This window comes from Anastrepha obliqua, chromosome 3 (genome assembly GCF_027943255.1).
Source record: "Anastrepha obliqua isolate idAnaObli1 chromosome 3, idAnaObli1_1.0, whole genome shotgun sequence".
Taxonomy (NCBI): Eukaryota; Metazoa; Arthropoda; class Insecta; order Diptera; family Tephritidae; genus Anastrepha; species Anastrepha obliqua.
Genome location: NC_072894.1, coordinates 139,777,372 through 139,849,460, shown reverse-complemented (window position 1 = coordinate 139,849,460; position 72,089 = coordinate 139,777,372). Strand labels below are relative to the sequence as shown.

At 38.4% G+C, this 72,089-nt stretch overlaps 1 non-coding gene across 1 annotated transcript; it reads right to left on the bottom strand.

Moving 5' to 3' along the window:
- Window positions 1-60,532: 60,532 nt before the first annotated feature.
- LOC129243327 (U2 spliceosomal RNA) lies at window positions 60,533-60,727 on the bottom strand. The gene has a single exon (XR_008582298.1). It is a non-coding gene; the product is annotated as a U2 spliceosomal RNA (small nuclear RNA).
- Between the last annotated feature and the right edge of the window lie 11,362 nt (window positions 60,728-72,089).

The following is a 72,089-nucleotide window of genomic DNA, read 5'->3' as shown; positions in this document are numbered from 1 at the left end:
ACACATATGCACCTGTACATATTTTCTCGTTTGCCAGTGGCTTTAGCGGAAATTTTCAAAATTGTCAGTGACACATTTTGCTAAGGCCCACCAAAAAACAAAAAAACACACACACACACAAAGAAGTGGCAAAGAAAAAACAAATAAAACTTCGCCTGCCGCACAAAAGTTGCAAGTTGCATGTGGCAAGCTGCAGGTCGACAAGACTTTTGGTCGGATCCCGCGTGTGTTGCTGGTGAACGGCCGTGAGTTTCACCAATTTCGCGCGTGTGTTGACTGTTGCACACCTTTAGGCGCTTTCAGCGCAAGATGAGAATGCATAAGTTTTCAGCGCTCGTTTGCTTTCATACCCAAATGAACTTTCCACCCAAGACAAACTTATAATTTGTCCTACCATTCATGCATCTACTTATACTATTAGTTGAAAGCCCAACTACTCTCAACTGTTTGCGCTGGTGGTAAAAGATGGTAATCGTGCCGCCTTTTTGCTTATTGCCGCCAACCCCCCGCCATTCGCCATTTAAAAGTGTTTACCGAAGTATCTTGCGCAGGCCCAAAGTGACTTCTGCGTTACTATTCCTTTTCACCATTGTCCGTGCATATCTTTCGCTCACTTTGCGAAATTGGACAACTCACAGAATCACACAATTTAGCTTGCCTTGAGTTTAAATCCCCAGCTGCATTACGGTAATGATTTTAATTTGTCGTTTTTGGCGTTTTTTATTTTTAATTTTGCTTAAAAGCTCAGCTAATTAGCAGCTTGAAAAGTATGTTTAATTTGAAATGTTTATTTTACACTTTTAAGCTGGCTTGTGAATGGCACTTCTTCTGCGCAAAGTATAAAATTTTAATGAAATCAGAACTCTGCACGCTAAGGTGATGGCCAGTATCCGACTCAAACTAATTTGCACTCCAATCTAATTTTTTTACAAATTTATAATATTCGCTGGCCTACAGATATTACGAATTGCAGTGTTCATAATAGAAATTTGCCCGCCAACTCTTTTGAAAATGCTGTAATTTATCTCTGCCAATGTAGAGCGACCAATTAATTTAGCAAAAATTTACAATATCACGCAATTCACACACACATACTTGTATATACAGGGTGAACGATATGAAGTGTTACCAACTTCACACTGCTTGTATCTGTAAAACAGCTCATGACATCAACGTCAAAATTGTTCTAATGACAGTTCAATATATTGTTTATAAGCCATCAAAAACATTTGCGTCTCAGGTTTGTTGAATTTTTTTTCTGTGATGGAATTCAAACGTAAAAGTATGATTGCGTTATATTTAGCTGGAAAATCACAACCAGCCATTGTTCGTGAGCTCAGTCACCTCAAAGTGAACAAAATGTTTGTGTATCGCACCATAAAACGTTACAATGATACTGGTAGCATTGCAAAACGCTATGGAGGTAGATCAAAAAAAACCGCAACAACGCCAGAAATGGTTCGGAAGGAGAAGGCTCGACTTGAACGAAATCCACGTGGAAGTGAAAGAAAAATGGCAAAAAAACTGAAAATATCGCAAGACAGCATTCGAAGCATATTGAAAAATGAGCTCAAGGTCAAGGCTTACAAGTTCCAAACAGCACACGATCTTTCACCCAAGCAAAACAAAGGTCGGTGCAAAAGAGCAAAGGAGTTGTTGCGCTTGCACGAACGTGGCGAATTTCCTAACATTGTGTTTTCTGAAAAAAAAAAGTTCCCAACTGAGCAGTTAATAAACACTCAAAACGATCGCGTTTACTTGACCGAACGCTCATACGAGAATTTGAGCCTACGAATGACCACTTGAAGCAGTTTCCCAACGCAAGTAATGGCTTGGGCCGCAGTGACCGCTTATGGACGCTCTCCAATCGATTTTATCGAGCCTGGTGTCAAAGTGAATGCGATTTATCGGGAAAATGTTTTAGAAGCTGCTTTAGAGCCGTGGACACGCAAACATTTCGGTTCGTTCCAACAGGACTCGGCACCGTCTCATAAAGCTCGTGTGAACCAAGGATGGTTAAAACATCATGTTCCACACTTCATTTCGTCCACACAATGGCTTTCGAATTCGCCAGTCGCAAATCCGATGGACTATTCCATCTGGTCCAATTTGGAGAGCAAGGTGAGGACTAAAAAATATGCCAGTATGGATGCGCTGAAAAAAGCGATTATACGAGAATGGGCCAAAATACCTCAAGATCACATTCGTGCAGCATGCAGCTCATTTTTTGACCGTTTGAAGGCTATGGTCAAGGCAAAAGGTGCTCATATCGAGCTAAAGTGAATATGTTAAAACTGTAATCATTTTTGAACAATTTTGTCTTTGAAATCAATAAAAATTAATTTCACACGAAAAAGTTATGGTGTTTTGAATAGGTAACACTTCATATCGTTCACCCTGTACATGCGTAGTTGTTGCTTGCACTCTTTTTTTGGTGGTTATCTAGGCTCTTTCTCCTATTTCTGGTATGCCTCTTGATCTTTTTCCACAAATGGCGAGACCAAGAGCTGCATGCCGCCCATAAACGGCAAATAATTTTTTTAGCAGCATGACAAAATTGCTCTCGCAAGTTTGCCATTGGCGGCCGAGGGGAATGTGCTATTAGATAAACCTGTTTCTATCATTTGATGTTTCGTTCCCGAACACTACCTCTGCGCCCATCAGAGAGTGTGTGACGTCACGTTTGTCCGAGTTGTGCAGTGTTGCCAACTATTTGCTCTTCACAATAAATTTAGTGCCTTTTTATACCCAAAATGCGAACATTTGAAGTTTCGTGTTTGTTTTTTTTTAATTTAAAGCTACCGAAACTTTAAGTTGAAAAAACTGTATTGTTATACAAAAGAAGGTTAAAACAGGCGCTCTGAGAAGATTGAAAATTAGTTGGTTCTTATAAAATTTGATATTTTGAAAGTGTAAATTTATTTTGTGCTCATTTTAAGGTTATGCAAGAATATTAAATGTCCCTCTCTCAACTCTTCTTAAGATTGAAAGCCTTTTTACACATTTTAAAAGGCGTGTGAATTTACTGAATGCGGATTAAAACCATAGAGGTGTAATCGTTTCTTCCGGCCATCACTCCTTAGTGGGACATAGGGCATCAAGAGGTGTATTCATTGTAAAAATAAGCCACAAAGTACCAGAAAATACTTAAGAAACCATACTGACATTTTTACAAAAATAGTACCTTATCTAGTTACATAACCTCAAATATAGCAAAAAAGTCGTTCCCTTAACAAAAGAGTATCGCTTAACAAAAAAACTCATAAATTAAATTGTGCATAAGCATAACACAATTATTAAAAAAACACACATTCTAAAGACAATTTGTCACGCATACAAAGTTCTTTAAGTAATTCAAATTTGGTGTTTTATTTTCTGTAAATGGGCATTTTAGGACGTTTTTATATCCAAAGCTAAGCAACACTGCAATAGCAAGAGAGATTTGACTGCCGAAAGCAGGAGAACACCAAAAACAACTGCAATCGCGGGTAATGCTACCAGATGTTAAAAAAAGTAAAGCTAAATAAAACTGAGTGAATTATTTAAATAATTATTAAAAAATGTATATTTTACAAAATTATAAACATGACATTTTAATTAGAACAGGCTAGAAAAATGTCATGAAGAAAGAACTAAAACTCCTAGACTAAATAACAAAAAAAAATCTAAATCAAGTTACGAAAATGGTAATCTGGCCATACTGGTGCTAAAACCACGTAACTCAATGTCAAATTCGCTGAGCCCGTATACATTTTGATTTTTTGGTATTGGCATAAAAATTGATGTTAGCCCATCTTGTGGATATTTACCATATATATAATTAAAAATTTGTAGGAGTAACTTCGAGTTGTTATCATTAATAATTTTAAGTAACTCAGTTGGCAGCTCGTCAGGACCTGTCGCTTTGTTGGTTTTAGAAGACTTGTTTCTCCTACAATTATAGGTAAGCCCGTGCACTCCAGATCCTGCACTATATGATAAACAAATTACCTATATACTTTTCCCAAATTGTATGCTTTTCATTTATTTCACAGACAATTCACTCTTTTTCGTTTATTAAAGTACTCTTCACGGATCTTTTATAAGACGCACAAGTCTCCTTTAGTTTTTTGTGCAGTTTAAACTCATCATGAAGTTCGTTCTTGAAGTTTTCGGTTTCTTTGCACTGATTTGTGAACCATTAAGTTTTTGCTTCACGTATTTTATTGCGTATTTTCGCATGAATTGAATTTTGATCTTTCACCTTTCAGAAAAAAGTTCAATTATTTCAGATACTCCACTTATTTTTATATTCAGTAACACTTTGAACTAATGAACTAAGGTATCTTCGGCAGCGGTACAAAGGTAATTTTTAATTGTATGCCAACTTATTAAAGGATCCAATGGTGACAACCGGATATCGTGAAGCTGGTGATTTATTTCCACCGTAGTTTTTACGCTTTCATCAGATTTTCGCAATCTTGTGTTGAATTTTTTGCTTTTGAGCTGGCACGTATCGCATCCGTTATAACAACGTAATTGAAAAGCTTATTGGTGGTAAAAATGTAATACGTTTTATTATCACAAGAATGCCCAACGAAAGAATCCAAAAAAGAATGTTTACTTTGCATCCAATTGGAGGAGGAAAGAGAGGCCGACCGAGAAAGAGATGGCTTGATGACGTAGAAGCAGACTTAAAAGCGATTAACGTTCGTAATTGGAGAAATGAGGCAAGAGAGAGATTGAAATGGAGGAGGATTGTTGATGACGCTATGAAGCGAAGAGAGAGAGAGAGAGCAAAACAATATTGCCTAAAAAGTGATTTAGCAAAAGTTCGCATTACTATGCTTTTGAGTAGTTTTCCGTTAGTTTTTGCTCTGACATAAAAACTACCTTTCCAAGATGGCCGCCACAGGGTGAAAATTAGACATCTTAGATCGCATTTAATTATTGCTTCAAGGGCTTAAGTGTAATAAGTAAATAAAAATTTATAAATTTTAAGTGAAATATTTTCAACTCTTTTTAACATAAAAACTTTTTTTTTTTAATTTTTTACAATAAAATAAATCCTAAAAAGATTATTTGTAAAAAAAATTACATTTTTTCTGGAAATTTTTGGAAAATCTTTTTTTACCATTTTTGAAGATAAAAATATAATTAAAAAAAAAGCATATTAAAAATTAAAAAAAAAAAAACATTTTATTTCCTCAAAATTTTTTATTAAATTTTATTAAAATTTATTTCATCATAAAAAAAAAATAAAAAGTAATATTCGAGACATTAAGAAAAGACGCAAATATTCACCTTGAATAAATCTCAAAATAATTAAACTTTTGAAAATTTTTATTTATTTATTTACTAGCGGACCCGACAGACTTCGTTCTGTCAAATAAGACGTGTTTACTCTGCTGGCCCTCATATACTGCACTATCATCATGGTGACGGTTCTGTTCAGGAGGATTAAAGAAAAGGGTCAGCTCGGGTGACAGAAGTATCTTCGCTTCCACGAACTTTGGCCACCTTAGCGCAATATTCGTATGGGAAAAAGAAAAGGGCTGTTTTAGGTTTTTCCCGGAAATTATTCAATTTTTTCTCGCCGTAAAAACCATCCTTAGACTTCAGGGAACATTTTAAAAAAAGAATTTTTAAGACTGGTCCATGCGTTGTCCATGCGTTCATTCATTTTTATATTATAGATTATTATTCCATACGCCTTTGGGAGCTTAAGAATTCAACAAAAGTTTTCCCAAACATTTCTATTGCTTCGAGTTCCCAGTTTTATTGCGGATAGTCAAGTCATCAATAGTCTGCCTCTTCTTTTCGTTACTTGCGGGTACCAAGTCAAGGCGGCATGCCAAATTTTTGTTACTTTTTCCCAGAAAATTTGCTTTTATAGTAAACAGACAATAAAATTTATGGAAATGATTTTTTTATAGCATAGTTTTTTCTCAAAAATATGTCGATTTTCGGCGCAGCAAATGTCTGATTGTTAATTCAAATGGCCGGCTATGTTGACTAAAAAAAATCAAAACAACTATTTTCATAAAACATTTGGATCACTCATACGCATCGTTCAACTCAGTATCGCTTCATGACTTAGCTTCTTAGCAAAAGCCTGCAGTATCAAACTGCTGAAAAACAAATAAAATTGTGAAGGATCCACAAATAATTGCTGTGAAAGGTCTCCATCACCTTTGAATCACCCATTTTATTTTTTTGGCTGGGCGAAGTAGGGTTCAAAATGCCTTTGCGTTGAGCGGTGTGGCCACTTAAACAATCCCACCTCCTCTTCTGGGGATACTCCCTTCGCGGAACTACTTTTTGCATTACTTGGGGAGGGCTCATTCTATTCACCCGCGTCTGCGTCCACCGTATTCATAGCTAAATTCTTGCTATAGGCTCGTCTTCTTATATCTTTGACTGGGAGGCTTCGCTTTGTTGTGTTGTGTCGAGATCTGTAATTTTTTCGCAATACGTCCTCAATGTATCTTTTAACCGCTATTAGAAGCATTTCATATTTTCTTTCCACGATGGGCATCGAACTCAATGCGTTTCGGCTAAAAAGCCGTTATTTGTAAAATATACGGAAACCCGTTCAAAAGGCATACCAGATAAAAGCTTAATATTTTTCGAATGGCTCAAATTATTAAAATAGGTGCAGACGATGGGACTAAATCAATAAAGACACATGCCACATACACCCTCACACACACACAACGTTACTCCAATGTACAGGAACGCATGAACTGCCTACTAGGCTGCCGACAACCCAACAACCCAACGACCCGTCAACCTGACAAACTGGCTTTTCACCCCGGCACAGCTCGGCGTTAAGTGCAAATAGTGATGGCAAACAGCAGCCGCAGCTAAAGAAGCTGTCACTTTTCAGAGGCTCAGCCGCTCAACTACCGTTGCTGGTTGGCGGTTGAAGTGGTAGTGCACCGGAAATGACTTCATTATTCCGCTCAGCTGCCTATTTGCGTGTGCGTTAAGGAGGGTAACGAAAATATAAGCACGAATTTGAGTAAATGAGGTTGAAGTCAAAGTAGGTGCTTACATACACTTACCTACATACACACATACATACATACATGCACACATATATAGTTGTGGTTTATGACTACAGCCAGGCTGGGTAAAAGTAATATGGAGTCAGAGACAGCGCTTGAAGTGTAGCTGTTGCCACCTGCCAAACTAAAAGAAACTCACTCACTCACACACAAACATGTACAATTTTAATTAAGGTAAACATTTTAAAATGAAAATTAAAATCGCAAATGCTACGGGACCTATTTCTTGTTGTGTGAGTGGAGAGTGCAGAGTGGTGTGTGGAGAGTGAAGAGAGTGTTGCTAGTTAATTGGAGCGAAGTGAAATACAAATAACAAATGCGCGCCACTGAGGCAGTTGAGCGTGAACAGCTGCGTGGCTAGTGGTGTCTGGAGGGGTACTCTGCATGAATGGAAGGGGAAATTGCTGAAAAAAGGCATAGCAAAGAGCAAGCGAATGGGAACGGGAGCCGGATATTATAAACTCAATTAGTTGCGGTTACCAGAAGGGGATCTAAAATATTATATCAAATTATATAAATAGTCAAACTATTACCGTTAATTGAGAGCAATTGTATGAACATAAAAAAATATATACTTGCGTAGTTTTCAGCAGCAAGCAGAACTTGAAGAGTATTTTCTTAGAAATACTAAAATTATATTAATTTATATTCAACCAGAGGCCTCAATTTACCACAAAATATTTCAAACATAATAGCGCACGCAAAGAAAAGTAAAACAAATGCCAATTTTACACAAAATTTCACGCAAATAATACGAGTATATCATCAAAAACTTTACTCAACCTGTTTCGCAGGTTTGCCATGCAAACTTTGATGGATGCAGATATTTGTCTATGCAAAAACAATATGCAAATTCACACACGGCAAAAATTATTGTGTTCATTCGAATGGAAAGCACTCAAGCATTTTCTTCGCACCAGGTATTTTCGAAACTTCCAAATTATCCAACATATTTTCAGATATCGAGCTATTATAGATAGTTGGCTGCATAAGAGCAATAGACTCCTTCAACACTTTTCCACTTGGCTTACTTACGGGTGAATGTAGACACACATACATCGGCACATATACATAAGCATGCGATTGTATGCGCTCAATTGCATTTCTTTGTTAATACTGAGCTGCAGACAAAGCATCGAAATAAAAATATTCATGCACACGTACTTTAATAACAATGATGGTGTATTTTTCCCTGCAAAATTTATATTCTTTTTTTAGAAAAATTTTAGGCTTGTGCAGCAAAACAGAATTTTTATTGAAGTTTTCAATGAATATTCTAAGGCGAACAAAACCGCTACTCTCGAATGGTGGGTATCCTTACCGGCCATTGTCCGTTAGACATCCACGCGGGGAGACTTGGGATTCAAATCCTCTCTGCAGAAGCTGTCTGGAGCATGAGGTGAGAATTTTGATTAATATTGAAATTTTTAATGAAAATTTGTTGATTTTTTTATTAATTTTGCACAATGATCGAAACTTTAAGTTGCCCTAGTAAGGGCAAAGACTGTAGCGTTCCACCGACATGAGTCCTGAAGGTAAGAGGTAATCATCCCATTCCCATTTTCCTTTCGCTATTCTTAGTCTTCCTTTTCGCTCTCTTTCTCTCCTGGGCGGTAGTAAGGTGTCATACGACCTGTGCCGAGACTTAACCAGGCTGGTACTTGGCGACCTCCCGTATTGACCAGCCTTACTTGTACACAAGAGCCTCTGTAAGAGTGGACCTTCCCTTGCTCTGCACTTGTGTGACCAAAGTGGAATCTCTTACAAATACAAAAATGCAAAAGAGTCTGAATCACTTAGAAAGCCGAAAAATAAGCAACCCATCCTATTTAAGCTCTCCGCCAATGCTCAATCTCAATCCCAAAGCTTTGGTAGGGCCTGGCTTTGGCACTTCTGAGCAACCGAAAGCGTTAGACTCACGTACATCTGCTCGTAGTCTTAACATATCGACCACAAAGACCGGATAGGCACGTTTTATTAAACACAGATGTCCTTCTAAGCTGGCCTACAATAAGAAGCGGTCAGCCGTCAACATTCTGCATAGATTTGCGGCTGTTTATCCGACTTCGGATTTTTTTCCGAAAAAGACAAGGCCTCGAGACTTTGGCAAAGTCCATCAATTTCGATAGGCCTCGTACCTCTCGTGCGTCCCTAGCAAAAACGGGGGGGCCAGTGCCTAAAACCGCAAATGCCCTCCTTGGTGCAAAATGCGGCTAAAAGGCACAAAGCTGCTAAACATGTTCCAGAGCTATGCTTTGGCTCTGTTACTAAAGGTGGCGGCTAGATGTTAGCTCTCCTGGATAAGGCGAAGGAAGACTGTGATGTTCCTAAAGCTCAGTGGAGGTGAACTTAACTTGCTTTAGCCAACGTCCTCTGCAGCGTTCTGAAACAGCATCTTGGCCATTCTCCGTTCTGCCGCGGTGCGGGCTGATTCCGGATTGCGTCAAATTGGTCGCCTGTGACAACGAAAGGTCCGCCAAACTATAAAGGGTGGCTGGTGAGGTTATTCCTGGCTCAAAGATTGAACGTACGACAGTTCGACTATTGCAGAAGCTGCAAGAATGAGAAGGAGAAGAACCTGTCAGACATCTTCTCTGTCACTGTCGCACTTGGCATGGCACTAGGCTAGGATACTTCGGCTCATCGTCCTTGAATGATACAGACGACCTTAGGGATATAAGCGTCAGGAATATCAATGGGTTTGCACTTAAATCCAATAAGCAAAATTGCCGTATTTGGGCTGAAGAGCAAACCAATGCCCTTCAAGAACAACCATTACATCCATTGAAAGCAACCGTTTAGGACAGCCTATGGGCTGGAGGAATCAAAAACGAGGCTGACGACAATGTAACAGTGAATGGTGAACGATAATGCGGCACCATAAATGGTTTTTTAATGCCGGGTGCCGGAAACTGAAGCGCGTGATCTCTCCAACATTTGTTTACAACAAGACGGGCCTACTTGCCATACAGCCTGTGAAACAATGGATTTACTGCGTCGTTGTTTAGGTGAGGAATTTATCTCTCGTCTCGCACCAGTGGTTTGGCCACCAAGATCGAGCGATATCACACCTTTGGACTTGTATTTGTTTTAATTGTTGGGATATGTGAAGTCCAAACGCTTTGCGGATATACCAGCTTCGATTGAGCCATTGGAAGCCGACGTTACTAAAATTATTCACGAGATACCGACGCCGAGCGAAGTCTTTCAGCGAGTCATACAAAATTAGTGTTTACGGATGGCCGAATTAAGGCGCAGTTGCAGCCAACATTCGAAAGGGATTATCTGTAAAAAATAAATGTCATGAATGGTTCTTCTTCTTAATTGGCGCGATAAGCACTTACGTGATTTTGGCCGAGTTTAACAAAGCGCGCCAGTCGTTTCTTTCTCGTGCTAACCGGCGCCAATTGGGCACACCAAGTGAAGCCAAGTCCTGCTCCACCTGATCTTTCCAACGCAGAGGAGGCCTTCCTCTTTCTCTACTACCACCAGCTGGTACAACATCGAATACTTTCAAAGCCAGAGCGTTTCTATCCATTTGGAGGACATGACTTAGCCAGCATAGCCGCTAGATCTTTATTCGCTGCGCTATGTCTATTTCGTCGTAAAGCTCATACAGCTCATCATTCTAGCGACTGCGATATTCGCCGTTGCAAACGTTCAAACGTCCAAAAATCTTGCGGAGAATCTTTCTCTCAAACACTCTAAGAGTTGGCAAGAGAGATTCTACGTTGGATTTCAAGGTTGACATTGTTATCGGTGTTAATGCTGGTTCCTAAATAAACGAAGTCTTTTACAACCTCGAAATCATAGCTGTCAATAATGACGTGTGTGACGTGAGTGACGATACGCGAGTGTGCCGACTGTTTGTTTGATGACAGGAGTTACTTCGTTTTGTCCTCGTTCGCCACCAGACCCATCCATGAAGGGTTCTACACAAAAATAATAAAGGTTATTCAATCAACTCGATTTTTTTTCGTTTTATTTCAATTTAAAATCCGATACCCCTAAATCAATCACCCTTTACAACTAACAAATGCGAGTAAGGTTCTGCAAAGCATAATTTGTGTAATGTAGTAAGTGCAGTAAGCTTTAGTACTCATTTGGTATTTGAAATTCTAAAAGACAACTTGCAGTTCGTGGGCTGGCCGTCCGCTGCCATTCTCTGTCAAAACAACTCAAATTTCATAAGGCCTAAAATTATTTCACAAACGGTTTATGTATGTTTGGGCACGCATACACAGGTATGTAGGTATGTATGTATATGAGCATTTTGTATTTTTCGTGCCACAGCAAATGCAAAACTCGCTTATTTACTTTCACTTAAATCTTAACAAATCGCACTCAAGGCGTTCGTTAGGCAACCCCAGCCAGCCGTTCCTCGCTGCTTAACGCACTACCAACAGACATTGCCCGATTAGTTTACAGTAATTTTACTACATACAGCCTTCTGTTCAGCTGTGCTCTGGTTAAGGCTGCAGGCTCGCACATCCTTTGTCGATGCTAGTCTCTAAGTTTGTTGAAAGGCCGAAGGGCTGTTTGGCGTCAATGCAATGCCAACTGATGGCGCTGCTCCCACAGCTACAAAGTCAACATCCTTAAAATATCATTTTAACAAGGACCATCCCAACTGATTTGCTTGGCGCTATGGGTATATCGTAGCCTTTCGCGTTAGCGAGCTGCTTTTCACTTGTGTAAACATAGCTATAACAAGGCAAATATTCATCTTGTCGGTAGTTTGTCGCTTCCCAGACTTGCACAGAGCACACAGCACGACGGACGAAGTGAGCGGGGCAAATGTTGGGCCAGTAACTAGGCATATCAATCATAATTGCGCCTCTGATGGCGACGTTGAGTAAAGGCTTAGGAGTTTCATACGTAAGTTGTTGGCTGCCAGACCAGCTGCGTTGCGAAGCCTTTTACCAACACTTTTGACCTTTTTGTTAGTGATTTCATTTATGCCTTTTATTCACGTTTCTTATGGACTATATTTCAATCATTGCTTAAGTTGTTTGGCTGTGAATCGCATCAGATGCCCTGTCAAAGCGGTTGATTACACGATGCTCACTTACAATGAAGAGCCAAATTTACGTTTAAAATATTATAATTTAACACCATAATTGCCCACACTTCGATACATTTAAAAATAGCCGCTGTTTGTGCTGAAAAATAAATAAATAATAAACGCGTATTCAAAAGCCAGTCACTCTATCAAGAGGAAGTGCGTTGTAGTGCATAACTTTTTGCAAATCTGCCTTAATGCAAAATCAGCAACAACAAAGCCATGCAAAGCAATAAAATCAACTCATAAATCAAACTGGCACTGCACTATTAACGGTATCGTAATTAGCATCATTCCCTATGTGAATGTGGAGCGGCGAAACAAAGGCCAGCGAAACGCTCTACTCATCATGTGGCAGTTTTAAGAGCTCCGCCCGCTGATGTGATCATTATCGGCAACTGAAATATACTGCGCGTGTTTTATCACAAGTTGGAATCGTGATATTGTCCCTTTCAAGAGCTTGAAGATAATTATAGATAAAAAAGTGCACTTAATTAACTGAAATGTGTGAATATTTTAAACCAATGCTTCGCAAGCTGCTTTTAATAGAATATTTCTGAATATAACTATAGCCATCCGGCCAACTTTAATTGGCATCACCTCGGTGATGTCCGTTTTGTCACTCCAGTGAACGAACGGATCATCACAATCTGCACCAGAATCAGATGAGAAGTCACTCAGTGTATTTGACATAATCAGCTGAAGCTTTGCTTTCGTTTTCATATATTAGAATAAATTTTTACGTGGCGGGTCGTAAACCCAGCGCACAACCACGCCTTCTCACATTAGCTCGCTCTCGAATGGATGTTGGGAAGCCTTCCAAAGGATGCGTCAGAATTAGATGAGAAGTCACTCAGTGTATTTGAGAAAATCGGCTGTTGAACTGTGACTTTGTTTTCGTTTTTATTGGGGGGATTTTTACGTGCTGGGTGTTCGAAAGCCACCCACCGGATGCGTCAGAATCAGATGACAAATCACTTAGTGTATTTGATATAATCAGCTGTTGAGTTGAGGCTTTGTTTCCGTTTTCATAGGAGGAATTTTTACGTGGCGGGTCCCAAATCCAGCGCACAACCAGATAACCTGAGTTGATTCACCTTCTCACATTAGCTCGCTCGCGAATGGATATTCGGGGCGAAGCTCGGAAGTTGTGAGCTGCTCGCACCATATGCAGAAGTACCGTCCTGGCCAATCTCAAATGGTAAGACGTAGTAGCGCCCAAAATGTTTCCATACTAGTGCCAGTTCAATGGTCTTTAATTACAGGCTGCAGTGAAAATCCAAACTAATAGTATTTTAGTTTATGAACAGGTATTTAATGAACGAAGTCATACTAGTTTCAGACTCACTTCAGTTGTACTAGTTGCAAAATGCACAATGCTTTTTAATTATAGTCCGCAGTGAAAAGCCCAACTAATAGTATTTTAGTACATAAACCAGTATTTCTTGGCAAAAGTTAAACTACTTCCAGACTCACTTCAATTACACTAGTTGCAAAATATACAATACAATATAATTAAGTCTACAATGAAAAGTTAAACTAACAGTATTTTAATTCATGAACTGGTATTTAATGGCAGCAGTCACAATAGTTCCAAACTCACTTCAATTACACTCGTTGCAAAATACTCAATTAAAGGTGCATACAAAAAAAATATAATATTATCCTTTTACTACAAATGCAAATCCATTGAATGAGGTACATTTTGTCATGATTCAGACTTTAATTCCATTATATTGGCCACTGAAATTGCACGGGTGTGTTTGACCACACCTCGAAATTCACTTTTTCCCCATACTTCTAAGTACGCAAAAGTTTCTCGCTTCAATCACAATAAAAATAAAACCGTTTGAGCGATATAACTAAAATTTTGACGGCTATCTGTGATAGCTACATGCCAACCATTCTCTAAATAACGAGCGCCATCTTTTGGATTTTCCAAACTCTTATCGTATGACCCTCGCCTTGCAGTAGGTTTCACTGCAGGATATGCATATAAATGCATACATACATATACATATGAGCGGGTATTGTTCAAACAGCATTATCAATGACAATGACAATGAGGAGAAATTTTAATTGGCTTTTCATATACGTGCAGTGGTTTGTCTGTGCAGTTAACGCTGGTCCTTTTAAATAGCCATAATGCAGAATAACATATGCAAGTCAACGCTTATAAGTTCATGCGGAATTATCATCAAGGTTGTCACTGCGTATGTGCTTGCATAGTTATTTTGGCGCGAATGTAGGCAAATAAATATACTGAGGCACATACTAACACACATGCATACTTACATGCATGCGCACATACACACATAAGTGGGTATGCGAACAATTGTTACACATAAAATTCCACTGAACAGCTTGGATTAACAATAGTGTCCTAACAGGATATGCGGCAGCATGCAAATTGATATTGCAGCGCTGATAACACAATAACGATGCCAACGGCACAGCGCCAGCAACGCCAGTACTCGTCATCTGCGAGTAGTGCAAATGCAAGTGCAACTATTTGCACGAACAAAAGGACGTACACAACGAGCAGGAAACGAACTGCAATAAGTAGACAAAAGATACACACACACATATATGTATATATAAGCGTGCATGCACACATAGCAGCGGAGCGTTGACTCTTGCTCTCGCACACTACGGCATGTAAAGTTTATGTTCTTTGCGTGGTTTGTTCAGTGTGTGCGCGTGAATGGAGTTGAGAGAATGGGAGTGGCCAGTGAAGTGTTGGCATTTAAGTTATTGATGGATGTATCATATGTATATAAGCACGCACACACTCATAAGCATTTCAACGCTACGTACATACATATATACTTATATATGTCTAACTGTCATGTCAATGTTAAGCCATAAATCGATGTATTTGGCAAATATTACATGCAACTTTATGCGCCTTCAGCCCTTTCATTACACTTCACTTAACCTCACTTTGGACACATAATACTTCACCGTCTCGCTGCGAGGCAGCTCACTAGACGCTGCATATCGTTTATCTGTCACAAATCCCCCTCCTCTCCCCTCCCCTCCCCACCACACGCCCATCGTTTGGCCTCTTTGCAACAATGCAAACAAAAGGCGTTAATATGTGTATCACAACAACAGCAATCACCATATGTTCGCATGCATGTAATGTTACCACTTTACATAAGAACGCGCACATGCACACCAACAAACATAGCCATGCATATCGATACGTATTTTTATGTAATACCATCCACATGTTTGATGGCGTTATGTTCATGCATTCATATGTGTGTGTATGTGTGTCTGTTCTACTCACATTCGCAAATGTCCAATGCGATAAGCGAAAAAACATATGCTCGATGTGGATAAATGTCAGTAAGGCTCAAATAAGTCGGTTGCAAAATGAAATGCGCCTGTGACATTTGTCGAGGCAGAAACGATATCGTAGCAATATGCTCACATACACACATGCATATGTGTGTGTATAAAGTATGTAGGTATGTGTGCAAACTAAGTAAAAATACAATTTTGAATGCATTTAGCACAATTAGTGAAAGCGACTTTAAATGCTTATGAATCAAAGATCGGTAATAGATAGGATTTGTGCGATTTTTTTTTTTTTGCCCCGCATAATATTTAACCGGCACCTGCTAAACAAAGCTAAGGAAATTCAAAAAAGGAAGTGTCAGTGGAGACGACAAACGCTTAGAAAAACTGATGACAAGGTTGGTAAGCAAGTCCTGCGTTGGAACCCCTTCTAAGAAGCTGTTCAAAGAGTGAGTAAACTACGTACCACCTGAAGACGCTCAACAGAAGCTGAAATGAACTCTCTTGGTCTTACGTTGAACGAACTGAGATGTATAACTCAAAACCGTATCCGTGGGCGAAGAGGTGTAGTTGACGGTCCATGTTCCAATAGGGATTAAAGGAAAAAAGATAATTATAATAATAAATATAGGGGATGCTTTCCATTTCAATTCAACCGGGCTATTCGGGTCATGTTCTTCGATTTCGATGTAACTCAAATATGTTACTCTCTGGTCAAAATAATGAGACACGTATTTTTTTGTTCGCCCGAAAAAAAAATTTTTCAAGAGTTTTCGGCAATTTTGTTTTTCGGCTCAAAATCGATTTTTGTTAATTATATAAGAAAATTTTTTTTTAAATGCCCATAACTTACTCAAAAATGAACCGATTTTAATAATTCTGGGTTCAAAATAACACTTACACGAGCGACTTAATGTAGAAAACATTGCAAAAAAGTAGTTGAAAATTTTTTATTTAGCGAAAAAGAAAAAAAATTGAAATTTTTTCGAAATTCAATATTTTAAAAAGTGTATTTTTTTTTTATAACTTTTTCAAAATCAAAAGGACACCTCAAACTTTAATTAACCTGAATGCCCAGTAGCTAAAATGAGTTGTTTTTGAGTAATGAAGTTTTGAGTAAAAAACCTGTTTCGTACTTTTTGTTTTTTGCAAAATAAAAAATTTTCAACTACTTTTTTGCAATTGTTTCTACATGAAGTCGTTCGTGTAAGTAATGGTGATTATTTTGAACCCAGAATTATTAAAATCGGTTCATTTTTCACTAAGTTATGGGCATTTAAAAAAAATGTTTCTTATATAATTAATTAAAAAAAATCGATTTTGAGCCAAAAACAAAATTGCCGATAACTCTTCACAAAAATTTTTTTCGAGCGAACAAAACAATACGTGTCTCATTATTTTGACCAGAGAGTAACATATTTGAGTTACATCGAAATCGAAGAACATGACCCGAATAGCCCGGTTGAATTGAAATGGAAAGTATCAGGGGGCACTGTGCTGTATGGTAATGTTATAATATAGAAATATGGAACTACCTACATTTATATGCCTTTAATGTATTCTCTCTTTATGAGGTTTTTTTGATCAATGCAATATTTATTAAAATTTTGCAATTAAGCCTCTATTCAGTAATTAAACCTGTGATGAAAAAATATGTCCAAATATATATGCCTAACACCCTTGTGGGCATTCTGCGCTCTAACATGGTCACGCATAGGAGCTGGACTGAGAGTAGGGGACTCGCTATAAATCCCGCAAAAACTGAAATAATTATCTTCACAAGGAAATATAGGCTTCCTATAATCTCCCCGCTGGTTTTTAAGGGTGTGGAGATTCCTTTGAGAGAGAATATAAAGTACTTAGGAGTCATATTAGATAGGAAACTCACATGAAAACCTTATATAGTATTAAGGAAAGAGTAAAAAAGGCCAACGTTGCATTATATACTTACAAAAGAGCGGTGGTATTAAATGGGGGTTAACACCTCGCGTTACTCATTGGCTATATACTTCGGTAGTTAGACCAATCTTAATATATGGAATACTTGTATCGTGGCCATCTGCTCTTAAGGCGAGTAACGATAAAATCATGAGTAAGGTCCAAGGAACAGCTCTTTTACGCATCTCTGGTGCTCTAAGGACTACCCCAAATAAAGCGCTACAAGTGCTAATCAATTTGCCTGCACTAAATCTCGTAGGAAAAAACGTGGCCGCCGCCTCGGCGCTTAGACTCAAACGTATGGCGCTAAGGAAAGAACGGTAGTTTGGCAACGCCTGTATTCTGCACACTCTGAACAGTCACAAACAAGAAATAGACTATTCTATTCCTAGACTTACCTTCGACAAGCTCTTCAAGACAAGTATACCGTCAAGAAGGGAGTGGCTGACACCAAGGCCATGGAGAAGGGGGCGAAGTAAATTTTTATACAGATGGTTTCAAGCTAGACCATAAAGTTGGCTATGGAGTGTTCTCGCAAGAATTAGAACTGGAACTATCCGTTCGGCTACCAGACTTCTGCAGCGTTTATCAGGCAGAGGTTATAGCCATAAAAGAAGTGGCTACATACCTAAATACGCATGCCGTACCAAAAACGACTATAAATATATTCTCGGATAGCCAAACGGTCATTAAATCAATGAATGCGGCTATACTAAGATCAAAGGTTGCAAAGGAATGCCGAGCAGCTCTAAGTGATATTAGCGTCGTATTCAAGGTCAGCCTTATTTGGGTTCCGGGACACAGAGATATTGAGGGAAACTGTAGAGCTGATGAGCTAGCCAGAAAAGGTACTGCTCTGAAAAGGTACTGTCCCGTGATAAAAGTACCATTGGAATACCTTTGGCCACAAATAAATTTATAAATAAAAAACAAAATTACCCAAGAGGCCAATAGGTCATGAGAAGATGAAGATTCATGCGTAACAGCTAGGCTACTATGGCCGCAAATAAACAAGAAAAGGACAAAGGAATTGCTTAGCCTCTCAAGAGAAGATATCTCGAAGGTCGTGGCTAGAGTTGGGCTTCGGGAATTTCCCGACGGGAATTCTCGAGAAATTCTCGATATTTTTCCATCCCGAATCTCGAGAATTGAAATTTTTAGCATTTTGGGAAATCCCGAATCTCGAGAATGCTTCAAGATTTCTAGAGAAATCCATTTTTTTTTTTTTTAATTTTTGTTATCAAATATTAAGAGAAAAAACAATTCTTTCAAAAGCAAAAGAATACACATACATATGATTAATACCTGGAAACACCAAACTGTAACGGCCATTATGTTACAAAGAATCGCACACTACATACTGTTTCGCAGAATCACATACAATTCACACCATAGTTTCAATTGCTATGCGAAAAGCCACAACAGTATAACTGTTCCATTTGTTTGTTTTTTTTTTTGCTTTAGGGTGACTACAGAGTAAATGCTAGATGCGTTGCTATGCTATGTCGAGGGAAAGCACTGCAACATCAAGCTAATGAAGTTTATGTGTTTCTTATATGTAGCAGCAGTTAAGCAATTAGAAATAATGAAAATAGTCAAGCAATTTCAATTTGTTCACAGACTGCACAGACGACGTTTGTAAATTTATTTTTGAAGTGAGAACTTCTTTAGAATCGTTGGGAGTGATTTGAGACTCGATGAAACGGAAAAGCGACACCAAAAAGAAGAAGAAAAAGATATACGTATATATATGTATGTATAGAAAATGCTTCATTACCAGGCACACAGAAGGATGGCATAAGCAAATTTAAATTTGTGAATTTATATATGTATGTATATATGCGGATATATGTATATATGTTGTATGTATGTACATATGTGCCTCGCCACAGCAAAACATACATCAGACATCGTTTTAGAGGTATGGTTCCTTCAGCAAAATTTCTTATTCTGATCCCTAGAATATGATTTTCACAGAGCAATGGGCGATTTTTTTGCCTTCCCACAAATCGACCCGGCCTAATGTATAGTAACCTTGAACAGGCAGCTGCGGTTGTCGAGCATTTAGAAACATATATTTACATACATATATGGGTGCAAACATATTTACGGAGCCGCGGGCACTCGACTTGACAAAAATTGAATATTGGCAAATAATTCTACGCGAAATATTCCAATATTGACTATTTTCGAATTGTCGAGAAAATTAGCATATGGGCGGCTTGTTTTATGAATGAAAGTACTTGCTCTTAGAACTATGAGCTCGAATTTATAAATCAATTTTTTGATGATGAGTTTTTGTTGCACAGTACAATAGTTGAAACTGTTCGGCGCCGCCGCGACTGTTCAGCGCTATGGCAACTAGGATGATGGCCGCTACGCCTGCGCCTATTAATGCATTTTGTTCTTGTAGTCGCTAGGCATAGAATTTTAGCTTTGGACGACATACGCATTTACAGGAATAAAGTGAGTGGCCTGTGTGTGCGGTTGTATGTAGATGCATATGTGTATATTAATAAGCATTGTTTTGCTGGAAGTTCAGAACACAAATATGTATGTACGTACATAGGCTAGGCCATAGTATAGCATACATACATATGTATAAAAAATTCAAACCAAGCGTCCTACGAATGTTTGCGTGTATGTTAGTACGTCTGTGTATTATACGCGTTACGATGCTCATAATAGCAACCGCGTGTGCTGTATTGCGTCCGTATTTTTATATTCGTAAATATTTTCATTTTTAAATATTTACCGCAATTGTGCCGAAAAATAATGCAGAAAAGTGTCGTGAATTTCGACAGAAAAAAAAAACAAAAAGAAACTAAAACTAAACATAAGCCACTCGTATCATTTGTTGAAATTGAAAACATTGAGGATGAATAATAATAAAATGAAGAAAATAAAATATGAACTTTATAGCAATATTATAATGAACCTATAATTATCCCGCTCCTAATGCTGCTTTCGTCTCATTCTCTCTCAGTTTGTTTTACGGAAGGTTTCACTTCTATCGCGTCTAACCGTTAGACTGGTATTTTTTTTTTGTAGTGAGCGGGTGCATTTCATTTTGTGGTACCTGATTAACCCTAGAATCGTAATATACGTAAATTTTACGTGTATGTCGCAAAAAAATGTCAGTTACACTTTACCGTTTGGCGCTATCGCTACGACCTCTTGGCAGTGCTTCCTTTATTTTATTGTTGCATTAACAAGTGAATCATAAATCAGTTGTTACTTCGCGTTTAGCTTTAATCGTTCTTTAAAAAAAAGTGTGCACGTAAATTTTACGTGGTCTTAGCATTAACGTATACATTTTTGTACGTAAGTTTTACGTGGTCTTGTTATTAGCGTATAAATATTTGTAAATGAAATTTATGTTCCGTGCGCTTTTCAGGAGAAATAAAAGAAAATAATGGAAAACTCAAGTCGTTGCCTTGCGGATGCAGAAATAGAAGCCCTCCTGGACAGTATTGACAGCGATGTAAGCTTTACTGAGGACAACCTTGAAGAGGAAGTTGATTTTGACAGTGACGATAGTTTGGAGGATCCAAACTACTCTCCTGAATTCCAGGAAAATACTTTTGAAGAGGAACTGATGAAAGCCGTGGAGTCCGCTCAAAATATGGCATCTGAAAAAAAAATAAAGGTCCCCCGGCAAAAAATCAGAAGTCAGCACCAACTGTGCACCTACAACTAAATAACATTGAAGATGTATCCAGTTCTAATCCACTTTTGGGAAGGAATGGTCATGTTTGGAGTAGCAATCCAGTGCATCGTAGTAGCGGAAGAGCAATGGCTATGAATGTTGTTTATATTCGACCAGGTAAATATTATTAAAAGCAGATGTTTTTTAAACACTGTTATTAAAATAAAACATAAACTAGGTCCATATCCATTTTTTTATAATTCACTTTAAGAAACATAAAACTTTGTATTTTCAATAAATAAAATCAAAACAGAAGATATATAAGTTTTTGTTGAACATTTATTTTAAATTTTTGTGTTGTACGTAAAATTTACGTATATTAGCATTAACGTAGGGTAAAACTATCTTACGATTCTAGGGTTAAGTATAAATTATACACCGTATAATAAAATATTTTGTGGTCCAAATATTACTTATTTTTAAGTTTTGAATCGACGTATCGTTGACTGTGAGTACCGGTTAGTTACTTCATTTAAAAAACAAAATTTAAAAAAAATTTTGAATTTCAGCATTAAAAATCATGAGTTCAGAATACGAATACGACCAAGTGTGGCAGCTTTCCAAGCGATTTGACGACGAAGCAACATGTTTGAAATGCAATAAAATCATTAAATGCAAGTCATCGTCAACATCTGGACTTCACCGTCACATGGAGAGGATACACAACATGAAGCGAAGGGAACATGAGGCTCCAAAAGAACAGCCACCAGCCAAGAAGACCCGAACTTTTCACAACTTTTTCAATACTTCTTCCTCGCCTGAATCGCTTGAACAAATTGTTGCAAAATTGGCTGCAAAAGATGGAATTCCAATAAACGCGATAACAAAAAGTGAGTTCATTCGTAATCGTATCAGCCGCTTAGGATTTCATCTTCCAAAGTGTCACAAAGCTGTTCTGGGTTTGGTTATGAAGTACTGCACGAAAATAAAAAGCGATTTGAAGATCAAAATTGAAAATTTTAAATCTGCACTGCGTAAGTTCAGCTTGAGCATCGACGAGTGGACAAGCGTGAGAAACCGACGTTACATGAACATCCATATATATTATGACGATGGACAATCTGACAACCTTGGCCTGGTTCGCATTCAGGAATCATGTCCCGCTGAAAAAGTATATGAGCTCGTAAATGCAAAGCTTTCAGACTTCAATATAAAACTACAGTCCGACATCGTGGCTATTACAAGTGATGGTGCCAGTGTCATGATCAAATTTGGGAGACTATCACCAGCGTATCAACAGATTTGCTACAATCACGGCATACATTTGGCGGTCATGGAGGTAATGTACCAGAAACGAAAAGTCGCAAACAGGATATACGATAGTGACGTAAGCTATGGAGACGATTCGGATGATAGAGGCTCCGATGAAAATGAAAACAATGCAGCCAGTACTTCATTTTCCGACATTAATGCGGAAAACGCCTCCGATGACGAGGACCACAATATCGTATTTGTTGCTGACAAGACGGTCACTATAAAGTCTGCATTTGAAATCGTAAAAAAGGTTCGCAAGATAGTTTTGGAATTCAAGAACTCGCCTGTACGGAATGCCATCTTGCAGGATTATGTTAAAGAGGTCGAGAAGAAAGAGCTTTTATTGCTGTTGGATTGCAAAACACGTTGGAATAGCCTGGAAACTATGCTGGCCAGATACATTTGCATCAGCAAGCATGTTCGTAAGGCGCTCGACACTCTTAATTTAAATTTTATGGCCACTACTGACGCAGAAGAAAAGTATTGCGAGGATATCATAAATGCTCTTAAACCTATACGTGTTGCTGTAGAAGCACTTAGTCGCCAAAATGTGAACTTACTTGCTGCGGATTCTATTCTCAAATTTTTGTTCACAAAATTGGAGAATCAGCACACCGAATTGGGCAATAAATTCTTATCCAGCCTAAAAAAAAACTTAACAGCTCGTAGATCTAGCCGTTTGTTATCGGCCTTTAAATATTTACACGATCCAGTTAACAGCTCTAGTGACAAATCTGAATTTTTCCACACCTGTTCTAAAACAGAATTGATAAAAGAAGCCGAAAACTACTTGGTTCGTCTATTTTCTACGAGCATTCAAGAAGACCAAGCAGTGTCTGGTTCTGACGATGATGACGTATTTGCAACCAACAACGTCGATGAAGAAGATAATGCGAAACAGCTTGAAAAATACGTTCAGCAATGCTCAAAACCGAAAGCAGACATTGCGCAACATGCGGCGAACCAGATGTTTTCGTCGCTTAGAAACGAGCTAAAACTATATGAAAAAACTGGAGAGAAAACACAAAATGTTGAAAGACTGATCGGGGCTTTTAACACTGTTAAGCCAACATCGACTCAAAACGAGAGGAATTTTTCTACAGCGGGTAATTTTGTGTCCAAAAAGCGTACGCGATTGTCAGACGAAGCCATTGACAGTCTGTGTTTTTTAAAACACCATTTTGGGAAATAATGTTTACAATCACTTTTTTCCCCTATTTTAATAAGTATAATCTTGAACTATTTTTGTTTTGAATTTTTTTGTAATTATTTTTGTTTCACTTTTTTGTTTGCAATAATTGAAATAGTAATATTTTCAAATATTTTTTTATGTAATTTATACTTTAATAAAAATAAATAAAATTAATATTTTATGAAATTCATTGCTCTTACACTGGTTTTAGATTTTTTTTTTAATTTTTTGGAATTTTTCCCGAATTTTCGAGAATTCTCGAGAAATCTCAAAAATTATTTTCGGGAAATCCCGCATCTCGAGAACTGAAATTTTCATTATTTCGGGAAATCCCGATTCTCGAGATGGGGATTTTCTCGGGAAATACCCAACTCTAGTCGTGGCTTGTTTAACCGGTCACTGGCTATTTGGCAGGCATTCCTTGAGACTAGGAGTATTCTCCAATGAATATTGAAGAAGTTGAAGATAAACACTTTTTCAATTCTCTTATAGAACTATCTGGTGCGGGGAATAGACCAATTCTGCGCTTCATAAGAGCCTCAAAATGGTTTCATGAAAATAAATAAACAAGATTGCCGTGTCGCACAGTGGTATCACAACGGACCTGTAAGGTCTAAATGAGTTGGTCATATGGTCATACGGTTATAACCTAACCTATATAAGTGCATATATATTGGCAATGCATTTCAACACTTAGAGGCCAGCTCTGCACTGTACATCTAAGCGTATGAATTTATAATAGGAATTTGCAAGAAGCAATGTGAGGCTATGGCGTAAGTGACCAGCTTTGCGCTGTTCGCCTTATAGTCAGAACAAGAAATACCGTTTTAATTTACCCTTCCAATAAAAGAGATCGAGCACACACAGAATCGCGTTTTTATACTATTCCAGTCGTGCTTTCAATGAAGCTTCTATATAGCAGACCATTATTCGAGTCTGAGCTAATTTGACAGAGCCAGCTGATGGGCTGACAATTTTTTTTCTTTTTTTTTGTCGAGAGAACTAGCAAGTGCAGCACTCCCCTTTAATTTTCTTTAAATCTACCCGATCTCCGAAGAAATCTGAGTAGATCTTGTGGTGACAAGGAGCCAAGAAGGTCGCTTCTTAACACATCACTGCCAAAGACCTCAAACCTGATTCGAGCGAAGGCGGGGCAGACGCATAGGAAGTGGTTCGCCGTCTCATCCTCCTCTTCACAAGCTGGGCAGAGTACACCGTCTGAGATTCCCAGTGAGAGAGTCTACTACTACTGACTCCCACGAGAGAGAGTCTACTCATCCAGACCACTGATGCATAGGTGATAATAGGTCTTATCATAGCCGTGTAGGTCCATAGGACCTTGCTAGGAGAAAGACCCCACGTTTTCCCAAAGGCGCCTTTGCAGTGCCTGTCAGTCTTTGTTTCAACGTGTGATTTCCATAGGAGCTTACCATCGAGGATTACTCCAAGATATTTAATTTCCTTGGATAGCTGGATTGTGACTCCTTTTAGTTTAGGCAGAACGAGTCCATCAAGCTTCCTCCTTCTGGTGAAAAGAGCAATACCAGTCTTGGTGGGATTTACCGATAGCCCATTCGCACAGCTCCAAGTGTCAATCAGATCCAGAGTTTTCTGCACTTTCCTGCAGATGTTCATAAGCGAAGGGCCTGTTACCAAACAAGCAACATCGTCCGCATATGCTTGTGCGGAGACTCCCGAATCGTTCAAAGAGGTAAGCAGAGGATCGATTACCATGCACCAGAGCAATGGAGACAGCACACCGCCTTGGTGGCAACCTCTATTAACCCCGGATGACATCAGCTGATCTTCCTCTGCTCGCACCGAGACGATTCTTTGGGCCAGCATCGAACGAATCCAATTCACTAGCACCCGGTCTACGCTGTGCCTACTAGCAGAGCTACACATACTGTCAAAAGTGGCATTGTTAAATGACCCTTCTATGTCTAAAAAGATGCCCATAGCGTAGCCCCTCCTGTCGATGGCCAGCTCTACCCTAGCAACAAGGTTTTTTAGTGCCGACTCGCAGGATTTTCCACTCTGATAGGCATGCTGAAATGGAGACAGAGGGTGAGCCTTCAGCCACTTCTGACGTATGCTCAATTCCGCCAATCGTTCGAGACTTTTCAGCATGAAAGAAGTCATGCTGATGGGTCTAAAGCGCTTGGGGCTGGTGTAGTCGTCTCTGCCAATCTTTGGGATGAAAGCGACCCTCACCATCTTTCAAGAGCGTGGTATGCAGGCCAGTGCTGCCGTCACGGACTCTGCGCCTTCCTTCAGCATGGCAGGATATATGCGATATATGCCATCTGGTCCGGGCGACTTGTAGCCGCCAAAAGATTTGATGGCAAATCGAATGGTGGTCTCATTCACCACTGATCTGGCAACGAACCAGTCATGCCGAGAAGGTGTAGCAGTCGCCTCTGTCAATAAGAGTTGTTGCCGGCTGACGCTTATCTGATTACCAGGAAAGTGAGATTCCATCAGCAAGCTGAGTGTCTCACTTTGCCGCTCCGTGAAGGAGCCATCAGATTTCCTAAAAGACCCCAGCTTTGCAGTTGGGTCCCTTTTCAGGATCCTAACTAATCTCGCCGTGTGACTCAGAGATTCAATACCGCTGCAGAATTCCCTATATTAAGCTCCGTTCGATTTCCGAATAAGCTTCTTGTAGTTCTTCTTAACATCACGGTATCGTGACATTACTGGAGAACAAAATTTAATTTGTGTTAGTGATATACGAATGTTCTGGCATGGGCATTGGCTGAGTTGATTTTTTTCGACAACAACCACACATCTACGATCTCATCAAAAGATAGGACTTCCACCAACGGAGAAATATGGAATGGAAGCCAAGGTATGCTAATTTCTTAACAAGGATTGAATGCGAAACTCTGTCAAAAGCCTTAGAGAAAACTGTATATACAAAACCCACCTTGAAATCTTTCTGAAAAGTTGATATGCAGTCTTCTGAGAAAACAGCGAAATTTAAAACAGTGATGAAGACGTGTTAGTCGGAACGAATAAAGCATTTGACTGCAAAACACATCTTATTTTTTACATTGCATTTAAACCACTTAAATGTGGTCGAAAACTTCGAAATAGGTCTATGAATGCTCACATCACACTTGTTTCCGCTTTTAAAAATGTATGTAATAAAGGCCAATTTCCGCTCGTCAATACAATTACTTGTAGATAATGAATTAAAACACATTTATGTTCAAATTGCATACAAATAATAAGAAAAAAGAAGAACTGTTCGCCTTGCTGTGCTCTCGCCGTGAGTGCCTGCGTATGAACTCGAGTGTGTCGTGACACACATATATTTTCAATTATCACCAAATGGTTGATGAATGTGATGCAAAGACGATTTCTTTCAATTAACTCGGGGCTCTTTGAGCAATTAACCTTTTTTTTGGTTCCATTTCGCGACATGTAGGCAATCATTTCTCTTGAACACATTAGTATACCAAATGTTGTATACCCAACGGCTCTTGGTGAAATTGATAGCAAAAAGCGAGTTAACATTCAGCTCTCATTCTTAACAGTAGCGCCGCAGCAATAAATCACAGATAGAGTGGTGATAAATCTAGCTGCCAAAAAAAAGAGCTACGCACATAACTAAAGACATACATCTACACGTACATATATGTGCTTTTAAAGGCAAATAAGAACAAACTGGGGAAATGGTAGTTCAGTACTCCCGCGGAGTATGGAGTTGGATTGAAATAAGCACTAAGAGCTCATGATATGTAAAATTTTCTCTGTTAAGAGTGCTCGAGAGTAACAGAAGTTGTTTGAGCATTTTCTGAGTTGATATGACTACTATTGACAATCACTCAAAATTGCGTTTATTGCAACTGGTTTTTAAAACTAAAAAGAGTAGGCAGGGAAGAAATCAATCCAGTTCCTGACTGATAAAGAGTGTTCAAGAAAACACTATGAACTGCCAACGCTGAGTTCTTCATTACTGATTAAAAGTGGTTTACTTAGCGCCGTTCTTTTAATTCTCTGTTAATTTATTCTCTCTTGACATGCATTTATTTTTTCACTCGCAGACCTAAAGCGATCAACTACGCGGATTCTATGTTTAGTGCAACAACAGTTTGGATGGCTGAACATTTCCTTCACCACATAACATTGATCTTATGGTCGCCTAACTACCCAGACGTTAACCCTCCTACTACGGAGGGGACGTTGGTTGGTAGTTGGTTAGAATGGTGATTCATCCAAAATCCAACTATCGCTTCCGCACCATTTTGTTGCCACATCCTCGTTACCAACTTGTTTAACAGTTATTTACAGCAAGACTATATCCAGTATGTGCGGTTTAGGTTGTTTACGTCTAAGTCAGACAGTTGCTCGAGACTCTCGAACAGCGGTTTGCCCAGGGTTGACATTATGTCCTTCCATAGGGCAGGGCATTCGTAGAGGCAATGGAAGATTGTTTACTTTTTCTCCAGTTGTTTACAACTATGACAGTATGTGTTGTGAGGGATGCCCATTTTGGCGGTTTGTTCTCCGATAGACCAGAAGCCAGTTATAACAGCCGTTAGTCTACAGGCGTCCCGTCGTTTCATGTTTATCAATGTCGACGATTGCTTGGGTTGTAGGTGGGCCATCACGTTCTGCTAATTTTGCATTTCGTCTGGTCTCTCCATCTACAGTCTGCGATTCGGAGGTATTTTAGGGAAATTGCTCTCTTAACTGCACCTAGTGGTGTGAGTACCGATTCTGCAAGAACGTTATTCATGGCAGATCCCCCTCTTGCCAGTTCATCCGCCTTTTCATTACCTTCAGTGCTCCGATGTCCCGGGACCCAGATTAAGGTAACTTTATGGTTTACAATCAAGGTGGTGAGGCTATTCCTACTTTGTTCCACCACCAAAGAGTTTTTAGTAGCTGAATCCAGTGCCTGTATTGCAGCTTGGCTATCCGAGAGAATAGCCGTATTGCCCTTAAAAGAGAAATCTGCGATTAGTATCCTACAAGCTTCCCCAATTGCCAGTACTTCCACTGCAGCCATTGGGGAGACGCACAGATTTTTCAATTTAAGTCTATGAGAATATAGGTATACCAGCTCCAACATCACAATCCTTTTTAGAACCATCTGTAGAACCAACTGTAGTGTAGAAGTTGTTTAGTGAGAATCCCTTATTCCATTCCTCCTTAGATGGAAAGAGAGTGGAAAAATTCCTATCGAAAGTTACCGTCGTGACTATGTAGTCAGTCCTCGCCGACTGAGTTTGTCGCAATAATAGACTAGCGTGACCATAAGTTTTTTCTTTCCAGCGCCCCGCTTCATTTAACCTAAATACACTCATGGTTGCCGTCTTCTTTATATGTGGGTCTATTGGAATAACATGTGTCAGTGCATTGAGAGCCTCTCTAGGACATGATTGATTGCACCGACCGTTATTGCTGATCTTTGTATTCGGCTGATTAATTTGGTATTGTACTCTCTCCCTAGAGCTTTCCACCAAACTACCGAACCATACGATAAAATAGGTCGTATAACCGCCTTATACAACGATAATATATACTTGGGTTGAAGACCCTATCTTCTTCCTAGCATACGATTAAAGGCATATAAAGCGATTTCTGCTTTCCTTACGTATTCTTCTTCGACGTTTAATTTCCAGCTAAGTTTGGAGTCCAAAATTACCCCTAAGTACTTTGCACTGGATGAAAGTAAAAGAGTTTGTCCGTTGATATTTGGTAGGGTAAAAGTTGGTACCTTGTATCTGGTGGTAAAAAGCATAAGTTCTGTTTTACGCGGGCTTAAACTTAGGCCACATCCTGTGGCTCAAGATTTAAACTCGCCTAACGCTCTTTGGATGATCCTACTGATTGTATTGGGACACAGTCCTGACACCATTAACACCACATCATCAGCATACACCACCACTTTTACCCCACCTGTATTTAGTTTTATTAAGATTTTGCTGATCACACATAGCCAAAGAAGTAGAGATAATACTCCCCCCTGTGGGCCTTCTTGGTTATGCTGATATTACCCTTTGATGATCCTAGTTTCTAGCATAGAGATGACCCAGTTACTAATGCAACTGTCCACCTCTAGGTCTATCAACGCCCGTTGGCTGGCATCTGTACTAACATTGTTGAAGACCCCTTCTATATCCAAGAATTCCGAATTGTTCTGATTACCTCGTGAAGCGCTGTCTCCGTAGATTTGCCTTTGGGGTATGCGTGTTGTGCAGTTGATATACCAGAGCCCTCCAAAGTGTTTCTGTGGTGTATAGGTGTGGATGAAAGGCTTATTGGCCTAAAGTCCTTCGCTGATTCATGTCCCCTCCTACAGTCTGTTACATAAGGGCGTGGTCACTGTTAAATAATAACAATAATTGATTTTTCGAAAATTTGGAAATTTATTGATAATTTGGTCGTCAATACTCAACGCAAATACCTCAGTAGCAAGTCCAATCTCCTGCATTGTCAATTATGGCCTGGCACCGTCGGGGCATACTTTCCATTAGTTTTTCTGCATATTCTACGGGAAAGAAGTTGATCTAAATTACATGACTTGCGTCTGTGAAGCTGCATTTTCATCAGAGCCCACACATTTTCTATGGGATTTGCTTCCGGTGACTGAGATGGCCAATCTAAAGTGACAACTCCGTTTTGCGCCTTCCACTCGCTTCATGCTCGACTCCGATGTTTCGGATCGTTGTCCTGTTGAAGGATCCAGCTTTCATTTTTCGGTATTTAAATTCTCGGTAAATAAGAACAAAGTACCAAAACCTTTGCTTGAGAAGCACCCCCAAACATGGACCTTGACGAGGTGTTTAACAGTCCGTTGAAGCAACCTACTGGTGGAGGCTGTCCAGGCGTGTTTGATGCTCGGAAATGACCAGAAGGAGGATTCAGCAGAAAAAATTACGTTGCTCCAATCGCGGTCAAAGTTTTCTTTCGCCAATTCAACTCGTTTTTCAACGTGTTTTGCACTCAACATTGGTTTTGCCAAAGTAATGTGATACTTCAGTTTATTGGCAAGCAAGTGCCTGCGAATCGTTCCGTATGATATGTCAACACCTTTTGCTTTCAATTTCACAGCAGCTCCACGTAAAGTCAAAGTTGGATCGTTAGAGAACAATGCGATAATCTTTTTTTCGTCTTTTTTTGAGACTTTGCTTGCACTTCCGCGATCAAGAAAATCATCGACGTTACCGACCTTTTTATAGCGATTTATCAACTTGCCAACGAACTGCTTCGACTTTCCCATTTATTTCGCAGCAGCAGCTTGCGTTAATTTATGTCCTTTTTCATGCAAACATAGAAAAATTGCCTCAAAGCGAGAGGCGTAAACAGCACTCATTTCGAAAAACCACTCAATTGAAGACTAAATTTGACAGACAGCTGACTTTTTACAAAAAGCATGAAGGACTGAGGTGCCCTCTGTGTCATAGAAAAAGAAAAAGGACGCTCTGATTTTTTAGCTACGTGTAACAGTGACCACGCTCGCATGTAACAGACTGTACTTTTGGTATGATGTCGACCTTGACTAGTTTCCAACTATCTGGAATATGGCCTAAGTTTAAATACGCTTTAAAAATTTCCTCTAGCCATGGTAGGATGCAGTCCAAGGTTTCCTGTAACATCTTTGAAATGATCCCATCTGGCCACGGAGATTTAAAAGGTGAAAAAGATTTGATTGCCCATGCAACTTTCTTCTTGGTAATTATTTCATTTGCAAGATGCTGTGGATTATATTGGCTCCACCTCGCCTAATATTTCCCCTCCCACTTTCGTGAGCGCTGCATCCCGGAAAATGCGTGTTTAGCAGAAGTTCTAGCGATTCTTCTGCTGTAGCAGTCCAAGTACCATCAGGTCTTTTAACCCAAGAAGTCATTGAATGGTCTTTGGAAAGAACACGGCTGAGCATAGCAGAGTCCCTGGTGGATTCGATTGACGACAATATTCCCTCCTTAGTTGAGCGTAAAACCAATTAGCATCTTTCTTTTCTAAAGGCTGCAATTAATACCGTTAAGGTGAATATGAATAAGAAGCATTTGTTTCGGGCAAGCAAACGTTTCCGAACAGGAGACGAGGAGGTTATTAATTCCCGCTAATGGAAATTTTATTGGGTTGCAAAAAAATATGCAATTTTGTGTGAAAAATTCATGAAGTTGCTTTAAATTTTTTTCTAAATAAAACAAATTCATTTTGCTCTCAGTTGTCTGTAATTACTAATTCATATTTGTTATAATTTTATTGAACGCGTTTCAGGCAAACCGCACACTTGCAATACCCGTTTGAGTTGTTCACTGTTCGTGCACTTGCCTATGGCAAAGGCTCGTACAACAATTCCAAAATTTTGCACAATAATACCCAATTTTGTACAGCACTTCCGCATTGAAGTGAGTAGTCGCTTTCAAAAGCGAGTTGGTATTGCAAGTTGCCTCGCAGGCCTGCCTGAAATTACAATTTCACTCATTCATTTAATATTTCATTGTACGAGTATTATATTAGTGGGCGTGCAATTTCCACTTAACTCTTTTAAATCGATTTTCGATTTATTTGTTTATTTTAATTAACAGCATTTAATTAAATTTTATAATTACACCGAAATTTGCGGCTAAATAACTGCATATAGGCTGAGTAAAAATGTATGCATGTATGCATGTGTATGTGGTGGTTAATGGTTTACATTAGAGTGATGAGTTTTATTGAATAGAAACATAAGCTGGAATAAATAAATTAAAATGAAATATTAATTATGTATGCTTTTGTGCGATTTAAATTTCACTTTGCCACTCTACAGAGCTGTGAGATTCGTACGGAAAATTTTAATAACAAAATCATAATTTATTTATTCCTTTTATTGATTTTTTTGTGCATACATTTTTTTCTGTAAAATTTTTATCACTACTTTAATGGTTTGATTAAAAGTGCAAAATTACCAAAAAAAAGCACTTATGTACGTCCATCCATAAAAGTAGGAAAGTTCAATTAGATTAATAATTACTTTTTGTAAGTCTCGCTGCGTGAAAAAAAAATCTATAATCCCACGCAAGTTTTGCTAAAATCAACTGGCATACGTTTGTGTCGTCTGAAATATGTATGAAATTAAATTGGTTATCAATTATGCAACGTAATTGATTGGCCTTTGGTTGCTCATGACCCACTGAGGCTTTAGGATTAGTCACCCCATATAACGCAGTCAAAGGTGATATTATAAATGCTGAAACCTGAGGCTACAAAAATGTGCAAGAGAAAAGTCGCTCTAAGAATATCTACAATTTTCAAAGGTTACTCGTAAATAGTAATAAAATGGAGGGCATACTGATTTCGTGTCATAGGTGAAGCCTCGCGTTAAGGGTGGACGGTTTTCAAAAATTGTTCAGCAACGCACGATGAGGCTAAACTCTGTTGCAAGACGGAATATCTCCTGAACTACTCGACAAATTTCGTTGAAAAATGGCTACAGGATACAATTTTACATCAGTTTTAATATTTTTTTATTTTGAATGCTCGTAAATGATCTCGGAAGAGATTGACGATGTTTGGGCTATACCCAAGTCCTTTTAAATGGTGAAATCATCCATTAATTAACTAAAAACTTAAAAATTATTTTTTGTTCAAGGATAAGCCAGAATATTCACCGAAAATTTTCGAATATAAAATCTTTGGGCTGCTGGGTCCAAATTCGTTGTTCACTTGTCCTTGCGGGGTCAAAATAAAAGTCAGTACAAGGTCAAACATAGAATATTCGCCAGGGAATTTTCAAAAAATGTATTGGCTGTCTGTCTTACGAGGGCAGTCTTAGCTGGATATCCCTCAATCCTAGCTCTATATCCATCAAGTTTTATTCCAAGGTAGTCAATAGCCTTGAGATCAGGGAACACATCCCTGAAACTCTTTCCAAGCACAAAATTTCAGTTAAATGTTTGGATAAAATTCACATTTTCTTCGTTTCCCATCTTTTAAAAATCGAATGCGTGAGAGTATAATATATACATATAAGACATGTTTGCCTCGTCTGCTGCCAGAGTCCTCTCTGAGAGAGAGAAATCATGCTCTGAGTGTCTGAAAATTATTAAAAGTTTACATAATGGTGGGGTTCAAAGCAACGAAGTGGGGCTCCTTTAAGTGTCCAATTGCACCGGAGTTAATTTTGGGACCACATATACCACGAAGAGTCGAGTAAAAAAATTGGATTGCACTAAAAATTAAAAACAAAAAGTATACCAGTTTTAAAACGAACCGAAGTATTTAACTTCATAAACTCCATCCCAACATTCAATTAATCTCAAACTTATCTTATTTTTTTAATTTTCTTAGTTTACTTGACATTCAAACAAAACACAAAAAAATCAAAATATAATAATTTTAAATAAACCAGAAAAGAAAAATCAGAACAAAAAACACTTTTCTCAAAAAATGTTGAAAAACAAAAATAAATAAGAAATAAAAATATTAAATAAAAATCAGAAAATATTGAATAAAAACTGAAACAATTTCCAAAAACAAATTTTTTAAGTACATTTTATCATAAAAATTAAAAACTTCAAAAAACTCGATACCAACATTGAATAAATCTCGGAACCAAGTATAGCACGAAGAGAACACACGTTACAAAATTTTATTTCACTAAAAATTAAAAAAATCTTAGAAAACACCAAAATAGAAAAATCTTAGAAAACACCAGAAAAGGTTTTTTTCAAAAATTACAGAAAAAATCGTCTTAAACAATTTTAAGAATTTAAAAAAATTTTACAAAAAAATTTTTAAAATAAAATAAATAAATAAAATATTCAAAAAATAATACAGAAAACCATTTGAGAAGGCGTTTTTCACAAAACTATAAAAAATAAATAAAAAAAAAATTTTCCAAAAATGACAAAAAGATTTGATGTTCAAAAATTAAAAAAATATACATAAAATTGTAAACAAACAAAAATTAAAAATGAATCGGAAAACAATCTGAGAGGGTGTTTTTTCAAAAAAATACCGAACCACATTTTTCAAACAAAAAAGAAAAAATGAAAATATTACAAAAAAAATTGATGTTCAAAAATAAAAAAAAATGTATAAAATTTTACACAAAAATTAAAAAAAAAACAGAAAACAATCTGAGAGGGTATTTTTCAAAAACATTCCCAAACACAATTTAAAAAAATAAAAACCATTTTCCAAAAATTACAAAAAATGTTTCTTGCTCAAAAATTAAAAAAATATATATAAAATTTTAGACCAAAAACATTAAAAAAATTAGAAAACAAACTGAGAGGGCGTTTTTTAAAAAAACTAAAATAACAAAAGACTAAAACAATTTTCCAAAAATTACAAAAGGAATAAAAAAATGTATATAAAATTTTACACCAAAAAAATAAAAATTAATCAGAAAACAATCTGAGAGGGTGTTTTTTTTCAAAAAACATTTTTCAAACAAAAAAAATTTCAAAGAATTAGAAAAAAATTGTATACAAAAATTAAAAAAATATATATAAAATTTTAGACAAAAAACATTAAAAAATTAGAAAACAATCTGAGAGGGTGGTGTTCAAAAAAATTAAAAACAAAAAAAAAAAAAATCCCAAAAATTACCAATCATGCTCAAAAATTAAAAAAATATATAAAATTTTACACAAAAAAAAATTAAAAAAAAATCAGAAAACAATCTGAGGAGGTATTTTTCCAAAATTACAAAAAGACTTTATGCTCAAAAATCAAAAAAAATATACAAAATTTTACAGAAAAAATAAACATAAATCCGAAAACAATCTGAGAGGGTGTTTCTGAATACAAATCAATTTTCAAAAAAAAAATTTAAAAAATTTTCCAAAAATAATAACAAGATCTGATGCTCAAAAATTAAAAAACATAAATAAAATTTTACAAAAAAAATTAAAAACAAATCAGGAAAAAATCTGAGAGGGTGTTTTTTCCAAAAAAATCCAAAAAAAAAATTTTAAAAAACAAACAAAAATCTCCAAACATTACCAAAAAGTAAAATAATCTGAGAGGGTGTTTTTCAAAAAATACAAAAAAAAAGTTAAAAAAAAAAATATTAAAAGAATTTTACAAATATTACAAAAAAGATTTCATGTTCAAAGATTATAAAAAATATATATGTAAAATTGTACACAAACCAAAAATTAAAAATAAATCAAAAAGCAATCTGAGGGGATGTTTTTCGAAAAAATGCAAAAACAAATTTTCTAAAAAAAAATAAAAAAATTTTGAATACAGAAAAAGCTTAAGGATATTTTATCCTAAAAATCTAAAAACAAAATTACAATATAAAAATACAAAAAACCGAAACACTTCATACCAACTTTTTCAATATTGAATAAATCTGAAAATATAAAATTTTTTTCAAATTTTCTTGCGATTATAAAAAACAGATTTTCCAAAAATAAAAAAATTAATTATACTTCAGGAAACAAAAAATAACAATTTCAATTTCATGAATGGCAACTTCGGTTTCGTGTTTTGAAGCATCAATCGTCTCTGATCGTTCGCATAGCATTTGTCCTTAACGGCTCCCCCCAAAAAATAGTCCAACGGGCTTAAATCCCTGATTATTCGGTTTTCAAAAACGGTAGCCAAAAGTTCGAGTGTAACTTTGGCAGTGTGATAAGTTGCGCCGTCCTGTTGAAACCAAATGTCGTTGAGCATGTCACGGTAACGCTCGCCATTTACTGTAACCGCGGCTCCTCTCTCATTTTCGGAAAAAAATGACCCGATGATGCCGCCAGACCAAAAACCGCACCAAACAGTGACTCGCTGTGGATGCATTTGCTTCTCTACAGTAACGTGTGGATTTTCTGAGCTCAAATCCGACAATTTTGCTTATTGACGTAGCCACCGATGTGAAAATCAGAAAAGAAGAAGAAGACTCACCACTTTGGAAATAGGTTTTCAATATTTCCCAATTTTGTTGAAGCGTATAGCGTCCCATTTCGTAAATGTCAAACCTTTAAGTAAATTATGTACACATCTGACATGTCATTTGTGTTACCATTCTCAAAAAAATAGGTGGTTCAAAAAACAAACGCTATATGGCCCAACCTGTATTTCACTTCCATATCAATATTATCAGCAATGAATAAATCTCAAAATGATAAATTTTTTTTTTTTTTCAAAATTTTCTAAGTTTACTTCAATAATGTCCAAAATACTTGAATCGTTTGCCATTTAATCGCAATATACTTTATTTTTTTTTAATAATTTCCGTTTTACCTAAATGCATTTGAATACAGCCTGTTAACACTCAGAAACTTACGAGTTGACGGACAAGTCTATCAAAACACGTTGCCGTTTTGCACCCAAAAATGTCACTTTAAAATGAATCTGTAGTGTCTTCATTAGCAACTCTCTATAGCTAGCTCATATCCATTATATAGGGTTTCCCAATAAGGGCAAGACGAAATGGAATAAAATAAGCTGGTTGGGAGGTACAAATGAACTGTCTTTATTTTTATTTATTTATTGAAAGAAGTAATAAATAGTAATTATTCCACTTGTAAGAGAAAAAAAGCTAAAACAAAGAACAAGCAGTGGCTGCTAAGGCCTTCGGCTGGTAAGTAAAATTATTTTTCTATTTAAAATATTTATTTGTGGCATTAGGAAATGGCAGGAACTGTTAAATCACTTTAATGAAGACCACGGCTTTACACAATAGCAGAAATTCGGGAGATTCAATTCTAAATGACTCCGCTGCATAAATCCAGCTGAATTCGCGTTGAGTTGTGTTGATCTTGAAAGCAATGGTCACTTCATAGATCTGCGAGCAGTCAAGGAATTCCAACAGAAAAAGTTTAGCTGATCAAAAGGCACATTAGCCACATATTGAGTATGCATTCGATAAAGCCGAAATAGTAGCAGCAGCGCTATCTCGGCTCATGGTGAGCTCGGGAGCGCCCAGACAATAACGTAGGCTGCTGCACGCAGACGTGGTACGGTGCTCCTATCGGGTCTGATGCGCTGGATAAATTCTCATACGGCCGCGAAATGAGATCCTTGTATACGAGTAGGTAACGCATTCCGAACTGCATCAGAAGAAGCAGCGCTTGTAATATCTGGGCTTTGCCCAATAGACATTTGGGCGAGAGAGATGACCGAATCATCGAAAAGTGAGGTTAGTCGTCAAGCAGTGAAGAAGAGTTGTTAGCAGAAGTTGCAGAGTCTGTCGAGCAGAATAACGAACGAACGTTGGACCTATTGCTTGATTCCCCCTATAAGAAGTTCGCTAGACAGACGACATAGGGATATGGATTTCCACCATACCCAAATATTGACAGGACACGGTTGCTTCAAATTTTATTTACACAGACCTTATTGAAGACGCAGAGTATTCCTTTTTTTGTGTGTCCAAAGTTTGAAACCGAAATGGTTGAATTGAGAACTAAGGTTAGGAAACCAATTAAGGTTAACAACCTAGTTGATATTTTGATTGAGTCAAAAGAAAACTGGTGCGCTGTTTGCAATTCAACAAATAAAATTCCCAGAAAGGCCCCGGACTCCTCCTCCGCGAAGCAATACGTAACGATAAACGGAGCGGCGGTGGCTGTTTAGTGCGTTGAGCCGAAAGGCAAGCCCCGCCCCCCCCCCCCCCTCCCTCTCGGCTTTCAATGCTTTGTACCCCCTCTACAACAACAAAAACGGTGAAAACGCGCAATCTCGATCACATCCGTGAGAGCCAAATCTCAAATTATTCAAGCTTTAGCATTGCCATGCGCTGCTCAGTCGGGTATTTCGCCCTGGTGATTTGGCAACAATGGCTGAATAATGAACAGTAGATTTAATAGAAGCAGCTTCTACCCCTCCCGCTATTGGGGAACCCTATACTTGCTGCACTTGTAAGTACGTAGGCCATGCTGCAGCAGCAAGCCACTACATTTGAGCGACACTTAATTGCTTACAGGCAATTAAATGTGGCGCATGTTTGCATTAACGGCCGATAAGCGTAGAAACTTATATTAATTCATTGTAAACTGCGTTCTATAATAGAATATCAAACTATGTGGCACACAAATGGGCACATATGGCCATGGTATGTGTGTATGTATGTGTCTGTATGTGCATTGGGACATCTGTTGTGTTATGCAACATTTTCTGTTCTGCAATGGCAGCAACAACAACAATAAACAGCTGATATAACATCTAAAATGCCACACAAAATTTATATCATTATTATGCGGCAATGTTGCACTGGTGGACGGTGGCGGCTATACCAGGCTATGCAGGATGTCGGCTATCACGCGGCGCCTTAATGTTTCAACATTTTGCCACTCATGAATGGACACACAACACAAAAACAAAGCGATATGTGGCGACACTTAATGCTAAAACACACGTACATACACATAAATGCACATGCCCACACACATATATACATACATACAGGCACACGCACACACACACTCATATACTTTAGCTACTTGTAAGTGCGGCTTTTGGTGCTTGTGGGAACCATTTGTACGCCGTTATGTTGACAATTCGTTGTACATTTACTACTCCGACGAGTCCTTGTCTATTGCTTTGGTCATCAAGTTATGGTCTGCAGGAGCAACTTTCGCTCTACTCCAGCCTGCGTGCATGCATGGACTCATTGCATTATCACTTTCATTTTAGGTTGATCATTTTGTTATTGCATACACATACACACATACATATAGCACAAGTACGCGTGTGTGTGTGTTTCTGTGCATTCTTCATCTTCATAGTTTGGTTCAGTAGGCAGCTTCATCTCCACTGCGGCCACTTGGGCCGACAAATTTATCTTCATCTCATGCGGCTTTGCACGCTTCTGCTGTTCATTATGCGCCGCACAGACACGTGATTGTTGTTATTTTTAGGCATGACCATCATGACCACATAAACTTGTTCCTCAAATACAACGCTACGCTAGCTGCTGGGCCAATTCATACTTTCAAGAGTCAACTAAACTCAAACTCAACTCAAATTCTAAGGCCGTCACATCCATTTGATGGCAATGCCGTCACCGCCGCCATCGTCTACATTTTAGTCGCCATACCACTTTCGTCCTTTGCACTTTTTACCTACACCCTTGCAAGCACACACAAGCGATACATGCGCACACACACACATGTAAGTCCACTTATGCTGGCATGCAGTTAAATTGTCGCATTGCTACTAAACTTCAGCGCAGTTCAAGCTAGCCGAGTACGCTTCAATTCAGTTTGGATCAGTTCAGTGCGGTCCGATGACTAAACGATATGAAAAGATGAAAAGCACAACATACAGGGCATTGGTGGCAGTGACGACGACTCATCGAGTTCTTTTCATTGCGTCCGAAGCTGCAGTGCAAAGCGCACTTGACTGCTCTGTCCCTCTGTCCACTTTTCACCATTCGACCTTTATGGCTGCTGTGCTGCCTAAATGGTCCGACTGGATGGTACTAGCAGTGCAGTGCATTCATAATTCTGCCTGAATTTATGTACACTAAACTGTTATTTACGATGCGCTCCGAGCATTTTTGGTCACTCGCAAGTAGATGCACTGCTACAAACATAGAAATCGTAGCTTCACCACCATATACAAGCATGCATGTGTGTGTGTACGTATGTATGTATGTATGTGCGCTTGTATCTTCTGGCCAAGATGAAGTAATCAAATTGAATGCATGCTGCAAAATTCTTTATAAATAAACTGCATTACATCGTCCGCATTTTCTATATCTCAAGCATTTTATAATTTTTTTTTTTTTGTATTTTATCAATTCTCATCCTATTATGCCTTCAAGTTGCTTTACATCTTCTGCCATCGAATTTTCGTAAGGGCACAATTATTGCCTAATAAGGTTTTCTTTTGAAGCGAGATTGAATATGTCGCTTGAGTGACATGAAATTCTTTACGGACACAAAAATGTGTGCACACAAGTGAGTTCTCAAGCTTATTTGATAAAAATTAAAAGGCCAGCAAAATCAGATTACAATTTGGTACTGCAGTTTACTTTATAAGCATGCACAATAAAATGGTATGGATTTCCAAAACTTCTCTTAGTGATTTAGTGTCGCAAAAATATGAGGTTAGGCTATTATTAAGCGACTCTTTCTTATCACAAAAAGTTTTTTTTTCCAATAGCGGTTGCCCCTCGGCAGCCAATGCCAAACCTCCGATGTATTTCTGCTATGCAAAAGTTTCTCATAGGTACGTACCTCCATTTATGGAGCAACATCAAGACCAAACACCCAACAATTATTTATTTTTTTTTGTTTTTTTTTTTGCCGGGACAGACTAGCAACTGCAGCACTCAGACACAATTAAATCCATTGTACTGCACTCGGGTTCCCTTTTTAATTTTCTTTAAATCTACTCGACCTCCGAAGATCTCTGAGTAGATTTTGTAGTGCCAACGAGGCAAGGTGGTCGCTTCTTAACACATCAGTGCCAAAGACCTCAAGCCCGATTCGAGCGAAGGCGGGGCAGACGCACAGAAAGTGGTCCGCCGTCTCATTTTCCTCTCCATATGCTGGGCAGAGTGTACTGTCTGAGATGCCCACCTTTTATATGTGCTTTGCACATAAAAAGTGGCCCGCAATGAATCCAACCAGCCTCCTATAGTCCGTGACAGGAGGAACTGTGACAGTCGATCGGAAATGACAGGTAACATCAGTTTTGTCCATCTGCAGCCTCTCTCAGCCTGCCGAGGTCGCTTATGGGTTAGTGTAACCCGTTTGCTAACCGTGGTTTTGATGGCTGTGGAAGGGAATGGCAGAACGAGCCAGAGCCATCTTAGCATCAGACTATTATGTCTACCGACATAGTTCAGCCTGGATTTACAGGACTCGACTACCCTTCAATTGGTTGGGGGGGCTGTCTAAGGCCATGAGCGCAGCTTGCCTTTCGCTACAGACACATATAGATCTGCCTCTCCATCTGTTTTCCACAGCAAAGTTCATCGCTTCTTGAACTGCATTCACCTCCGCTTGAAACACAGATGCATGCATTCCAAGAGCAAAGTGCAGTTTTGTCCCGCTGGATTCTACGTAGAGCCCAGAGCCAGAGCCGTGTTCGGTCCTGGAGCCATCCGTGAAAATGCGAAAACAGTGTTTGCCGGGCTCATTTTCTGAGTTTGAAACACGTTTGAGCCTCTGGCAGCACCACACTGTATCTCTTGTCAAGCACAACTCTGGATGGTATTGGGTCAAGGAGCATGGCGAGGATCGTTGGATCGAAGTCCATGCCTACTCTGTTGTCCAATGCCGGACAAGGGCCGTACCAATTCCCATTGTGTTTCAGCCTGCAGATGACCGTCAAGGCCTCTCCTTGGATGAAAGCATCAAGTGGTGGATTATTTACTTTTTTCATCTTTCACGTCGCAGTGCTGAATCCTTTCATAAAAATCTAAATGTGATGATGGTAATCCAGAGCACATCTTTAGCAAATACATATGTAGTATCGCAAGACGAGGACTCGTGCGCTCAGGCGGAGCGGCTCTTAACTCATTAGTTATATTTGACCAAAATCCTCACTCCTCTGCAGAAAATGGCCAACCTCCGAGTACATTTTAATACGAAAAAGCTCCTCATAAAAGAAAAACCATCTGTCGTTCGGAGGCGGCGTATAACTGTAGCTCGCTCCATTTGTGGCACAACATCAATATGCTCAATACAAATTTGAAGAGCAGCTCGGTGAACCCCAAGAAAGGATGTACGATTTTCAGCAGAAGCTCGCTATCAAGCGCAATAAACCACAATCGAAGTCACGATGCATTATGGCCCGTTAGTAATAATAATCTATATTGCAAGAGATTGCAGATGACCCTAACGAAGCAGTGAAGGAAATTACTTACTTCGGCAGCAAAGTTGCCCCGGGCGGTGGCATGGATGTTGACATATGCTTACGAATCGCCCCCGAAAAAGCCTAAGGGACGTTCGGGATGTTGTTCTCTGTATGGCAAAACATCAAATTATGATGATATTGTGTGCCAAGCTATTAAATAGTTATTCCTGGGGGCATCACTGGTGTAGCAACAGGGAAATGAAAGTTAGAGAAAGTGAACTTTTCTGAACAACAACTCACACGTTGACAGGAGAAATACCACGCCCTGATACGGTTAAGAAACTATCGAAAGCGACTGATTATCAGTATAGATAGCTTCTCAAGGACGGGCGCTGCTCAAAGGCGTTTGTATCTTAAGGAGCTCGCGCAATGCAGGCTTGCTCAATTGACCTTTTCCAAACTGCTTTGCTTTGCTATAAGCGCTGGAATACACGGCCCCAGAACCAAGCATGCTGTGCCGATGGGCAGTTTTCCAAGCATCTTCGGAGATTTTAGACAGCTGTCTATGTGCAGAGGTAAACTTAGACCGAAATTTCCGGAATGAGCGAGAACCGCGCGGATTTACGAACCTTAATTCATGCACAATTCTTGCTGAGTTGGCTCGCAGTTCACCTCCGCAGTAGCAGTCTACAAAAGTGTTAAGGCAATACCATACCCTACCATCTTAAGAGAAACCAACTCGAATGTTATCTAACTGGACGACCCGTAGCTGGTTTCCTGAAATATCACTTCGCCCTCTTTTCGGTATCAGCCCGCGTGACGGAAACAAATTAGAAACCACCGAAGTGTCAGCGTACCTAATTCATTGATTAGCACTTGATTATCTGTATAAATTTTTGTATCACAAAGAAACTCCTCATAGATGACAAACCATCTGCTGTGCGGAAGCGACATAAAAGTGAAGCTCTCTCCATTTGTGGAACTACATCAAGACGCGCATCAATAATTGGAAAGGCAGCTCAGCGCACGCGGTCTTGCGCATTTTCTTGATTTAACACTTACTCCATTTTTTTTATATGGAAGAAAATACTCAACACCGTCCACAGAAAAAATTGTCAAAAATCAAAGAGACTTTTGAACCACTTGAGACTTGCACTTTATTACACCAAAATTTAATGAACTAATATATAAAAATGCATGGTACATAGGTAGGTGAAATGGTGCCAGTCTGATACTCCTCAAGTACCCCTAAAGCGCCGTTTTGATACCACTATGAGACCTCCAATAGGCAGGTATCTACAGTCAGGAAAGAAAGGCACACCCAGTGATCTTAATCGTCTCGCTGCGAAACCCGGACATTTACAGAGCAAGCGCTTAACAGTCTCGTTCTGAAAGCTCCCCACAGCTTCTGCAATGGGGGTTAAATGGTAAACCTAGTTTTTTTGCATGTTTGATGATCGTCCAGTGACCGGTAAACACAGCTACGAGTTTGGAAATTGAATGGCGAGGAGTCCAAAGGACTTTCTGAGTACTCCGTCTATTGTACTGAGGGTCAAAGGTTTTCGCAATAGCACATGAAGAAATGGAGCTCCGTCTTTTCTACGCTTTCCTGAGAAATAATTTGTACAGTTCCCCTTTAACAGCTGTCAGAGGAATGCCGATGACCGGGTGGGAGGTCTCTGAGGCCAATTCAGTCCTGGCCAATTCCTAGCAAGCTCATCAGCAATTTCATTTGACACTATGTCCCTATATCCTGGAACCAAGATCAGACAAATGTTATCTACACACCCATCTTGATTTCCTCCTTACAGGAGTTTACTAATTTCGTTCTGCGCCGTCAGAGCCTTGATCGCGACTTGACTATCGGAGAAAATATTAATATCTCCTCCGCTCCCATGTTCTATAAGCATTTTGCATGCCTGCAGGATCGCAAAGACTTCCGCTTGAAAAACACTAGCAGTATTCGGCAGTTTAAAGGAGATAGGTAAATTGGTTGATTAAGAGAAAACCCCCGCTTCAACTCCTGATTCCATCTTGGAACCGTCAGTGAAGGCAGAGGAGCAGGCTTCGGTGCAGGTTTTCCCCTCGATCCAATCCTGTCTATTTGAAAAGATTGCTCCAGCTCGGCCCTCATACTATAGTTTGCGGACAGAGAGATCTATTCGAATTTCGGAGAAATACGGTGTTCACTTCCCGAAAATGCTACCATATCCCTTGAGAGATTGCCTCCTGAGGTCAATCTCCTTTAACCTGATTGCACTTTGAGCTGCGATGAAAATAACGTAAAAGTCGAGGGGTAGTAAGTGCAAAAGGACATTCAGGGCGGCACTGGGGCAAGTTTTACATGCTCCGGTGATGCCAATGCATGCAATCTTTTGCGCTCTCCACGGTTTAATGATGTTAAAGCCCTTCATACCCGACTGTATTTTTCCAATGAAAAATTTTGATGAAAATTTTTTACAAATTTTATACAAAGTTCGAAACTTTGCCCTTTATGGTAGTTCTTGTAAATTAACTGTATTTTTATAAAAAAAATAATTGAAAATACAAAATAAATAAATAAATATGTATTATCCATATATAAGTGGTGGGCACTTTATTTTGATGCTGATTGATTGTACTTACTCGTATAAACATTTTTTTTTAATTTCTCTACCAGCATCCACTTTCGGCACCTTGTGTTGTCCAGTGTAATTAGTCTCATGAATAATTTCTCTTACATGGTTGAGTGTAGCATCCCATATCCTATATTTGTATTGTAAATGTCTCATGCGTATCAACACTTACGAGCTCGTCGCCGGTGACATTAGCATCACTTCCGGTTGGTAGATTTTATCTTGCCTAAGCAGCTTGGCTATAAGTTGTGCGGAATGTGATGAAATTATGAAAATCATAGCTACTTCATAGTTGTATTAAAATGACGTCTGGGGTGATCTGCTTCAACACAAGCATTTGATAAGTTAGTGCGTCTGTTTTTATTTTGCATTGGGTGGAAGTCCCATGAGCCTAATTTTGCTAAACCTGCCTGATGGGTAATTATATCAGGCAATAGGTATGAAAACACAGCTACTCTAAGTATTTTTCTGATAGACAGCTTCCTGTCCGCATTCCCAGATTCCCTGTTTGCGGGTAGAGCTTTCCACAGAGGGCAGAAGGTGGCATTACAACTAAAAATACTTGTGGGATTTTATAGCGGAAGGGATTGCAAGCTGGGATCTTTTCTACTTCTTTCGCTTTAACTAACTTTAAAATATGGTGCCCACAATTCAGGTACAAACTAATTTCATGAATTTCTTGAAGCTACTTAGAAACAGCAACTGGCAAAGGTGTCCTACAGGGTCCGACACTAAAAGTGTAACCAATTAAAAAGGCCATAAATTTAGTTTGGAAAATTACTTTTATTCAATTCAAAGTAAAAAATGTGTGAAAATAATACAAAATTAAAAACCAATTTCCTTTTGCTGGAGATGACCATCTTTTGCCTTGACTATGGCCTTGAAACGGTCCAGAAACGAATCGCAAGCTGCACGAATGTGACTCGCACGTATTTTGGCCCACTCGCGGACAATGACTTTTTTCAGCGCCTCGGGCCTGGTGAAGCTTTTAGTTCAGACGTTGCTCTCCAAAATGATCCAAAAGAGAATAATCCATCGGATTCGCGTCGGGTGAATTTGAGAGCCATTGTGTGGGCGTTATGAAGCTCGGAATATTGTTGCTTAGCCATTCTTGGTTCACTCCAGCTTTGTGAGACGGTGCCAAATCCTGTTGAAACGTCCATGGCCTGGCACCGAAATATTTGTCTACCCACGGCTTCAAAACAACCTACAGAATACTTCCCGATAATATTTCGCATTTACCTTGGCGCCAGGCTCGATGAAAACGATTGGAGAACGCTCATCTGCGGTTACAGCAGCCCAAGCCATTACCTGTGGCGCGTGTTGCCTCCTGGCGACCAATCGATGACTCGAACTCTCGTATGAAGGGTCGGTCAAATAAACTCTATCGTTTTGGGAGTTAAAGAATTGCTCAATTTGAAAATTTTTCTCTTCCAAAAGCAAAGAGTTCGGAAATTGACCGCTTTCGGCCAAGCGAAGCAACTCATTCGCTCTCTCAAGTCTGACTGTCTGACTTGTTGTTGCTTTTGTGTGAGATCATTCGCCGTTTGGATCTTGTAAGACTTGGCTTTGAGATCATTTTTCAATATGCGGCGGATGCTACGGTCAGATATTTTCAGTTCTTTCGCTATTTCATTGGCACTTCGTCGGGGATTTCGCGCAAGTCGCTTCTTCACTTTTTGAACCATTTCACGTGCCGTTGCAGTCTTTTGATAATCACCTCCATGACGTTTCGCGATGCTACCAGTATGATTGTAACAACTAAATGTGTGATAAACAAAAACTGTATTTACTTTAAGGTGCTCGAGCTCACGAACAATCGATGGTTGAGATTTTCTAGACAAATATAATGCAATTCCACTATTACGTTTGAAATTCACTACTGATTGCCTTTTTTCGCGTTTACTCTCAGCAAATTGCTTCCGCGCGCTTGTAAACAAAACTCTGGACTGTCACTTAGCCCGAGCAATCTTCCTCCACTCTCCTCTATCACAAGCAATATTCTATTCTACGTCTTCGTCGGTTTCCTTAAGGATTCCAATCAATTGCAGTGCGTGCGATGTCACTTGATTCCCTACCAAAAATGAGTCCAAGCGAGACACATTTCCTTTTCAGAACATCCGCGTATATTAGAATTTGATTGGTATAACTCCATAGGCTGCTGTTTGGTAAGGTATTGGGCCAGAAAATACGAAGCATTGTCTGCAGGCCGCGAACGCTTGTAGGCGTTGCAATCAGCCAGTACTTTTGACACAAATCTACTGAAGTGCAAATCTTTTTAAATATGTAAACAAAATAAACAATCGAGTTAAAAACGAAAATCGGCCAAATTAGCCTAAAGCCTCACTAGCACCTGGCTAATAACTCTCAGTCAAAGCTGTATAACTCCCTCAGTTTTCGTCTGATTTGTTTGAAGTTTTTACACAAATCTACGGAAGCGTCAACCTTTTCCCTCAGGGCATGCGTCAACCTTCGCATGGCCTCCCTGCCTTGACACAGATAACCTTAGCGATGGCTACACGTTCGAGTCTCGGATAGCGGCTCGGAATGGGGACCCATACAAAATCATGAATACAAAAAATAACTACAAAAATCAAAACACAAATATAAACCCAAAAACCTTAGGCGGCAGCGGGGATTCGAAGCCGAACTCCAAAGCTTCCTCACTTATGGAAAGAGCTGCGGAATTGGCTTCTCTAACCAACTCGATCCTAGGGGTACCCTCGAGGGGCAATACGAAATAGAGGCGGAAGAGTGTCGGAGTCGACAATCAAGGCTTTATCTCGGCTTTATCTCAAGGGGGAAATCGGAGTCGACTTCGAGCACTATCCCAGGGACTGTGAGCGGGAACCCGCCTCACGTAGGTAGGCAGACCGCTAGCTACTCGTGGTGATGTAGGATTAGAGGGGATGAACAGCACCAGCAAGGGGTTCAACCCAAGCTCACTGGGGGATTCGAGGACCTCTCTTCAGGGGTTTTATGTTACGTATAAACGGCAGCCAGGGCAGAGCAGGAGATCCTTATCGGACCAACGCATAGCTAAACTAAAATCCTGAAACGCTACGGCGAACAAAATGCTTCACTGATACCTGAAAAGTATTTACGGATGCTTGTGTGGGCCAGGTTGGTACTCGGAAAACAAGCTGATTTTGCATTGATAGTCGTCATAGACCTCCCTTCAATGGCAGAGATTTCCAACTTTGCTCTTACAAGACATCTCATTCTCATTAAGCGGTCGCTTTCTGCAGATGCCTGCCTTCAAATCGTAAACCTTTATCGTCCAAGGTTAATGATAGCCAACAACTTTCTCCACTTACGCAAACTGCTTTACACGAAACCGACGTAAGCACCAAAATTTTTATGTTTTTGCTCGTTTAGCTGTTCCTAAATAAATCTTTCGGCTTCCATTTGCATTTTATGTCAAGTTTTGATTTGGAAATCCTCTCCTTCCACACAAATGTGGTTTCAAAATAAACCGCTAATTAAGTATGTGGTTTATCAAAATGTCTAACCATATATTTCGCAAAGTAATATTCTGCTAAATATAGTATCGAGCATCATCCTACACACAATGCTCTGAGGCAAGTATAAAGTCCATATATGTGATATTATATTTTACAACATAAACACCCTTCAGAAGCATGGATAAGGTCTTGGCACTACACTTATATGAGTTAATACACATGTGTGTTTATGTCCGTATGCATAACTACCCTGTTGGAAAATTGCGTTCTACAATTTTAACCTCCTATCTGTCTAGGTAGTACAGTCTCTACTATGGTATTGCAGTGTGGTGGAATGACCTTGAGAAGAGTGTGAACAGTAAAAGAGCTGACAAGGTTCAAAGACTCGCATCTGTTCTCACAACCAACCACACCATCGAAAGCATTACCTCCTTCCGGTAGATCTGTAGGCAAGATATATTGCACGCTGTACGGCAATAAGGTGGCACACTTCAAGTAAGTGGTCAAACACGGGCTACGGCCAAGGTAAAATCTGAGCGGGCATTTCGGAGCTCCCCAGACTCGCGCCTACAATCGTCATGTATACTCGTACACATATGGAGCAAATCTTGAGGGCAGAGTGGCCGAAGGTGTGCATTCCGAACATCTGGGGATCTCCTTTAGTTTTCGGCTTCCCGACTACTGTATTACCTTTCAGGCTGAACCGAATGGCAATAATGTAAGACGCGACACTGGTACAGTGTGATATATTACAATACCGGGAGATGATATCTACATTTTCACTGATAGCTAGGAAATTATAAAATCCCTCACAAAGCAGTCGATCAACTCCTGGTCATTGCAACATTAATGGGAACTGCAGCGCCGTTAAGCTAGCGAGACTCGACGCCACTTTGACGGATAAGTACATAGACAAAGACAGACCCGTACAGAGCTACTTATTTTTGAGGCGCTTGTAAAAGCAGCTAACGAAAGATGGCATAATGAAACCACCAGCAGAGTCGCGTGACAATTGTGGCTGACTCTCAATGCTAAACGGGCAGAATCTCTGCTAAGTAAAAATAAGCATAGTCTTAGCACACGAGTTTCCGTCATAATTTAGCACTGCCTCCCAGAGGATGGGCGTGCAAATACAGCATGTCTTCTGCAAAAGATGAGGAAGAGACGATCTCACACCTTCTGTGCCAATGTCCTGCGCTTTCCGAACGTATTTTTACTATTCTAAGTAAACAATTTTTCAATGAATTGGAAGATCTCAGTATTGTGGAAATTAGGAATCTTCTAAAATATTTGAAAAGTACACACTGGTTTTCGGAGAAATAAGGACGGCATCACAAGGAGCTATGAGCCTGAGTGTGTCCCATATTAGACAACAGCTTCAACTTAACCTAACCTAACTATCTCAAGCATAGAAGTACAGTGCTCCTACAGAAAATATACTAATAACTTTTTTAAATTTTAGATACGAAAATTCAAAAAAATACCAGTCTAACGGTTAGACGCGATAGAAGTGAAACCTTCCGTAAAACAAACTGAGAGAGAATGAGACGAAAACAGCATTAGGGGCGGGATAATTATAGGTTCATTATAATATTGATATAAAGTTCATATTTTATTTTCTTCATTTTATTATTATTCATCCTCAATGTTTTCAATTTCAACAAATGATACGAGTGGCTTATGATAGCTAAAATATGATACAAATGCTTTGGTTTCGATGTTGTCAACATATCTTTGAAATACCGCGTCAATTGTTGTTTTTGATCGTGTTGTCGATTCAGTGCGATTGTTACACATTTTTAAATTGAATGTTGTATTGAGAAAGTCAATTGAAGGAACCGCTGTGTCCAATGCAAAATTTACGTTGAAATCACCTCTTAAAATCATTGGAACTTCATCGTATCCGCGATACTTCTGGTGTATACTTTATTAAATTTTCGTGAATGAATTCCGTGATGCTATTTATTGATTTTGGTTCTCCGTCACCTTTGGAAAATGTGTAAACAGTAAGCAAACTTTATTCAAATATTTTTCCTCATTTTTGCATCAGTAAAATTAAACAAACGCCGTAGCCGAATGGGTTGGTGCGTGACTACTATTCAGAATTCACAGAGAGAACGTCAGTTCGAATCTCGGTGAAAACACCAAAATTAAGAAAAACATTTTTCTAATAGCGCTCACCCCTCAGCAGGCAATGGCAAAACACCGAGTGTATTTCTGCCATGAAAAAAAGCTCCTCATAAACATATCATAAAAAAAAAAAATAACTGTATAAAAAAATTTTTTTTCTTGTGATTCGAACCAAGGATTTTGGATCGGAAGCTCACATTGCTAGTCGCTCGGCTACCGCGCCATGCTGTCGGCGCTGGCCTAAAAGTTATTTAGTTCGTCGCTACGTTTATATCAACATATAATATAACGCTTCGTAGCTAAATAACTTTTAGGCCAGCGCCGACAGCATGGCGCGGTAGCCGAGCGGCTAGCAATGTGAGCTTCCGATCCAAAATCCTTGGTTCGAATCACAAGAAAAAATAAAAGTTATTTTTATTTAGTTCGTCGCTACGTTTATATCAACATATAATATAACGCTTCGTAGCCAAGAGGGTCGCTATTTCCGTTTCACTTTTTCTCAAATCACTCCCAACGATTCTAAAGAAGTTTTCACTTCAAAAAATTTTCCATCATATAAAAGTTTTGAGGAAATTTAACCCACTGTATCTAAAAAGTGCCTCAGAAATGTGAAAAATTTGAATATGCAAGGTGGTAATTCTTGCAAATGGCGTCGTACGTTTATCATATTTCACACTTGCGAGCTAGGCGGCTAGAGTATACAAACGGACGGAGCGCGTAAAGTCAAATTTCCATGTCTCGTAATATTTTTTTCTTTTTATTTAGCAAAAAAGTGATAGAAGATTATATGAATAATTTTGCGCCACCCTGTATAACTAGTTGTGTGAAACTATTATATTTCTCTATTTATACTTTCACGAGAATTGTCCCAAGTCTGAGCACTATGAACGACTCATTCGACAGCAATGCATTTAAGTTGACAGCTTGGCGCTTGCTATTAAAAACGTATTTTTATTTCTTTATTTAGGTCAATAGCCCAAAATTAAATGGGTAGTTTATTTAACACGTTCACGACGGCGCTGTAATTCATGGTCTTCGCCCACAGACGGCAATGTTTACATCTTTTCGCTCTATCGGACGGGAGCGATTGCAGGTCATAAAACGAAATTTGTTCGTAAGGGTAGTCGTTTATGGCATTATTCTTTTAACGTTGTTGATGTTATGTATAAACTGAATCTCGGGGTAAAGTTATTGTGAATTCTTCTTATCATTTGTGAATCCTCTGAATTTTTCTGGGAACAAAGAATAGTGCTGAGTTTTCTTCGAATTCATTTCACTTTTGTAAGTGTAAATGTTTCTAGCATTTTCCATTAGTTTTAATTCCTTGCCCATAATATAATAATAGATAACATGGAAACGGAAATGGAAGTAAGTGATTCGTCTGACGAAGTTCTGCATATCAGCAGGACAACTAAATCAAGATCGAAAGACAATGAATATTTAGAAGAAGATAATGAATGGCAAGAAATAAGAAATGGAAGCGCAGTAATAAATGAATATTCTGAAGAAGAAAAGTTGTTAGTTGAAGGTACGGATTGTAATAGTCCTTATGATTTATATAAACTTTCTTCACGGACAATATATTGAATATGATAGTTGAAGGAACTAATACATATGCTGCACAATCCATAAATGAGTCTTCATATAAAAACAGATTACATCAACTGGAATGGAAACCAGTAACGAAAGAAGAAATGAATACGTTTATTGGAATTTTGCTTATAATGGGTGTAAACCAAGTCCCAGAAATAAGATGTTATTGGTCTAAAAAGGGTATATACAGGAACGAACTTATAAAAAAATCAATGAAACGTGACCGATTTCTATCAATCCTGAAATATTATATTTGCACTTTTCCAACAACGTTACGGCAAGAACTCAGGATCGCTTGAACAAAATTAGAAATATTGTACAAGCAATTCTAGATACTTATAAAAATGCTATTAATCCTGGCAAAGACATTGTAATTGACGAAACCATGGTCCCATGGAGAGGACGTCTTGAATTTCGTCAATACCTTCCGGGCAAACGTCGAAGGATATACTTATAATGTTGAAATGTATGCTGGAAAGAATGAAACGATAATAGAGAAATCACATGCTCACGACGTAGTGATGAGATTACTAAATGGATTATTATTTGAGGGCCGAATACTCTTTACCGATAGTTACTATACAATCGTCCCTTTATTTGAAGAACTTTTAGAGAAACATACAAAACAAAGAATTTTTACCACCCACGGCAAAACAAAAACGTTTTGAAAATCGTAAAGGTGTAAAATTTCTGAAATCGACTGACAACAGACCTGTGTGTATGTTAAGTACTACAAAGAATCAAAACTCTAAATTAGCGAGGGGGAAAACATGGAAAAGTAAAGCCAGATTCTGTGTTTGATTATAATATTGCAAAAAAAGGTGTTGATCTATCAGATCAATTCTCTGCGTATTATAGTTCTTTACGAAAAACCATTAAATGGTACCGAAAAATTGTAATAATATACAATTAATATGTGGTAGATCCCTAGTGAATGCTTGGTATATCCATAACAAATGGGGCACTACACATATGAATATATTACAATTTGGGAAGATATTAGCAACCACCAATTGGCTATTGAAGGAACCTCAAATGAAAATGAAATACCATCGCATAAGCATGTTCTTCAATTACACAAGGCATTGGCAAGAGCATTCCGCAAACGTTGCTTAGAATGCTACAAAAACTTATCTACAAGAGTTTAGACGCATTGCAAGGGCCAGCCAGCACTTTGCCTAAAGTGCTTTAACAAATTGCATAGAAATCAATGACTAATGAAGTTTCAACCTATATAATATTGAATTTTTATTTTAATTTTATTGAATTTTAGTTATATTTTTAATATTGAATTATTATGTTGATGTTATGTTCATTTTATGTTATGATGAACTAAAATTATGTCTAAAATATATTATTGTTTATTATTTTTTCGTAAAATTTTAATGAAAACTTCCACAGAGGCGATGTAACAATATTTTGACAATAACAATACAGTTAACAATAAATATTTTCAAAGAAAATACGTTTAATTTTTGTTTTTTTAATTTTCAACTTTATGGAAATTATTTCCACATAATTAAAATTCTAAAAATCTTCTCATAGGTACCGTCTAATAAAGTACCATTGGTAGTACGCGCTGCCAGATGACGCAATCTTGTGCGGGCCACCGGTGGTACACGCCGCCCCATGAAGAAATCTTGTGCGTACCACCGGTGGTACGCGCCGCCCCATGGAGCAGACTTGTGCGGGCCACCGGTGGTACGCGCCGGCGTGAACGTGTTAATAAACAATAAGATGCAATAAGTGACTAAATCAGAGGCCTTGGCATCGCAAAATCAAGATCAAGCCTTCAGACTTAACCAGAAGAGACTTTTCAGTTATTGCAGTGTTGCCTTTGTTGGTGTATTTGTTTTTATAGATTTGATGTTCTGTATTTGTAGGCAAATACTTGCATATTTCTAAGGTGGTTGTATTTGCATAGTCAGCAACAACATTGCGTAGACTTGAAATTTCCGAAGTTAACGAAGAGATGAGAGCACAAACTAACACACTTTTGGGATACCTGAGAATTAACACTACTCAGAGCATTAACCACAGTAAGTATTTTCGCATTTGCAGAGCGCAGAGCATTCAAAGCTTGAGCAATATCGAGCACCGGTGCTATATGTTGACTATTGCATTTATCACTTTAATTGTCACTATGATCCAAGTTGATATCAGCAATAGAGACAGCAATAGGGGGCGGAGAACGAATAGATGCCCGACGCTCAAATGAGCACGAATTACAAGAATATCTTCTATGATTGATGTGAGCAGAAAATCAAGATCAGCCGATGACATGTTAACACATCTGCACTTTGCACACAACACCTTTGCTTGAATACGATCAACTTTTTGAGCGCATGCACACGGCATTCTGAATATGATTTTAAATACTCACTTTTTATTCATTAGCTAAGTGTCTAGGATTAATTCCCAAAATAGAGTCACTGTCTCACAGCGTACAATAGGCACCAACTTAATTAATATCGGTGGATTCACTAGGAAATAAACGCAGAGAGAGTGCAGAGCGAACCAAAACACGTCCGTATACTGCTACATATGTATGTACATATTAAAAAAAAAATACCTGAAAGAAAGCTAGTGAAGTATGATATTTTCCTTATCCACTATCAGTTGTTGTAAATGACGAAATTATTAATATATTAATTTTTTTTTCAATGTCTTCTCTAAACTGTAATGTAGTATAAAATCTGAGTACAGATTCGATACCGTAATCAACTGTCTTCTTCTTGGCAGAAACATCTATTTTGGCAGTCTAATTTTAAGTTTTTCTTTTTTAAATTTTGGAAATATTGTCCGCCACACCAGGTAGCTTAAAAACATTCCCGCCATTTTGGGCGATATATTTTTATTCTCAACTTAAACTGAACTTACATTTAAACTGTCGTAAATATCAACATAAAGATTCTAAATTTCTCAAAGGTTTACCATAGATTTAAGAATATACAGGGTCCGGCACTCGAAGAGTAACTAACTTCAGACCGCTCGCACAGCTGATGCACGGGAACGGGAAACGTCATGGAGGTGGTAATCAAAAGGCTGCAACGGCACGGGAAATGGTTCAAAAAGTGAAGAAGCGATTTGAGCGAAATCTCCGACAAAGTGCCAATCAAATGGAGAAATAACTGAAAATATCTGACCGTAGCAATCGCCGCATATTGAAAAATCAAATCAAATCTCAAAGTCAAGCCTTACAAGAGCCAAAAGGCGAATGTTATCACACAAAAGCAGCAACAAGTCAGTCTTGAGAGAGCGAAGAAGTTGCTTCGCTTAGCCGAAAGCGGTCAATTTCCGAACTTTGGGTTTTCTGACAAGAGAAGGTTTATTTTACCGACCCTTCATACGAGAATTTGAGTCATCGATTGGCCGCCAAAAGGCAGCACCCGCCCCAGGTAATGGTTTGGGCTGCTTTAACCGCAAATAGGCGTTCTCCAATCGTTTTCATCGACCCTGACGTCAAGGTAAATGCGAAATATTATCGGGAAAGTATTCTGTAGGTTGTTTTGAAGCCGTGGGTAGACAAATATTTCGGTGCCAGGCCGTGGACGTTTCAACAGGATTTGGCACCCTCTCACAAAGCTGGAGTGAACCAAGAATGGCTAAGCAACAACATTCCGAGCTTCATAACGTCCACACAATGGCTCTCAAATTCACCAGATGCGAATCCGATGGATTATTCGCTTTGGGCCATTTTGCAGAGGAAGGTCCCGGCTAAAAAATTCACCAGTCTCGATGCGCTGAAAAAGGCCATTGTCCGCGAATGGGGAAAAATACCTGCAAATCACATTCGTGCAGCTTGCGATTCGTTTCTGGACCGTCTCGAGGTCATAGTCAAGGCAAAAGGTGGTCATATCGAGCAAAAGGAAATTGGCATGGATGTATGCAGCTATTGGTGCGTGTTTTGTTATTAAGAGTATTACTGCTTATGTTACTTTTAAAATTTATTATTTCAAATCTTAGTGGACAAAGCAATGTTGCTTAAAATAAAGGTTCGTTGTTTTATGAAAATTATTCCCATCTTTTTACGCTTTGAATTTTAATGTCATATTTTGTATTGAACATACAAAGAATGGCAATTAAAAAATATTTCTCTTTTAATTTTTAATTTGGGTACTAATGGGCTAAACTTATATTGGTAAAAGCACTTTCTCGCTAAGTACTTCCCTTTCGTTGAAACAGAACGGTATCATCAGCAACGAACTACAGATCCATTAGCTTATGTTTTCCCTACCTGGCACAAGTATTTATGCAGCGAATATTGTATATGCCTTCCATGGTTTCTTATGCCTCTTAACGCATTATCTTTGTTGGAACTAGGCGAGTGCAAACACTCATGCACACAAATGTGTGTGCGCATGTGTGTTGGCATGTAGAAAGCACGAGTACCGAAACATGTAACTATAGTACAAGTAGAAAGCAAGAACAAGGCCAAGTTTCAACCATAAGACCATAGTCGAAACAATCTGCTTTCCAGTATGTAAATTCATGTTAATTTTGCTGAAATGTTTGCAAAACAAGCTGCAACAAGCCCACAATAAATGCTTTCTTGCTCCTAATGCCGCTGCCTAATGGCGGAAGCTACGTCGTCATTGTCTACACAGCTGCAGCAACAAGTGCATTCACAAAAATAATAACTAGGATGTAGGCTGCATAGGCAAGCCAAGCATATCCTACAAACAAAACATGCAGCATACTCGTATGTGCTTACTTACATACAAAGATGCACTTGCCTATATGATAGGCTTGCAGCATAAGATGTAAAAATATTAACAAAACTCAAACTTAGTAGCTTTCATCGAAATATATTTTTTGCTGGCTGTGATTCAAAAGTCTACAAAATTGTTGATGCGGAGACTGTTTCCAATATACCAGCATAGAGAAAATCGGATGTGGTGTAAAAATAAAGATAAATATAAGGATAAAAATAAAGATAGTTGTAGAGTAGCATTGAGCACCGATGGTCGGTCGCGGTAAAATCCTGGCTGTCATTTTGGAGCTTCTCGGACTGGTAGACAGTGCACTGACGCCTACACTTGCCATTACAACGTGCACGACGCTCCTATATTCAAGAGAAGAGTGGGAGCAGGATGATGTAAGACAGGGCGAGTCGATCCATGTATACACAGAAGGGTCAAAGCTCGAGCGCAGAGTGGGCGGAGGTGTGATCAGAAAGTACCGGGAATGATTAAATAAAACAAAACAGAGTTCAATTTCAGGCAAATTTATTTTATCTCCTTCAAAATATGACCCGTCTGAGGCAACACACATGTGGCCACGTTTAACCCAGTACTCCTCCATGCACCCCTGGTAGGCCGACGAAGGGATGACCTTCAGCTCCTTCGTCGCATTCTCTAATTGATCTCCTCTATCGACTAAAATATCCTTCCACGAAGTGGTAACTTTAAGTTGGGAAACAAAAAGAAGTCGCACGGAGCCATATCAGGTGAATACGGTGCTTTAACGATGGTATTTACTTGGTGTTTGGTCAAATAATCCAGCACAACTTGGGCTCGGTGCGATGTCGAGTTATCATCATGTAAAATCCAATAATTGTTTGCCCACATTTCCGGCCGTTTGCGACGAACAGGATCTTTATTGACTGTTTGGCCCGATGGAAGGTGCACTACGCCTTGGCAATCGAAGAAAACAGTCAAGCCGGTGCTTTTTGATCCTAGGGTATATTCCGAACATCTACGGATCTCCTTCAGTTTTCGGTTCCTCGACTACTGTAATGTCTTTCAGGCGGAACCGATGGCAATCATTGCGAGACCGGGAGAGGAAATCTATATTTTCACTGATAGTCAATCGGCGATAAAATCCCTCACTGCCGTCACTTCTGTCGACTGCTTTGACAAACTCCAAGGTAGCCATGAAATATCGCACACCTCTTAACGAGATGGCTGAGTCCCAGGCATATCCTTACAAACATGAAAGCTACTTATTCTTGAGCAAATCGTATGAGCAGTGAATGGAAGATGGCATAATGAAACCACCAGCAGACAATAAAAAATTTAATTTTTACATGAAATAACTTAAGGGTTTATATACAGTTAGAAGGACGAAAAAAAGCGAATTTTCCAGAATTTTTTCTGAAAAAACTTTTAAATTTATTGATCAAAGGATTGTACACATATTTTTTGTTATCTTTTAACTGTATTTTAAGACTTAGTATTGGTAAAAATATTTATTTGGAAAGGAGCTACAGCTGATCTCCGAGAGATCCTCTCAAAAAAGACGTTTTGCGGTGACCACTATATCTCTGAACTGGATCCTCTGAAATTAAAAAACCAAACAGATTTCGTTAAAATAATGTCTAATCTAGTAATTAATCGAAGGAACAATCGAACAAATCGATTTTTTACCAAAATTTCGGCATTTAATTGTTTATAAAAAAAAATATTTATCGGTGAGAAAAAATCTTCCACTAATTACTAAAAAATATATTTAAGAAGCTCGTGTTAAAATTTGAGACTAATCGTTTAGCCGCTTTCAAGTAATTTTTTTTTTCTTATTGCTTGATATCTTTTACCAAATTAACAATAAATAGTTTGTACATGAAGTTATTTATATAGTTATATGAAGAAATACCGCTCTTAATCAGAGCATAGGGCGGAAACAAACTCAGACCAACATGAGCGATCTTGTGCAATTTTTCGAACTTCATGCCAGGAACATCTTGATTGGTATTCCGCGTGTGTTGATCGCATCTAAGTTGTTCGTGGTCGTCCTCTTCTTCTGGAGCCTTGTGGATTCCATTCTAGGGCCATCTTTGCGATGCCATTGTCTCTTTTGCGTAAGGTGTGCCCATTTCAATGTTGTTTACCGAGTTTGAAAACACCACTTTGAGAAAAACGCGTTTAAAGTTTGAAAAGCACTTTATATATAATAATTTTATAATAATTTTTTTTTACTTACATGAAGTTGTCTAATCCAGGACCATATAATATACCCTCCGCTGTTTCTATTTAATAACACGAGCTGATGTTGTCTGCGGGGCATTTTTCCATCTCGAGTGCTCTCACGCGCTCTGAGATAGGAAATGTTCACACGGCTTTGTACTTTCAAGCACTCTGAAACGCCTTTTCAAATTTGCGCGTAACTTCGAAAATATTCACCAGAACGATATTAAATTTTCTGTATGCATTCTTAAAGATATGTACATTAAGAAAAAAAAAATAAAAAAACGATTTTCTGAAAATTCTAACTTTATATAACCCCTTAATTTTTAAATTAATTACGTACCCAATGTTTGAGTTAATAAAGATTTATTTGCTGCATTACTGAAATACTACATTAAAATGTTAGCTCACTTTTGTATTGCTCATATGAGCGCCTTTGCATATGCTATGCTCTTTATGCTCTTTGTGTATGCTATGCTCTTTGTGCCCGTTATAAGCAGCGCAGTCGGTAATGGACATTTCTGCTGTGCCCCACTGCTAATGTAGAACAATAAAAAAAATATAGCTTAAAAAAACTAAAAAACACGCTTTTAATGCTAATCGAACTAAAAAGTAGAAAATAAATTTTAATGACAAAGGGACCTATAATGAAGTAATAGCAAATCGAAGGATCAGTCATAGTCAACTACCTCAGAACAGAATTATAACAAAAATTAAGATACAAATAGAGTAATTCAAATTAGAGTTAAAAGCGTGGGATGCTTGATATAGTAAATATTACAATTATTCTATTGGCAACTACCTATGTACAGAGGGTTATGAAAGTGAAGCACTACACTTTGATCTTAGCCATAAGGCCGAGAAGCGATAACCATACACAACCAACAAACTACCTTGTCATTACATTTTCTAATAAACCTTTTGAGAATTACACGCTCACAAAAATTAATGTACGAAATATTTATACCGATTCACTTAAACACGGCGAGCTGTTTGATTCATGTTCGTGCCTGTGTATGTGCATTTGTGCGTTCATATCGCCACAGTGCATGACTATCAGCCTTGGCTGAGCACAGTAAGAAAATGTATTCGAGCGTATATATGTATGTATGTACGTTAGTGTGTTTGTACGATTGTGCTCTGCGCTCAGCTTTGTGTCGATTTTACTGTGCGCTGCGCAGGTTGGGGTATTCTTGCAGAATTTAAAGATGATTCACACACTGTCGACCGACTGGGTACAGTTGTCACAAGTGATGATATGTATAATTTTTATATGAAAAATCAAGGCGAATCTTTTGAAGGTGGTAGCAATAATACAGCTGATTTGTTATTTTTTTCTTCCGCCGTGTACATTTGGATGTCAACACAAAATTGAATTAAGAAACGTTTTACTTAGCTTAGTGTATGAATTCACCTTGGAAAAAATTCAATTTTCTTCTATAATCAATTTTAATAAAAAAAAACTGTTTTCAATAAATAATCAGAAATGTCCTACAATGCAAATTTCAAAAAAAAAAAAAATCCATTTTCGTCTACTTGTATTCATATAAAAATTTATGTCTCTTCCCACCAAAGCTAAATGTATATTAGTATATTTCTTCTTGTATTTATTCAAGGTCGAAATCCCGGCGGTACTGCAATACCGCGCCAACCCGTGGCAGAGGTGAAGAGCAAGCCCCTAAAACACTCCGCCCATTTCCAAAAATCAGTTTAACATTTGTTGTCCTCCGATGGAGGATCTATCAGATGTTAAGCTGATAAGAACAGATATCACACTACCTAGTCAATAGATTTTAAATAATAAACCTAATAAACCTTTTGAGAATTACACGCTCACAAAAATTATTTATATCAACATATAATATAACGCTTCGTAACTAAATAACTTTTAGGCCAGCAACGACAGCATGGAGCGGTAGCCGAGTGACTAGCAATGTGAGCTTCCGATCCAAAATCCTTGGTTCGAATCACAAGAAAAAATAAAAGTTATTTTTATTTAGTTCGTCGCTACGTTTATATCAACATATAATATAACGCTTCGTAGCCAAGTTGGTCGCTTTTTTCGTTTCACTTTTCCTCAAATCACTCCCAACGATTCTAAAGAAGTTTTCACTTCAAAAATTTTTTTCTTGTGATTCGAACCAAGGATTTTGGATCGGAAGCTCACATTGCTAGTCGCTCAGCTACCGCGCCGTGCTGTCGGCGCTGGCCTAAAAGTTATTTAGTTCGTCGCTACGTTTATATCAACATATAATATAACGCTTCGTAGCCAAGAGCGTCGCTTTTTTCGTTTCACTTTTTCTCAAATCACTCCCAACGATTCTAAAGAAGTTTTCACTTCAAAAAGTCTTCACATGAAGAGAGCCAGATTATGCAGTCATATTGATAATATTCACTAGTTATGATGCCATATGACAAACTAAATAGCTTCCCCACCCATATCTCGGAATTACATTCAAGCAGTAACTACTTATGCAAATAGTGAGTATTTTGTCATTATATGGGTACAGTTTGAAGGTGTCCAAAATGGATTTTGATTTACTAACTATCGTTTCATAATGCAATATATAATTTCATTTGACCAATCAATCAGCTGATTATTCTCTATGAGCTTTAAATATATGCCATAAATAATATATTACATTGGTCCACAAACTAGCTTCTATATATGAATGCATTTGTGCAGATATAAATTTAAACAGGTTTGCTTGTCATTTTAGTTTGTAGTGGGCTTGAGAGAGTGATGCTTCTTGTGGTAGCTGCATGTAGCTAAACTCTTCTAGTTGCAATATCCACTTGCTGCTCTGATTACAAAAGACAAGTACACTTAAATATTTGCGAACACTTAATATTTCATACCAAGTGGCGCATGCCAGTTAATATGAAGTTTTACAGGTGGCATCAACCCTGCAATAATGTTGCTCTTGTTTCCTCTCAGTGCATACAGATATGGGAGCTTCAGTAATCTATTGTAAATGCAGATATCCAGAAGATACGGCGATATGACAATATAAAGGATATATTTACTATTCATGCATACACAAGAGGTATAAGCTGCATCAAATATGTGAGTGCATTATGTAACTTATAACAAGCTCTTATTTTGGCAGGCAGCACGAATTTAGTGCGTTATACTTTTACTTTGCATCTTTTGTTGGTTCATTGTTAAGTGCAGTTGATTGGATGTTGCTATACTGCGGCAAGCAGGTTAATTAGTCTTATGGATGAAAAATATTTAGTGGCAGTAAAGGGTGTTTTTATGAGGGCGTAGAACTTCATATTGGAAAAAAAAAAATTTTTTATTATATTTGATTATTTTTCACAATTTTTAATTAGTTTTTATTATCTTTAATTATTTTATAATACATGTGTGAGCGATTTCATGTCAAGTTTTCCAAGTATTCGGGGCATTGTCGTCAATTATTCTAAAAATTGGTTTGTTAGTAGAAGTAAACTGAAAAAAAACTAGAAACATTTAAAAGCAAAATTATAAATTTGGGATCTATTCAATGCTGAAAATTTTGGTATAAAGTTTTTAAAGTGAAATATATTCGGTTCTTTATAAATAAAATAAGCTTTTTAAATAAAATATTCTGTGAAAAAAAATGTATGACCAATTTTTTGTGATAATTTTTTAATGTTAATTTTTTTGTCTTATTTTTTGGCATTTTTTAGATAGCTTTGATAGATTAAGCATTACTCCCAGCAAATTTCATAAACATGCAAATGCGGCTCGTCATCAAAGACGATTATCCAGCTGATTTCGAAGTCAGATAAGGAAATTAGTAGTTAGGTTAGGTTAGACTAGCAAGGCTACTTGTCTAAGACAAGACACTCGGAGGCCCGAAGTCGCATTGTGATACCTGCATTTGATTTCCATCCTCTAACTAAGTTGCTTAAACCACTTAGATCTTTTCAGGAAGGCAACTAGTCCCTTTAGTGAGACATTTTGCAAATTTCCTAGACCTTGAAAGAAATAATCGCCAAGATATTTGGCACGGCTTCTTTGAAGTGCCGGACATTCACAAAAGAGATTTTGTGCCGACTCAATTTCTTCTTCATCTCCATAAATCATTCTGAGGTACACGCATTCCATTGGTTACGGTGCCAATAGAGCAGAGACTCGTTATAACACCTGTGAGGAAACTGGTAGTTGATCTGTTGAATCCAAGCAGACATTTTGTTCTTTTAAGATTCAGTTTTGGCAACAGCGCTTTGGGGACCCTGCAGTTAGCAGTCAGAGACCATCTTTTGTTGGTTTCCGCGATTAAGCCCAAGTCAATCGCAGTGTACAGTTCGTTTAGAGCAATGCCTTATATAATCTGCCACTCGCACACTTTCGATCCAGAGCCATTAACCATCTTTAAGCCGTCAGCATAAATATGATGGCCACTACCATCTGATTTGCAGCTGCTGTTGTTGTTATTGCTGCGGCCTTGGATGTAGACAGCTCATCGTCTTTAGCCCGCTTCTTCGAGGTAGCCTCTGGTGGTGTCTGTTCCGACGACCTCTGCTGCTTTGAACCTGGCTTAATGCCATCTGTTTTCCTTGCGCGCATGGGGAGCAAAGCTTTGACATATGCCTCTTCTCTGCTGAGCCCTTTTTAAGGAGGTAACTGAGCCTTTTTTTGCCGGCCCCGCTCAGTTTTTTAGGTTATTCGGCTGTATCCGTGTCGACGGTGTGCTGTTTAGGTGTTTCAGCTGTTGAGGTCACACTGAAGCTGTTTGCTTGAGGCATTTCTGCCTCTGATGTTCCGCCTTTGGGGTCTTGAGTGACGACCCTTTGACTCGCTCCATTTGAGGGCTGCTCCTCCTTTCTTGGCTGAGGTACTGGGTCCTCTGGTGGTGAGTTATTATGGCTGTTCTCGCCATTTTTATTTTTGTTTTTATTGTGGCCATTTTGGTTCGACGAGTAAAGGGGAAAGATTGGTCTGCTGCGCCAGTGCCCCGGTGCGCAGTAAACTACTTATTGAAATGGAGCCTCGCCTGGGCGCTCCAAGTTCGCATATTAGCGACTAGATACCCCCTAGCCACTCATCCATCGGCATATGCTGTTCCATCTTGGATTGGGAATTTGTGTAGAGTTTACTCTAGCTAGATTTTAGTCGCCTCTTATGACAGGCATACCTTACCTCGGGAAAATTCTAACCCCTGACCCAATGAGGCGACGCGCTGGGGTGACCATCTAGAGACGGTAACAGAAAATTCGGTATTTTATATTATATTTTCTAGTGAACAGAACTAGTTCGGTGTGGCTGGGTTAACCGTTAGACCATTTGAGATCGCCAGTGTATCAAAACGACCCTATTTTGAGAAAGATAATCGATTAAAATATTCCTCGGTGAATTCTTCTACTGTAACCACTTTTCCTTTTTTTTTAGAGGAGCTCAGGTACATAACTTAAAACTCAATTGGGTGATAAAAAAAAAATCATATCTGAAATTGCGAAAAGCTTTGAGGTTTTTGTTATTCTCTTCGCAGCTAATGACCCAGAAAACTGTTGCCAAGTGTAAACGACCTACTCATAAATTCTTCTATGCGGAGACTCTCTATTGCAGAGAGTTCTCTATCAATCAAACTCTGTTTACGCTTTCTAATCTACCCATCTGTAACCAACGTCTACAAGAATCCTATTGATTAGCTGCCTGCGAACTGTCTTGCACTATCAAAGGTTCCATTATTAAAGCCGACTCGCAAAATTTCACCACCAAGCAGCTCCCTTCGGATGCGATGCTCATCCAGCCTTTACAAATATTTGAACGACCCACAGCGATTGTTCCTACTAACTTTTGTGAAATTATTAAATCAAGAACTATCGTCTCTGCTGCCTGATAAATTTCATAACTTTTCATAGTTGTGCTCATAACCCTCCAATTAGCTTGTAACTTTGCAACCAACCACGATGCTCCTGTGTATTATGGCGTCAATGCTTCAGTGAAATCAGACTCCCCATACGGTTATACGAGTTTCATTAACAATAAATTACTTCACCTACACTCGCAAGCATATACCCATAGATATGTACAGGGTATTTCGAGCATGAGTTTATTTTCTAAATTCAAATTAAATACAAATTTGGAATAGGAACTCATTATCGGACCACAGAGAGGAATGGAAGAGGCTCTCAATGTCGAAATTCGTACTTGTTTATATGGGAACAGTCCGGATTTTCTTGGTGGAAATTAACGCATTGTCGACCTTACTAATTGTATTTTTCTTCTTTATTGGCGCAGTAAATGCCTAAGCGATTTTAGCCCAGTTGAAGAAAGCGTGCCATTCATAGGAAATGTGAACCGACGACATTACGAAATGTGAAAAAGTGAAGCTCTGCTTGGTCCTTCCAACCCTTAGGTAGCCTTGAAATCCAACGGAAAACCCCTCTTACCAAAAAGTGATACTTTGGACTAAATAGGTACCTGAGTAGTTAAGTTCTATCGACGAGCAAAAATTGCACTTTATATGTCTCTCACCATGCCCATCACCGATAGTCGGATGGCTCCAATTCTTACATCAACTGAGCCTTGTAAAGCTTTGGAGCCAAATCCTAGCTCAAAATTTACCAATGTAGTGCTCGCTAACAGAATTAATTAATAGGAATCGCTTTCAATACTCGAATTTTTACCTTCAGTATTGATATTTTTAAGTGAACGATCGTCGCCAATAGACACTGTGCGTTCATATCTTGCACCGAGCTAGTCGATTTAGGACAGAAAATGGTTGCCTCTTGATGTCTCCTCTAGAACACTTTCACAACGAGGCTTCCATGCTACTGGTCAAGAAGCACAGCAAAATACTCAGCAAGGAATTTCAGCATGAGTATTGCAGTAGGAATCACTTCTACAGGCATTTGCTGGAACCTGCGCCACCTCCTAGGCGAATCAGGAGACACCTCTTCGACTACACCGACTAGATCCAGGAACAAAAACAACTGTATCTACTGTACCGGACATTCTATAAACAGACATTAAACGACATTCATCGGGGAATCTCACCATCTTCCTTAACTCCCAACCACTGAATGCCGTTATCGGAGTCCATCCACTACCCTTTTCAAAAGAAGAGTTTCAGATGTCTCGTAAGATTCGCGTAACTTTAACCCAATTACGATCCAAATATTATAGCAGCTTAAGCTCTTGCTTATGCAGAATCCACACTGAGATACTCAACATATTTCCGGCATACGAAGGTACAGCGCACGATTCTCACCAGCTATTCACATGCCCTCTTAAAGCCACTCACCTAACATCCCCTCCCTCGAGACCTAAATCTTCTTCCTAATTGGCGCGGTAACCGCTTACACGATTTTGGCCTAGTTCAATAAAGCGCGCCAATCGTTTCTTTCTCATGCTAACCGACGCCAGTTGGGCACACCAAGTGAAGCCAAGTCCTTCTCCACCTGATCTTTCCAACGCAGAGGCAGCCTTCCTCTTCCTCTGCTACCACCAGCTGGTACCGCATCGAATAATTTCAGAGCCGGAGCGTTTGTATCCATTCGGACGACATGACCCAGCCAACGTAGCCGCTGGACCTTTATTCGCTGCGCTACGTCTATGGCGTCCTAAAGCTCATACAACTCATCGTTCCATTGCCTGCGATATTCGCCGTTGCCAACGTGCAAAGGTCCGAAAATTTTGCGTAGAATCTTTCTCGCAAACACTCCAAGCGTCGCTTCATCGGATGTTGTTATCGTCCACGCTTCTGCGCCATACGTTAGGACGGGCATGATGAGAGCCTTATAAAGTGTTAGTTTTGTTCGTCGAGAAAGGACTTTACTACGCATTTACCTACTTAGTCAAAAGTAGCACTTGATGGCAAGAGAGATTCTACGTTGGATTTCCAGGCTGACATTGTTATAGGTGTTAATGCTGATTCCTAAATATACGAAGTCTTTTACAACCTTGAAATCATAGCTGTCAACAGTGACGTGGGTACTTCGTTTTGTGCTCATTCACCACCAGACTCATTCGCTTTGCTTCTTTATCCAGTTTGGAAACGGCAGAACTAACATACACTAACATACGTCAACAATCCCAAATCGGCCCAAATCGTTTTGACACTTTAGATGATGACGATCGGTGGCTACACCGCACTGGCAGGACCCAGCCAACTGTAGCTGTTGATGTAGTGGAGAAGAGAAAAGGGATCTAGGCTGGAGAACTGTCTAAGGTCGTTCCCAAAAGGCTCACTAAGGAACCTCAAGCGCCAGACGCGGACGTTTGCAATGAAAGTGTTCAACAGTATCTGTCTCTGCAGGATCCCCACAGCTTCTGCAAAGGAACGGAATGGTCCAAACTTGTCCGCGTGAGTTCTGATCATCCAGTGGCCGGAGAACAAGGCCACAACTGCCATAACAACAACTACAATTCGTCAATTCAGTTTTATTTTTAACCACTTCGAAAGTGGATACAACTTTGTGAAATATAAATTTCATAGACCCAACAGTTTCGTAGTAGATTTTAATTATTTTTTTCGGAATTTTCATTATTTTTCAGTTCTTGAGTGAAATTAAACTCTTTTTGTAGATTTTGTAAATTGTAGATTATCTACTTAGAATCTGCCAAGAGAGATGCCATCAAACTGCAGTTTTCAAACCAAAACACTCGTAAAACAGGAACTCGACCTGGAAAGACCCTGTACATCTGCATACTTCCACTAAACCAAACACAAAATCGTATCACACACATATGAGTACATATGCATGTGTGTGTGTGTGTGTATACTGAAGAATGTTAGCTTAATTGATATTGAATCTGCAGTTGTACACCTCAGCTGGGCTGCTGACCCCACCTATGCTTCAGCAACTGCACACACTCCAACCGACCCAGTTCATATTTGTGTTTGCTGATTAGTTTGGTCCGCTGGCAGCAGTAACGTGTTTGCTGTGCATTACATCTTCCTGACGCCACTTTGCCTTGAGGGCGAATTCTCCTCTGCTTATCCTTGATTGAATAGATTTTGCAGATAAATTGGTTTGCAATCTGCATACACACATACATGAGCAATGTTTGCTTCCCACACAAGCACCAGCACACACTCAAATGCACATTTACGCATTGACGCTGGATCATTAATAAATGAATCCGGTTATTTGGCTGTGAGGCTGGGACAATCACATTTTTAATACTAAGTAATACCATTTCTATTTACTTAGCAGTGTTTATTTTGTATTTGTAATTTATTTATTAATTTAATTGCCACGTTTGACAATTTGCAATTAAAATTAATTTAATTTTTTCACATATCCTTTTCAAGCGCCGCGGGTGCGACGATGCGTATGTGTGTGCGTATAAAGGGCGCAACCCTGCAGTTAATTCAATTGTCTTCGGACTAACGCAGATTTAACTTATTTTTGAATGGTTTCAAGCAACGATCAATGCATATTTGATGCTTTCTTTCGTATAAAATACATCCGAATATGCAAAAAAAATTGTGAAACATCAACAAAAATTTTCAGCCACTTAAAACTTCCACTTCATCATACCAAACTTGAATGGGCTATAAAACTGCATGCCTAGAAGTTTTCTAAAAATTCTGTAAAAAACGTTGATGCTAATTTTTTGAAATTTGTATATTACAATTTTTTTTTTTTTAATTTTGTAAAAAACAGTTTAAAGAATTGTTTTTATGAGGTTTTTGCTCTCTAATAAATTAATAAATTTTTATAAAAATTCCATAAAAAGTACTTCGAATACTACAATCATAAACAACTAGAAAGTAGAACATCGATTTTTCCGCTGTCTTTTTTTGTTGAATATTATCAAGGCCGCATTTGATAGCTCGCCACTTTTAGAAGGGCTAGACGATGGTGCACTCGAAACGAGTTAGTGAATGCCTGACTTCACTTTCGATCGCATCCGAATGCTTTGATATGTATAAGACCACTTGGATCATCCTGGTTAAAGCGATATTTTAGGAAACTGTGAGACGGATGAACTGGCTAGACACAGGTTGTGGTTTGGTTTAGTTTCCCTGCAAAATGAGAGAATTGGAATCCCGTTTACTATCTGTTACTCACTCCTGGAACGCTGCCTTTGCGTCAACTCAGCTTGCAAGGTCGCGAAGTCTTTATGACTCATAGACGCTGAAGGAATCTTCTGATTTTAGTAAAATCTTAGCTCTCGAGTGCTCGAGCGTTTGTACCCTTGCAGGATGATTTGTCTACGAGGCATGCATACTGTGAAACTCGGCATAACTTCGAGTCCTTTTTGCGTCAGCTGCATGGCAAATAAGGTGGAATCATCTCTGCACCTTCTCCTTAGGTATCTTGGCTCTCATTTCTTTGCTGCGCCTGCTATTATAGCAATATTAAAAACCTGATGAACTTCATCAGCATTGCGAAGCGGTTAAAACCGCCGTAGCTCAGTCATCGTTGGGTCGTCATGAAGAAATAAACACAAAATCTAACTCATATCATTCGCTTTCCTATTATTTCAATCCCAGCGCCACTTATCGTGTCAATTTGCAGAAGTATGCTATGGAAGAAGTACGCCAGCGACCGGCGTGAAGTACCTCTCGCTTCTATAAACAAATCATTACAAAGTTGTCTATATCAGTTGTGATTTTAAGGGGACAGATAAACGACCATATTTTCCCTGATTTTCATTAAATTTTTTGAAATGAAGAGGTCAACATATTTCTTTCTCTCCCAGCGCTCGAACGCAAAGAATAGAGTCGTCACGGTTGACAATCTATAATATAAGAAATACTTAAGGGGTTATACATATACCTTGTGAGCCCGAAAAAATGGACGATCACGGTAGCGCATGAGCAGCTCAACTGAAATCAAAAAAATTAAATGATTATTGTGCACAGAAAAATGTTTTTAGTGAATCTGAACGGTTTATTTACCCAAACAAAATTTTTCTCGATATGAAAACCGCTTTGTACCAAAAAAACTATTTTTGAGCGGTTGAAAAATTAAAAAAAAAATTTACTCCAGCGAACTATGCAAATATTTATAAAAAGTAAACCGTTCAGATTCACGAGGTTGTAACTTCGCATAATTAAAACAAGTTTAGGCAAATCGGTCAAATAGTTTTTGATAAATAATGATCACCGCGACGGTAATTTTCAAAAAACACGACTTCGAGATAATCGCGTCTAAAGCTTTGCATGCACTTCATTTATGGATAAGGTTGCACGCTTCCACGGTCGATAACTTTCGTTCTATTGCTCCGATCTTTATGATTTTTTGAATTTATATTTTTAAGATGATGTACTTTTAGAATATGTCATAAAAAAATTCTATTTTTTATTCCAACACAGGGTATACAACCCCTTAAATTTCCGTTCAAAAAAATTTCACTTTCACCTACTGTTCAATCCCATAAATTGTAGTTAAAGAATTAATATCGCAAAACCAGTCCTGCTCTCTGACTCTGTGTACTTTTACCTTAGGGTGGCATCAAATGTTTACACTCATATCGATACTATCAGTTATTGTAGTGTGGGTAATGCTAATCTTTGTTTGTATATAATTATGGACATGACCAAATAAAACAAACAAAAAACCTAAAGTTGTAATTCATTGTATGCATGTCGACAATTAATGAGTGGCAAGTGGCTACTAATTAAAATTCAAATGCGGATTTGCAGCAAAATTAAAAAACGAAAAATTCGCAATAACAAAAACAAGCACAAAAGCAACATATGTAGGTATATGGTTTCATGCAATTTATGTGGTTAGTTTTATTAATAGCAAAACCGATTTTTCTATGTTTCGTAATTGGGAAACAATTTAATTATGTTTGTACATAAATTATGCAAACCAAAGCTTAATGCATTGCTCGCTATTGAAAATAATGTTGCGACTATTACTGCTGATTTTTTTATATATTTTTTTAAATTCTTATGTAAGTATTGCTTGTGTGCATGAAGTAATAGTGCGGACAGTGCAACTTCTTCATACAAATTTTGGACAAAGATTTTCGGCCAACGAAGGCGTATATGCCAATCTTGAACTGGCACACAATGAAACACGCTGAGTGGCAGTAACTTTAGCAAATAGGGATCTTATTGAAGCGTAAACATATTGAAACTAATTACTTCCAAATGCAAAATCCATATTGCCATTTTTGAGGTTATAAACAAAGGAAAGCGGGAGTGCTGCTCTTCTTACTTTCATAGACTTTAAGTTAAGGGGTTAGTGGTAGTCAGAGACCCGAAAAAATTATGATTTTCAAGAATTTTACAAAAATAAAAACATAGCATTAATACATCATGTTTTGACTTGACTTTAGGAAGATTTAAACAAACGAAAAATTAATAATTGTAAAAGTTATCGCCGTTTGTGTGGAGCCCGTTTCTTCAGAAGTCCCTTGCGGTGATCATCACAAGTCCTTGGAGATTCATTTAAAATCAATCGGACAAGAGAATTAACAACATGGCGGCCTCATGAAATATTTTTCAGATTTTCGAGAAAAGAACCGACAATTAATGGTTAAAAAAAATCGAAATTTTTCAAAAAAAAATATCCTTCGATCAGGCACGAGTTTTTTATGTTTTTCAAAAGCAGTATACCTTTTATTGAAATCTACCAAGCGGTTTTCAAGTTACAATGATCACCAGTTCAAAAAACATAGTTTTGAGAAAACTGCATTTAAAGTTTTGCTATCGATTTATGTAGAGTTATACAAATTATTATTTAATTACTAACACAGCTTCTAAAATTTCGATTTGCTATTTGCCTGCGTAGCTTCTACCTTCTCGATTGTTATCGTTATCGCGCTTATCTGCCACTTTCATACGAGCAGCATCCAGCTACTTGCTCTCGAACGCTCCGGAACGCACGAGCGCCCTTTGTTAATTGTTGAATAACTCGAAAAGTATTTGTCGGGTTCACTTCAAATTTTCACACGATATTTTTAAGATATTATACTTTAAGAAAATCAAACCAATTTTTTGAAAAGTCTGACTACCCCTAACCCCTTAATCAAGGGCAAACGAGGCGGGTATGCTGGAATTGGCTCAACAAAGCTCAATAAAATTTTTTTTTTTGCTTCCTAAAAGTGATAAAAATTTTAATTTTTCGAAAATAAAGTCAAATATTTAAAATTGAATAATTTTCTTTATTATAATGTGGAAAAGCTATTATTTTTATATCCAAAACACAATACTCATTTTTTTCCTTGTAGCACTTTTCGGCAATTTTGTTTTTTATTTTTCT